At 34.1% G+C, this 72,089-nt stretch overlaps 3 protein-coding genes across 3 annotated transcripts; 1 reads left to right on the top strand and 2 right to left on the bottom strand.

Annotated features, from left to right (window-relative positions):
* The first annotated feature begins 10,943 nt into the window (after positions 1-10,943).
* LOC120183070 (dof zinc finger protein DOF2.5-like) lies at positions 10,944-11,811 on the top strand. Its single transcript, XM_039187858.1, has 2 exons — positions 10,944-11,489; positions 11,614-11,811. Exons 1-2 carry the CDS (start codon positions 10,944-10,946, stop codon positions 11,809-11,811), a joined length of 744 nt encoding a protein of 247 aa, XP_039043789.1.
* Positions 11,812-15,012: 3,201 nt separating this feature from the next.
* On the bottom strand, positions 15,013-19,510 carry LOC120183142 (transcription factor BHLH42-like). The gene is made up of 8 exons (XM_039187902.1): positions 19,376-19,510; positions 19,032-19,286; positions 17,400-17,496; positions 17,236-17,250; positions 17,087-17,143; positions 16,242-16,791; positions 15,197-16,041; positions 15,013-15,123 (listed from the first exon to the last, which is right to left on the bottom strand). Exons 1-8 carry the CDS (start codon positions 19,477-19,479, stop codon positions 15,043-15,045), a joined length of 2,004 nt encoding a protein of 667 aa, XP_039043833.1. The 5' UTR covers positions 19,480-19,510; the 3' UTR covers positions 15,013-15,042.
* Positions 19,511-52,896: 33,386 nt separating this feature from the next.
* Positions 52,897-55,351, bottom strand: LOC120182993 (T-complex protein 1 subunit theta-like). The gene is made up of 7 exons (XM_039187799.1): positions 55,244-55,351; positions 55,078-55,155; positions 54,873-54,995; positions 54,595-54,689; positions 54,184-54,342; positions 53,917-53,967; positions 52,897-53,257 (listed from the first exon to the last, which is right to left on the bottom strand). The coding sequence occupies exons 1-5, from the start codon at positions 55,331-55,333 to the stop codon at positions 54,258-54,260; spliced, it is 471 nt and encodes a 156-aa protein (XP_039043730.1). The 5' UTR covers positions 55,334-55,351; the 3' UTR covers positions 52,897-53,257; positions 53,917-53,967; positions 54,184-54,257.
* Between the last annotated feature and the right edge of the window lie 16,738 nt (positions 55,352-72,089).

Genomic DNA, 72,089 nt, shown 5'->3' on the forward strand with positions numbered 1-72,089 from the left:
AAACACCAGGTTCTCGCTATGGCAGGTGGAGATTCGAGATGTTCTTGCACAATTATATATTGACGATGCAATAAGAGAATTTGATAAGAAATCATCAACACAATGGATGAATGAGAAAAATTGTATGGATCATAAACTCTTTCATAAATTCTTTTATACCTATCAAATTAGATTTTGTAAGATGTATTGAATGAGCATGCAACTACTTCGTTGTGGATGAAGTTAAAGCAACTATGCATATAGAAATCATTGATCAGCAAGTTGCGTTTAAAATAACGTCTTTATTCATTCAAGTTGGCGGAAGGTTTGTCTCTTGAAGAGCACATGATCATGTTAAAGGAAATTGCCTCTAATCTATAGACTTTAAAAGTGAAGTATGATCAAGAAGACTTAGGATTAATCCTCTTAAGTTCACTGCCTTTTTCCTACTCGAGCATCCTTGAGTAGGTAAAAAGGTTGTCTATCCTCGAGAGTGGATACTTGTTCTTAACCATCATTTTGTTCAATTTTTTTATAGTCGATACATAACCTCAAGAAACCATCTTTCTTCCTAACAAATAACACAGGGGCTCCCCAAAGTGATACGCTCGGACAAAAAGGCCCTCAATCCAAAAGTTCTTGAAGTTGGGTCTTCAATTTCGAAAGTTCAATTAGTGTCATTCGATAGAGAGTTATGGACGTAAGGGAGGTTCCTCGGTATACCTCAATTCTGAACTTGACCTCTTGATCAGGTGGACGTCAATGTACTCTTTGATGATTTGCACTCTTTCTAAACTTGGGTTGGCAGTTATGAGTTTAGCACATATGCTTTAAATGCCTCCCCATCCTAAATCAAAATCTTATGGTCAGTTAAGGCTAAAATCACTCAAATATTGCTTTTTCCCCACCCGGGACACCACTACTTTGGATCCACACGGTCTCCGCAGTTTCAATTGTTTAATCTTGCATCTTAAGCTTGTATCATGCTTCGACAACCAATCCATCTCCAAAATCACATCAATCTCCTTAAAAAAGTTCCATCAAATAAGCGGATAATTTTTGTTTTTGGATCATTATCAGACAACGAGGATACATTGTATCCACTAACATATCCTCACAATCCTCTCGAGCCTTCATAACGTATTAATGAGCAATTATTCTAGTGTTTGTCTGATCCATCGACCCCACAAGACCTTTGTTAGATCGCCCAGAATTAACACTAGCTCCTCATTCATTTGATTTTCTACCTTTATGCACCGAGGCTATTGATGTAACAACCCAACCCGTACCAAACCCGTATATGAATCCAAGATGTCATATTGACTTTTTAAAACGTTTACTATTACAATATCATGGAAAATTTAAACATTCATTAAAATAAAAATTAACTAATTTACATAAGTATAATCAAAATATTACAAAATCGATCAGAGCATGTGTGATTTAAACTTGATTACATGCCAACATAATTAATATAACAAAATCACATACTGTTTGAATCACTTCTGATCTGATCTTTTGTAAAAGGTATGCTGCCTTGATAGATCCTAACTTTGATCTTCTTGCTTCTTGGTACCTACGTGTGAAACATTCACACACTAAGATACTTATTGAGGCACATAATACAATAATGCATTATCTAAGTCATGAACATGCAATTCAATCATTTTAGCATGCAATTATAATCATAACATATAAGATCATTCATTAACAAATACTTATATGTAATCTTACCAGAACATTTATTATTTGTATATCTTTTATGTACCCATGTACATTCCTGAGAACTTAAGGTATGTGAGTATATTGAGGTTATGCACATATGCTGTCACCACAGCTCGTATAAATTTGCACAGAGTGCCATATAAAATTGTCCCGAAGGACCTCGTAGAACCCTCGACTCTTGGCATGCCAATTATACCCACAACTCTCATATCATATACCATGAGCTTGAACATTTATATATTTCATATGTTCATATAGTCAACTAATTTATCACACATACATGTACTCATATAACTCATACCATTTCTTATGTAATCATATATGTTCTATTTCATAATTATATCATATATGCATATAATCACTTATCTCATATCATATAGCTTATGTTTTGTTCTCTTATGTTCACATGGATCATATAACATATATCATAACATATAAACATATGTCACTTATGCATGCACTCATAATGATCATAACATATACATATTCAAAACTATGGAACCATGAAATCAAACATAGGAAATAAAGTTATCACAAGTCTTGTTTCCATAAAACATATCTATACCATAGTATGCACTCACCATAGCCTCACTTAATCCAATCAACTCTTATAACTTTTATCTCTCTCTTGATCGTTCCTAACTCTTCGATCGTTTTGGAACTTGCTTATGTGCGATATCTACACAATTATACATTTGATACGAATATTATAATTCTAAACATTATGAATCGATCATCAATAACCTAAGCTAAAAGAAGTACTTATTTTGAATTTCCACTTTGAATAGTATTGGTACCCAAGGTATGGTACCGATACTTCCTTTACTGTGGTATCGATATTGTGCTATAGTATCGATACCATTTCTCGGTTCTGGAATTTCATTTTAAGAATATATCGATACTTCCTTAATGGTATCAATACCCTTGGTATCGATACTACCCTTTAGATATCGATACTCCTTGAATATCTTATCCACTTTAAGCTTATAGTATCGATATTGTTCAACCAGTATCACTCATTTTCTCTTTGAAGTATCGATACTGGATGAATAGTATCGATACTGTTGAGCTAATCGATTGACGAAATCGGCCAAGAGGGGGGTGAATTGGCAATTAAAATTTTGTGGAAGCTTTTGCAAAAAATTGAAAGTAATTGCACAACGATTTAGAGTGATTCGACTTTATCAACCAAAGTCTATGTCCACTACCTTAGCTATCCATACTAAGGATTTTCCACAAATTCACTAATTTGTCTTTCTTTTAAGGACAAAGAGTAACCTTACAAACCCTCAAGAATTAAACCCCAAATTCTTGAGAACACTCTCTCCCAAAGAGAACAATACAGATTTGCAAACTTACAAGGAAATCCTCACAAGGTAGATTGTTTGCACAATTTTAGAACAAGAAAAGAACACTCAAAAATAATTACAAATGAGCACAAATGATGTTCTTGAAAGCAAAATGAATATTGAAAGGAAAATTGACTTGATTTGCACAAACTTGGTGTTTGATGCTTTCTCTCTTGTTTCTCTTATGATTTCTTGTTGATCAAAGGCTTCAGAACTTGTTCAAACACACCTTGAATCACTTCTGAACGTTGGAGATGATTAATTGAGATAATAGAGCCGTTTAAGTGTGAAATCATTTAATAAAACAGCTTGGAGCGTGGGGGGAATCGGTACCCCTCATGGGGAATCGGTTCCCTAAGTGTAAAATTCAAATATTTCGACCGTTGAACAGTAGGGGGGAATAGATACCCCTGGGGGGAATCGGTTCCCTCCGAGCATACTGGAATTCTTGAAGTCAAACCATTCAGGGGGAATCGGTACCCCCTTGGGGGGGAATCGGTTCCATCTGGACAAACTGTAATTTTTGGCTTTGAAACGGTTCGAAATACTTTGTAAAATTGTTTTAAAATTATTTTAATATTAAAACTTAATTTTACACTTTAGTAAGAATTTAAAATAAACTTTGAAATACTTTGAGTAATATTTTGATATTCGATTAATATATCGAATGTGCTTAGAAAATCTTTTTCAAAATTAAAATTCTTTTAATTTAATTTGTTATATCGAAACATTAAAATGTTTTCAACAGATGTAAGTCCTCAACAAACCATTCACATGCATCTTTTTCGGTCGGAATAAGTTCAACAGCAAAACGACTTAACATATTAAACTTGCACTTGTATTCATACACAATGTGATTTAACTGCTTTAGACTCATAAACTCTTGTTTAATCTGCCTTATAAACTGATCTCCAATATACTTGTGCTTGAATTCCTCTAAGAACAAGGACCACGTCACTTGGTCACTGGTAATTCTCATGGTGACATTCGTCTACCATATTCTCGCTTGCCCACGAAGTGAGAAGACACTCCATCTAGTTTCTCCACCTTAGAATAGTAGAGTCCATCTAGCATTATCTTTACATCATTCAACCAGAGGTTCGTCGCAACAGGACCTTCATTTGCTTCACCTTTGAATTCAGGAGCTCCTAATTCTTTCAACTCATTCACAATATTCATTCTCTGAGTTGAGGGAGAAGGAGGTTGGAAAGGCATCAAAATAGTGTCCAACGTCCTGAAGAACATATCTTGATCTTGTACAGGCACTCCCGAAGGTGTCTGTTATTCACCTTGCCTTGCTAGGGCAAGTGAATTACTACTCCCTTCTGGTCTATCATCTCCCGCTTCACTTTGGGAGTTCTCGTATTCAGACATCTGATAAGACATAACCATATAACTCTATTACCAAGACAACATACCCGTTACTCTATCATATCAGTTCTCACTATTTTATTGGTATGTATACTTTTAAAGACACTCTTAACTTCAGTTTATACCTAGAATCGGCTAAACCTTAGCTCTGATACCATTAAATGTAACAACCCGACCCGTACCCGACCCGGATACGAATCTGAGGTGTCACATGGATTTTTTTAAACGTTTATTCTTACAATATCATGTAAAATTTAAACTTTCATTAAAATAAAAATTAACTAATTTACATACGTATAATCAAAATATTACAAAATCGATCAGAGCATGTGTGATTTAAACTTGATTATATGCCAACATAATTAATATAACAAAATGACATACTGTTTGAATCATTTCTGATCTGATCTTCTGTAAAAGTTATGATGCCTTGATAGATCCTAACTTTGATCTTCTTGCTTCTTGGTACATATGTGTGAAACACTCACACGTTAAGTCGTATACTTAGTGAGACATATAATACAATAATGCATTATCTAAGTTATGAACATGCAATCCAATCATTTTAGCATGCAATTATAATCATAACATATATGATCATTCATTAACAAATAATAATATATCATCTTACCAGAAAATTTATTATTTTTATATCTTTTATGTGGCCATGTACATTACTGAGAACTTAAGGTATGTGAGTACATTGAGGTTGTGCACATATGTTGTCATCATAGCTCGTATAAATTTATACTGAGTGCCATATAAAATTTTTCCGAATGACCTCATATATCTCCCGAAGGACCTCGTAGAACCCTCGACTCTTGGCATACCAATTATACCCACAACTCTCATATCATATACCATGGGCTTGAACATTTATATATTTTATATGTTCATATAGTCAACTAATTTATCACATATACATGTACTCATATAACTCATAACATTTCTTATGTAATCACATATATTCTATTTCATAATTATATCATATATGCATATAATCACTTATCTCATATCTCATATCATATAGCTTATGTTTTGTTCTCTTATGTTCACATGGATCATATAACATATATCATAACATATAAACATATGTCACTTATGCATGTACTCTTAATGATCATAACATATACATATTCATAACTATGGAACCATGAAATCAAATATAGGAAATAAAGTTATCACAAGTCTTGTTTCCATAAAACATATCTATACCATAGTATGCACTCACCATAGCCTCACTTAATCCAATCAACTCTTATAACTTTTATCTCTCTCTTGATCGTTCCTAACTCTTCGATCATTTTGGAACTTTCTTATGTGCGATATCTACACAATTGTACATTTGATACGAATATTAGAATTCTAAACACTATGAATCGATCATTAATAACCTAAGCTAAAAGAAGTACTTATTTTAAATTTCCACTTTGAATAGTATCGGTACCCAAGGTATGGTACCGATACTTCCTTTACTGTGGTATTGATATTGTGCTATAGTATCGATACCATTTCTCAGTTCTGGAATTTCATTTTAAGAATATATCGATACTTGCTTAATGGTATCGATACCCTTGGTATCGATACTACCCTTTAGATATCGATACTCCTTGAATATCTTATCCACTTTTAAGCTTATAGTATCGATACTGTTCAACCAGTATCGATATTGTTCAATCAGTATCGATACTCATACCCAAATATCACTCGTTTTCTCTTTGAAGTATCGATACTGGATAAATAGTACCGATACCCCTTGCCCAGAATTCATCATTTTAATTCGAAAATTCACCAATACCTACTTAAACTTGTCATTTTGAACTCATTTCATGCCATTTAACCCAACTACACTTACTTAAACCATCTTATATTCATATAGCACATCATCATCTTCAATATATCATTATAAATCTTGAAACCAAGAATCTTACTAAATTTCCAACATGTTCTAATTTCTTTTCTAACACTTAATACTTCTTATTCTAACTGATGACAAGTCAATTTTAATCTCAAACTTCACTTACTAACTCTTTCTCACCATTTCAATTAGAAAAGCTATTATATTAAATCCTTCCTAACTTCCTAATCTTTTAGATTTAAGACAACTTAAGCTTTTCTTAAGCTTAAGTATTACCTAAAGAACATAAACCAATCTTAATTTCAATAAATACTCAACTAATATGAAACTCACCTTTCACAAATTGTTCTCACGACAGAAGGAGGAAGAAAGATGAAGAATTCTCTAGAAATCTTTGTTTCTCCCTTCTTAAATCTCCACATGGTTATAATATAACCATAACCAAATTTTTAATTTTTTTCCTTGTCAAATGACTATTTTCCCTTCTATTCATTCTCTTTGCTATTCAGTCCTACATGAAAATATTCCACTTAAGTCTTTAAACTTTTTAATTTATTTAATTTAGTCACTGAATTCTAAAATTTTATAATTTGATCACTAATCCGATTTTTGGGATGTTACAATTGATCTGCTTGAACCCATAGGATGACCTTTCTAAGCCTATGATAATACTTAATGAAATAATTGAGAGCTCCACACTCATATCACCCTTGGTTCTTTTGCCAACACCCCTATGAATACCTTCTTTTATAGAAATTACATTCAGATATAGATGAAACTCCAATCGACCCTCCCGAACTGGCTATGAAGATAGTGTTAAGGTGTCGTCTTTTCTACCCCGATGTGATTATCCGTCGAGACCTACAATAGGAAACAAAATTTGAATTTCTTGATTCTCTAAAATTCTTCTCCCTCTTAGAGGTTGATTGTGAGACTTTTAATGGGTATGCCACCCTCTTTTTTTCGACACTAGACTCTTCTATCAATATTCTCTTCATGTTTAAGCCCTTTCAATGGTCTTTGCTTGCCTAGTCAGCTCTGAAAATATATTTGAAGTATCCACTGCTAACTAGGTATAAATATCAAGATGAAGTCTCTCCAAAACTCTAAAGGCATTAACTTTTGTAGAGACTAGCTTTGGAGCATATCAGCTTAGTTGGATGAAGTTTCTCTCATACTCAAAATAATCATGTTGCCTTGGACAAACTAGGAACATTGAATCCATAAATCATACACGTGAGCTTCCCCAATATATTTTTGTCCGAACTCGTTCAGAAAAAGTTCCTATGTCGATTATTCATGGTTGTAGAGTCATCTCAACTATTTCCCACTAATCAATGATATCCCCTTGAGAAGGGAGATTGTACATTTCAAATTTCCCTCTAGAGTAAGATTTAACTGCCTCAAAGTCCTTTATGTTTCACGCAACCACTGGTCTACCATCATAGGTTCATCCTTACTAGACCCACATAACTTTATGATTTTGTACCTCCTAAGATGTTCTATTGGTATTTAAGGTGTTAATCAAAGGAGAGTGAGCAAAAGGTACATGTTGTACCTGTGGAATAACACAGTTCTTCTCAGGAAAACATTTAAGTTTTGTAAGTACGATGTTTTAACTACACATGTGTCTTTCTTAAGTCCCGTTTCCCCAAAATATGGAACAAACTCATATTCTAAGTCATTTGCAAGTAATGCTTGATTTTCATCTCAAGCCTCTTGGCTCCTGTCAGAATCACTATCCATCTTTTTACCTCTACAATAATAAGAATAGAGTAAAAATACCATTACAGTCTCAAACATAAAAAAGTACATCCAAGTCTAGGGCTTGTATCCAAGTAGCCTCACTTACGATTTACATATGTCCTAAGACTGACTAAACCTGACACTCTGATATCAATAAATATAACACTCGACCCATATCAGGTTACGAGTGTGACTTTAAAAGAATCTCAATATTTTTATTATATCATCATGCATATACCATTGAGAAGAAATAAACATATTAATCCAAAAATGAGGAGCGGTGGTTGCACGCTTAACATAGATTTTCAATTTTACAAAATATGGAGCATCGTTTACAATAATTCTTTATAAGAGTTCAAAAAGATAACCCCAACACACATTATATGATAAAATAGAATACATTGACCCACACTTCAAGATATACATAGATATATTAAGCCCAACAAAAGAATCTAGTACTATACTCTGTAAGCTGGATTGGGATTCCACGGTGATAGCGCTCCTAGGGTGCGTGTCTACTCCTATTTACCTGAGGTGAAAACATTAAAAAAAAGAGCTACTAGAGCCAGTAATAAACAAATATACTATGAGAATTCACATAATCACTACAACAAAACATGTTTTTTGCGACATTTTTTCAGTCATATAGCGACATTTTTAACCACCGCTAAAAACCTTTGTTATGCATAAACAAATACTGTAAAAAGTGCTGCTGAAACAAACGTCGCAAAAGGTAGATGTGTTTTTCGTCCATAAATGCCGCTAAAGATTATGTTTTTAGTGACGTTTTTTACAAACGTCGCTAAAGGTAATGATATTTAGCGGCGTTTGTAAAAACGCCGCTATTGACTATGTATATAGTAGCGTTTGTTCCAAAAAATGCCGCTAAATGTTATGTCATATAGTGGCATTTTTTAATGTAAAACGCTGCTATTGATTATGTATATAGTGGCATTTTCTGTATAAATGTCATAAAAGATATAGAACTTTAGTGGCGTTTTTCAAAAATACTGATATTGACTATGTATTTAATGGTGTTTTTTATACAAACGCTCAAATTAAAACTAATTTTTCAAATGTTGTTTTCTACTCTTTTGTTACCCAAATTTAACTTGCAGCATTGTCCAATAAACTTGACATCTATAGCAACAAACTTGAAATCCATAACAAGAAACTTGAAATCCATAATAATAAATCAAAATTTACATTAACGTAAAATATAATGTACTTCAACATTGTTAACTAGAATAAAAAATAATAACACCTAAGATGGTGGACTCTGGGGTTGATTTTGTCATATCATATGCATCATAGCTTGAAGTTGATTTTAAAAGTCTTCATATTTTTTCTGATATGCTACTTCTCTCTCTGCTTCCCTTGCTTCAGTTTCGACTCTATTTTGGTATTCGGCGCTTACCCTTGAAAAATCCATCCAACTCTTATCCATTTCGTATTTCTGAATTATCAGTTTCAAATGTTAATTGCTAATATTATAGAGAATTAAGCAACTAAACATAAGAATTACATTTAATTTCACAATTGAGAACATATCACAACAAACCAAAACGCACAACCAATATATCAAATGATTATCAAATAAATTATGACAAAAACTAGTTATTTGTCGTGGCTCAAAATTAAATGTGTTGTGATAAATGAAAAACAAAATAAAATTATACTATTGGTCTGATGTGTGTAAACTAACTAGCATATCTCTCACATATTCTCTCCTCTTATCATTCCGAATAATTCATTTTTACATGAGGATGGAAAATGAAAATCCTCTCATTTTCTTTCCTACTAAGCACATTCAAAGTGCTGGATAAATATCACAAAGAATCTGTAAGTCCATATCTTGTTTGGAAAATGAAGAAACAAGAGAGAAAATATATTTATATAGCTAAAATTTTGTTTTTCTATAGCATCTATTAGATTTGTAACATTTATAACAGAATATTACTTCATACAAAATTTGTTTATTTTGTCAATATAGGTACCAAAGGGGTACCTTCATTGCTTTTCAAAAACCTCGTTGTTCTGTTTGTATTTTGTATCATAACCTAAGGTTAAACCTAGAATTGAAGTGCATTCTATGTCGTATGAATGAAACATTTAAAATTTTCAAGAAAAAAAAAACTCAACGAGAATTAAGAAGAAAATATGCATATATCTAGAACGTGCTAAAATGTGCCTAATTTCTCTTATAGTCATATGTATTACAGAATAACTCATGAATCAGTCTGATTCTAGATTTCTTAAAAATTAGTCCAAACTTTTTTACTGACGTCACTCTCATTTGCAATAAAGGTTGTTGACTCTATACTACTATAATCCTCTAATGTTCTCTCATACCCTGACTGAAGATGGCCATTTACACGAGCATTATGAAAGCAACATTAACATCCAGATTACCTTATAGAGTTTATCATGCTGGACTTTCTCCTCAGTTGACTAATGAAATGTTATAATGTGAAATTTAAACAACCGCCTGTTGAGAGTTACTGCACAGTAGATCCAAGAAGGTTGAGAAAGAAGGGAGAATATTGAGAGTTACTGCACAGAAGATCCATGCATGCTCCCATGCATGCTCGTGCATTAGATGGTTGAGATGATTCTAGAAATAGTCTAGAAGCTAGTTGGTTATAGGTTTGTTATTCTTAGCTGTATAACATAATGTTGTTAAGCAGTTTTTTAAGCATTGTAAAGGTTGCTATATAAAATGATGTACATGAAACGTGAGACTTGACTTCATCTTATTTGATTGAATAAAGAGTGTGCATGAATTCTTGAAGTTTTTCCTGTATTATTCAATATGGTATCATTCGCCAAACGGTCCTGACTTTGTTTTTTCTTCCGCTGCATAGAGTTCGTTGGCTCTATCGTGACTACTTCTGCCGACGTTTTTTGATCTGAATATGGATCTTCACCGTTCTTCCATAACAGTTGCACACAAACAAAGGGAGGGTTTTCAGGGTGTTGGCATGGTGAAGCCAAGGGAAGAGATGGTGGCCAACACATGTACAAAGGAAGGGCTAGTTCTAGAGAGAAAAACAAGGCCACCAGAGCAGTTGAATTGCCTGAGATGCAACTCAAAAAACACCAAATTTTGTTACTACAATAATTATAGCCTCACTCAGCCAAGATACTTCTGCAAGACTTGCCGGAGGTACTGGACCGGGGGTGGATCTTTAAGGAATGTGCCAGTCGGCGACGGTTCGAGAAAGAACAACAGATCCACGATGATATCGACACAGTCTTCAGCTTTAGCCAAAGTCTCTGATCTAAGCTCGACGAGCTTCCCTTACTTGTTGTTGTCTCAAAACCCTAAAGCACCACTCCACAAAAGCCAGGACCTTAACCTGGTTTTCTCGACTAACCAAGAGACTCATCATAGTTTGGGTTTGCCTCGTTATAATGACCAGCAAAACTATTACTCGCCTTCGGCTATGGAGCTCCTTAGGGTTAGGATGGTGTCATCAAAGGGGTTGAATTCTTTCGTTTCGGCACCGACCCACGACTCGACTGCGCTTTACTCGACTGGATTTTCCATGCAAGACTATAAACTGAAACTCAATTTTCTGATAGATGGAACTAAAAATAGGGCTGGTGTGGTCCATGGAGGTCAAGAGAATAATTGTGGAAGGGTTTTCTTCCCTTTTTAGAGAAATAAAACCGATTTCCAATCCTACTGGAGTTGATGATCGAAACAAGGAACAAAGTAATTCAGATGGATATTGGAATAATAATGGAGTGTTAGGTGGAGGATCACGTCTTGAAAGCTGATGGTATGGTCAATTGTTAAGAGTTTTTTTTAGTAGTTTGTTTACATTTAGAGTTTGAACGGAAAGAAGCATCGGTACTTTTGATTCAAGTGAACGGAATGAAGCATCGGTAATTTTGATTCAATTGAACAGAAAGAAGCATCGGCACTTTCGATTCAAGTCAAACGGAAGGAAGCATCGGCACTTTCGATTCAAGTGAACAGAAGGAAGCATATGCACTTTTGATTCAAGAAGAACGAAATGAAGCATCAACACTTTCGATTCAAGTGAACGGAAGGAAGCATCAGCACTTTCGATTCAAGTGTTCATCTTTTCATCAAGAAGGTTGAGAAAGCAGAGAGAATGTTGAGAGTTACTGCACAGCAGATCCAAAAAGGTTGAGAAAGCAGGGAGAATGTTGAGAGTTACTGTACAGTAGATCTATGCATGCTCCCATGCATGCTCGTGCATTGGATGGTTGAGATGATTCTAGAAATAGTCTAGAAGTTAGTTGGTTATAGGTTTGTTATTCTTAGTTGTATAACAGAATGTTGTTAAACATTTTTTTAAGCATTGTAAAGGTTTCTATATAAGATGATGTACAGGAAACATGAGACTTGACTTCATCTTCTTTGATTTAATAAAGAGTGTGCATGAATTCTTGAAGTTTTTCCTGCATTATTCAATACCGCCAAGCCTTCTATGACCGTATGAAGAATACGCAAATATCAATCCTTCAAATTGATTTCCACTTTTGCATGCATTAAAATTCATCTGTAACATATACAGTCATAATTTATATCCATAATATAACAAAATTATTCTTAACATTAATTCCGTAAAAGAATATAGTACTCTATTTCGGGGCTCCATTGTGAGTTGCCTGAAATAACATGATTAGGGACTCCCGTACGAGTCACTCTAATCCTTCTATGTTCCCGTACGAGTCATCCAAAATATCATGATTATGTTCTCTTGTGCGAGTCACTCTAATCCTTTGGGGTTTCTATGTGAGTCACTCAGAATAATATGATTAGGTGCTCCCGTGAAAGTTACTCTAATCTTTCAGGGCTCCCGTGCAAGTCACCCGAAATAGCATGATTAGATGCTCCAATGCGAGTCACTCTAATCTTCTGAGGCTTCCATGTGAGTCACTCAAAATAATATGATTAAGTACTCTATGCGAGTCATTATAATCCTTCAGGGTCCATGTGAGTAACTTGGAATAGCATAATTGGGTGCTCCAATTTTATTTTATTTATACTATTATCGTATCATTCTTACATCCTCTAGTATTCTACCGTCTTAGTTTAATCCAAGTATTAACTATTCAGCTCCTAAAGATTTGTAATTTCAAACCAATTGGTATTGGTACTGGGAAGAGAGTATCGATACTACACCACCCAAGTATCAACATTAGGGATAATACCAATATCAAAATAGCTTACTGGAATTTCAACATTTTTCACGATACTATAGAGTATCGATATTGTTAGTATTGGTATCGATACTCTCTCATTGGAATTGATTCTAAATATAATAATATTGATACCATCTGGATATTTTCTACTTTGATTTTTGGAATGCTCGATGGTACAAATATTGTTCTAACAATATCGGTACTGCAATCTAGATTTTTGTTTCCATGAAGTTTTTGAACATTCACCAACCACTTATAAATAAATCCTAAGATTCTAGTATCATAGAAAGTACTTAATCTAACTTACCACTACTCATTTACAACTATATGAAGTCACAAAGAATAAATGTCCATTACATTCTTAACAAAGTAGCTATGGTGAGATTACCCTTCTTCAACCTTCAAGCTTTCTTCTTGCCTTTTGATTGAGAATATCCTTCAACTTCGTTCTCTAAAGTAGAAATTATTAGTTCCAACCCTAAAGGAAAAAATATTAACAAGTATAAAACTATATTTTTAACTTGTTTCCCTTATACAAAAGAAAGCTCAATGATACTTAACCACCCTAATACTTTCTGGACTATTTTCAAAAGAAATCACTAATCTTTTTTACCTTGTCCAAGTTCTTGAAACTCCTAATAATTCCGAGGAAGAGTTAGAGAGGGAAAAAGTTAGCCTGAGAAAAATATAGAATTACTAGTCCTCTCCTTCTTTCTTTCTAACCCACGTATGCTCTCCCAATTAATGGGACAAGGCTAGATTTTTCTATTCAAATGGGGAAATAACAGTACTAGTCCTTTCCTTTTTATAAGATTACCAAAACTGACTTTTGGGCTTTCTGTCTAGGTTTCTCTAACTAATATAAATTCTTACTAGGTCCAACACTTTTAAATCTACTCCTTTATTCAGATAAAAGTCCAAATATGGATTCAGATCTTTTCTCGGTCTTACAAATCTAATGATTAAAAGATAATATTTGTTCACTCTTAATTATTGATATATAACACAGATTTTTTTTAACGATGGCAACTAAATTTCATTAATAATTGAAGGAATCAAAATTACAATATATCTAAATATAGAGAAAAAATTGGAGACGATAGTCATCAAAATACTCGTACAAAAGTAAAATAGTAAACCTAAAGATATGAAGAAATATAAAACCTTCTATTAAGAATTATGACCAAATCAAAACCCAATGACCTTCATAAAATCTCTACGAAGTGATAAAGGAGTGGAGAGCAAACTAAACAATTCAGCAGGTTGTTTCGCCACACAATTATGATTACATCGGCAAACAACATTTAACTAAAAGAGAGGATTTGACTATACGTGATCACCGACAAACCAATAAGAAAATAAATGTCGTAATGGTTTCTGTGAGAACCAAAATGACTGCAAAGGTATGCGAAAAATGTACCAAAACCCATAAGGATTGTCCAAAAGAGCAGAGAAAACGCGTGCGACAAGTGTATAGAAAAATGTGTTATATGGACATAGATTCTTATTCATAATTAAAAAGACTCAAGAAAAAGAAAGAAAATAAAGGACATAGTATAAAAACAAGATAACTAATAATCCCCTACGGTCGGCAACCAATTAAGATTGGTGTCGCCACCAGTTAAATAAAAATCATAAAAAAGAGAAGAAGACAATATAAAAATATTGAGAAAAAATTAAGATAAAAAATATTTTACAATATTTTAAAATCGTTGACTGATAACACATAAATCTTACGATAAAAAATTTACACAATCAAATATATGAAACTCCTTAATTAAGTAGACGTACATTATGTTTATATAATATATAATTGTATTGTCAAAACTTAAATTAGAATTGAGGTATGACTTGATTTATTGCCCTCTTCACCTCCATAATGCTTACTTTCTTGCCGTTCAAATTATCCTTCACCTGCCATTCATTACATTGAATTAAAAACCCACAATTATCTTTCTAATTAGTAATTCATTATTAATTAACGTACCTTGGCTCTTAACTCAGCTACAAACAAGCCATTGGTCAAAGAAGACTGAACCGCCGTTATCTCAATCCGCAGCTTTTCCCTCAACATGTGCATTATATCAAGCAACAACCCTTCCCTGTACCCGCACTGCAACTCCAGCAACGCATCGCTTTCTATTATCGACACTTCAACTGACGTTTCCACTGTCTTCGGCTTTGCTCCACTTTCCACAACCCTCATCTTCTTTTTATCCGGCCCCATTGATCGTGTAGTTACCCCACTCCTCTGATTTCCCAGCACCGAATCCGCCGATCTCGACCGTTCATTATCGGCTTCCATTTCCCTGTTACGTGTTTCCAGCTCTTGGATCTTTTTACGTAACTGTTTCACGTACTCAATGGTGTCCCCCAGTATGGAAGCTTTGTCCATTTTGGTAACAAAAGGAACCAACGACCTTAGTACGATGAACCGCTCGTTGAGCTTCTCGCGTCTCCGCCTCTCCGCTAACACGTGGTTGGCGCTTGGCTCCTCCTGAGGGGTCCCCTTTCGGAACCGGGCGGCGGAGGCTGCGTCGGAGTCGCGTAACTTGGGGGAGTTCTCGTCGCGGTATTTGGTATGGAGGAATGGTACGGTGAATAGAATGTACTTGAGGAGCCACTGGGAAGTGCCTTCGACGACGGCCGAATGGAGGTGGTGGTCTGAACGGGATGTCCAATTGGTAAATGCTGATTGGATGGTGGAGTAGGTGGCGGCGTAGCCGGTTGACGGTGACTCCGCCCAGCGGGTTGGTTGGGCTTGGAGGATGGTGTAGACTGTCTGAGAATAGTGCGTATCTTCTAATGACAGTTCATCCAATGGATGGGTCCCTACAAAATTCTCCAAAACCGATTTCTAAAATAAAGGGTAAATTAGATATTTAGAATCTCAACTATCATTTTTTGTTCTTTTTCATTATTCATCTATTTCTTTTTCTTTTAAATTATACTTAAATTTTGGTTTTAAATGAAACGCATACTTGCTGAATTCTTATTAACAATCTAATTGAATCAAGAATTTATGATATTACCTGTTGAAGGTGGTTGAAGGCTAGTGCAGGAGGGTTCTTGTAGCATTTGCCACCTCCGATTTGACTCACCTTGCAGCTGATGGTCGGTGGGGTTCCCGCTTTGACTCACTGCCAGCATATGGAAATCTGAGTCCAAGTTATTCGATGCGTCGTCTGGTGAACCTAGCTTGATATCTTCTGACATTTCCAACTGCATTAGCTCACTCGGTTCGTCCGCCACCGCTGCTGGTACTGCTTGAATGTTTTGCGTCGTGACTTGGAGGGTATTTCTACCGGTTTCGGCCGAGTAAGATTCAGGTTCTTCATCTTCGTCTTCTTCATCGTCGTCATCGGCATTCTCGTCATTTTCTTGGGTAGCGTTTAACAGCGGGTCTGCGGTGGAGCATAAGGGACGAACGGAAGGGGAATGGAAGCGAGTCTGGTCCGAGGAGGCGGCGGGGTTTGAGGTGGAGTGTTCGGAGAGAGCCGGTTTTGGTGGCTGAGGGGTTGTAGTTTGACCATCGTTGAGCAAAGTCTTGACATGTTGTACCAACCCTAAATCTTCTTGGATCTGAAATAGAATTAAATACTTGATAATCTGCATGCACTCACTCAACACATGAATGAAGAAATTAAATAATATTTTTAAATATATTTATTTGATGACTTAATAATGCACTTATTTTTAATTTCATATGCTTTTTTAAGGTTATTAAAAGATCGAAATTGTATTATTAAAATTATTATTTTATTTTAAAAAGTACAAAATTAAATTAATTTATATGATCAAATCAATCTACCCCTTTAATAATATTAAAATGCATTGTATAGAAATTAATGAATCTTTTATTTTCAACTTTAATTACCTTTTCGGTAGAGCCAAGTTCAAGGACACCATCAAGAAGAGGAATACAAAGCACAGTCTACAACATTAAAAACAGACACAAATGGTTTCATTTCAAGACATTTAATTTAACCGATCACGACGAGTTAAAAAGGACATATGTATGCATACCTGTATACAAGCGCTCTGTAGCAACCGTTGGGCATTATTTTATGTTGGCAAACAACAAGAATTAGTGCACTGAATGGCAATTTTTTCTAAATATATTTTTATAAGTTAATAAAACAAAATGAATGGACACAAATAAAAAAAAAATCATATTCTAACAGTCATACCTTAGCAAGAATGGCTCTTGAAAAGGTTTTGCTGTCGACCTCATTTGCACCAGTAAGCCATATATGCTGCCTCCTCACGTATGCCTTTCCCGGTAACCTACGCAATAATTTTGCTTCACAACTTAAACAGACAACATGATTGTTCCATTTATGTACAGAAGCAATGCCTAAAGCTACTATTTAAATACAAGTTCATCAGGCCATTATACAACGATAAAAGTGACGTCTAAAACTATTATTATTAATAACACGATAAAGTTCCGAGAGCCTACTCGTCTGCATGCGTTCCTAGCTCCTCCATGATTATCATATCTTCCTCGAAGAATAAGGTAATTGAGTTGGACGTAAATATAAGGTGACTGTCAAAAGAATTGGCCAAGGTCTACAAAGCCAAAGCCAGTAGATTTCATAGTAAATCTTATATTTGAAAGTTTTGAGAACAATGATTAAATATGGTCGGTGTGGGATTCATTTGGTTTCTTTTTGCTCAACTGGTGTTCCCATTGTGGAAAAATTCGCTGACACCCAACCACTATTTTATCACCATCCTATCATACTCTATAGCTTTTTCAAATCTTTATATCTGGCAAAAGACAAACTCAACCAATTTTCAACTTATCACACGGGAATCTCATAAACCACCCCGAAATATGAACCAGACAATCATATATCAAATGCCTCTCCCGCCTCTCACCTAACCTATTATAAAAGGCAACATATAAGGCTGAACCAAACTCGGCTCCAAAAATTAAATTTGACTCCCTTCTTAATTTTATAAGTTCGAATCAACTCGTAAAAGAATCAAATTCCAGTTGAGTTCTAAAATAGAACTCGAATAATTCAAATTATTTAATAATTAGTAGATTGATTTTCAAGTTTGAGTTGAATTCCTTAATTTGGCATTATATATTTATATCACATATGAAGAAATATATATGTCTATAGTATATAATTATAGAAAATTGTTTAAATTAAAATCAAATAGTATCATAACATTATAAATATTTATAACTAAATTCAAACAAAAACTCAAAAAATCGACTCAAAATTTTTTTAAATAAAATTTGAATTATAAAATATGAGTCGTTAACTCAAATAACTAAAAAAAATTACTCGACTCGTTCGAATGCTCTCCCCCCAACTACATCAACCAAATATCCACTTAATTTACTTCATAGAAACGAATTAAATCTGGGAGATGGTTATCAGTCTAGATTAAGCTGCTAGCTTTTAACGGATCTAACCGTTTCATTCACTGGTGTTATAATTGCTTACTTACCATTGCCAGTACTAGGTGCACTGTGCATTGAGAGATGAAGCAAAGGCTCTTAAAGGACTACTCCATTATTTTCTTTTCTAACTTGAAGTAGAAAAAGCAGAATTGAATAGTGTGCTGGAGATGATAAATGTCCTACTATCTTGGAATGGAAACATTGAATTTTGTTTATAAAAGAGTTGTTGAGACAAACAGAAGGGAACAGGCTGCATTATACAAATCTTTTTTACTATACTGACTGAGATATGAGTTTTTTTTTCTTTTTACTACTTTTATTTGCAGATTCGAGCAGTGGGGTTCACTGGAATAAGTAAATTCACATAAAAGTCAATTCATAGTTAATTGGTTCAACTTACCCTACACCAGGAGTAAAAGAGAAGGAGACACACATCAAGTAGAACCACTCGGACTCGGTTAAGTCCTCCGGCGACAACGCTGCGCATGGTCGTCGGACTGGCTGGTTCGTGTCGCCGGAAGACAATGAGTCGTAGAGCTCTCTAAGCTGCTGGCTCCTTTGCAAAGACGCCTCCTCCGTGCTAACCTCCATTGGTTGCACTGTCTTTCTAGTTTTGATTGCTCCATTGTAGTATCCGTCTGACCATATTAACATCCTATGTGAAAAACACAGTTAATTTGATTAGCGTAACACAAAGCTGTACGAAAACAGATTTATTCCAGAATTTTCATGGAAGAAGTTTACCCTTGTTGAGGACAAATTTGCCAGAAAAGACTGTACGTCCATTGAACTGATTGCACCGCTGCCTGCAGCATTTTCTGAAGCCTGCAACTAGGCGGCGCCGCCATTCTTCAAACCTCTCTCTCTCAAATTTTATGTATGTCAAAAAAGAAGAAAGAAAATCAAAATTTTCCCTTTGGAGATACCAAGACTGTTAGACAAACACGAAGCTTCATAGTCTCCAGCTGGAAACCAGAAACCCTTTAATCCCCACCATGAAAACCCCAAAAAAGGGTTAAACTGACAAGTCCAGGGAAGTAAAAGAATGAATATGAAAGAAGAAGAAGAAGACAGACAAGACAAATTCAAAAAGTATATGTGACTTTGAGGAGAGATTTGTTCGAGTTATCCGAGGAAATGACCCACCTTGTTAGAGAAAAAAAAACTCGAAACAAAGCGAAAGAACAAATGGAAGGGTTGCTAACTCAGTGATTGATGTTTAAGAAAAACAAAAATTGGAGAAAGAAAGTAGGGTTCGTAAGTTGTTATATTGTTGTTGTAATGAGAGATTGAAATTTGACTGGTCGGTCTACCTGACAGTTCGATGGCGGAAACATGACAAGGTGGGCGTAGATTTTGTAGTCGCATGAGAGGCAAGTGTGTGCGGTTTGATTAGGTGGCGTAGACTGGACGTTGGGGTGGTGTTGTCATTCATTACAATGACATATAAAGGGAATTCGTATCTACCACCACCACTTCTATTATTAACCAAGGATGGTAAAAAAACTGTTCAATTCTACGATTTTTATTCAAGTGTTAAAGGCACTTGTATTATTTCTAGAAATCTTCACTTTAAGTACCTGTGTTTGAGACTATATATACATTATCAATATTATTTTTTAAATATATATTATTCTATAATTACTTAAATTATTAAAGAATTACAATATATTTTTAAAAATCGAATTTAAACGAATTCAGAGTTGTGAATCTACTTATTATCTAGGATGAATACTAAATTCTAAATTTTATTTAGTTTATTACTTATTTTTTTGTTGTATTCATCTTTAAAATTTTATTTGTACCTCCACCTAAAAATTTTATGTTATTAATATATGAGTCCATCCTTCAAAATATTTTTGGATTCGTCATTGCAAGTCGAAATAGATTTTATGAAAGACTAAATTAGGTCGAATTTATAATGAATCTACATCAATATGTTTTGAGTTAATTATATGACTTAATTAAAAAATAAGTGTCCAAACTATAAATCTTATTTACTTTAGGTGTCTTAATTTTTTTTGTCAAAACAGATGTCTAACATTGTTGAAATTAGGTTTTTTTTTATATTTTTAAAAAATATTATTATTTTTTTAAACACCTCAAAAATTCTCTAAAATCTAAAAAAATTAATTTTTTAATCTCTAATTACGGACATGTGATTATTAGTGTCGACCATCGTCGATCACCATTATCATTATCGAATGGTCACTAACCCGTCACGGTCCACCAATGACCAGCGGACACAACATTTTAAAATTTACAAGGAGCATGCATCGTCTGCTAGAGTGCAAAAAATCAGTAAGGCTGCAGTAAAAATGGGTGGGTATTTTTTTTGCTCGGCAATAAAGAATTTATTTATCAAAATCTAGATAAAAACTTCCCTAAACCTAACTAGATAAAAATATTACTCTTACTAGGACAGGAAACAACACCGTATCCTGAATTTGTCTCGAAAACAACAGAGCGAAATTAAACCCCATACACCACCTCCTGCAAAATCTCAATAAAGCAATCCCTGAATCTAAAACACTTCACTATACACCAGAACACAACAACCAAACCTCTAACTCCATGCTTGTGGAACAACAGGACCCTGCAAATAACAAGAAAAGAGATAACCCTTAACACAAATACCTCAACCTAGGTAACCAGGCAAAATTACGACCAAAGGAACATGCCTAGAAATAACAAGAGCAAGTGAGCTGGAATACGCTTAGCCCCTGCAATCTTTTCTTGACAACACTACACTAGACCTTGAGCCAAATGGTTAATATCTGCTAATCTCGCCATGCTTTGAAACAGCTCGGGCCGACACAAACCTTATTTCGCCAATTGATCCGTCAAACCGTTTCCAACTCTTGGTATATAAACGAAACTTCATTCCTGCAAAATGACTTGATAACATATCAATCATCTCAAATACATCCCACCACCTCCATGGCCTTAAGGGTAAATTTTACGTTTTTTACATTTTAGGTTAAAATATTAATATTAATGCTTTATTTATTTTAATTTTTATATATTCAAATTTTATAGAAAAATAAAAAAGAAATTATAATCAGGGACACATGTCAAAAAATGAATAGATAACAATTTTTATTTAACGGTTGTTACATCTCGGGCACCTAAAGAGATAACGTTTGTAACGTTAGGCACCTGGATAGACCAAAAATACTGCGGCCACTTATTCAGCAAAACAAGTATAGTTTGGGCGCTTATTTGAGAATTAAGTCTATTTAAATTATATTTAACTTACTAATATTATGATATCTAAAATATATCAACTTAAATTGTAATAAAAATATAAAAAAATATTTTAAGATAATTTATTAATAGTATTTTTATATATGAAATATTTTATTGAGAAAAATTATATTATTAATACTTTTAAAATGTAAAATTTTTAAATTATTACGAAATAATTATTTTTATTTAACAACTACCACTCATTTAACATGTGAACTTTTTAATAAAATAACTCTAATGATATATTTATTCCGATTTAACCAAAATTATTCATTTAAAATTTAAAATAAAATAATTTTAATGATATATTTATCTTTTTAGCCATTCAAAACTAAAAAATTATATATTATAAATAAATTCAAAAGAAATTATTATATACGAAGATATATCAATTTAAACTATAATAAAAATATAAAACATTACCAAAAAAATATAATTATATATATTTTATAATAATTCACTATTAATATTTTAATATATAAATCATAAATTTTATTTAATTTTAAGTAATTAAAATAAATTATTAAATAATAAACTATTTTTAAGAATGTTAGTATTAAATTATTGAAATAAAATATAAAGATATATTACAACATTATATATATTCATAATTTTTATTGATGAAAAAAATTAATTGAATACATCATAAATATAAAATTTTTAAGGGGTACGAAATTAGATGATCAATAGAAAATATAAACGAAAAACCTAAAATATAAGGAATTTTAAAATTTTCAGGGTTATAACTATACCCAACACCCTCTCGGTCTATCACTGTGTGTCATTGATTGATTCATAATATTGGAATTGTAGTAATATGGGAAATATCCTAAATTAGTAATATATTGAAACACTTAGTTTTCTTCATCACTCACTAAACTGAATTGAAAAGAGAATGGAATGACATTTACTCAGCTTCTTCAAAAGTCTTTTAGTCTCCATAGAAAACACCTTAAAGACTATGAAAGAGAAAGCTTCCTGATTCCATTAATTAATCATGAATCCAAGGTTTAGCTTTGTAAACCCATAGCATAATATACAACTTAGTATCATCCATCCTTCGCTTCAAAGTTTGTAAAGACCACCCTATCCCTAAATTGAAGATTTAGGTTTCATGCATGTTGTTTAGTTTGGATTTTAGTTTTTATGTATTGATATGTTTTATGTTCTGGAAGATCAAGAAATTGATGAAACCTCCAAGGATATAGGAACAATCAAGAAATCTATCAACTTGAAGAATATCATAAGCTTAGATTAGGTGAGTGTAATCGAAATTGAATTTATATGTATGTTTTATACTTTATAATTTGGTTGTGTACATAATATAAAACGCCTAAATTGTAATTCTAGCTCTAAAATGAGCACTTGACTGGCATGTTAATAGAAAAAAAAGGAATGTATTTGTGTGTTCTGTTTCGATGCTATGATAAATCGGAGTATATTAACATATGAAATGGTTATGTAAAATGTAATATCATTGTGAAATTATATAAATTGTCAGGCTTGATAAGTAAAAATGAGTTAAATGATGTATGCTATAATATGATAATGAAAATGACAAATTTCCGAACTTGGATGCGCTAATAAAAAGAGCCTTTGATAGGTTATATCTCTAACATATCCATCTCCATTCGAACTGCAAACCTAAAGCTCCAGACATCTCACTGCCTATCGATACACCAGCACTGTGCCATGGTTCAGCCAAGGCAGAATTTTTGTTAGTATCTCTGGAATTTTGCAACATGTTTCTACGAAAGGAAGGAAACATAACTAGTTTAACACATATCATAACAAGTATCGATGAATGAATGCTACCGGGGCGAGCAAAACTCGACTCGAAAAATCGATTTTTTCTATTCAACTTGAGAATATTCGACTCTAATTAATTTCAAATTGTAATTTTATAAAATCGACATGAAAAAAATTTCAAGTTCAAATCAAGTTTTAAAATACAATTCGAATAGTAACTCGAATAACTCAACATTTTTTTGTAATTAGTAGATTAATTTTCAAATTTGATTCTAGTCTATTGACTCTGTATGATATATGTATATTATATATAAAAAATATATTTGTAATGTATATGATTATAAAAATCATTTTAATTAAAAGCAAATAATTTCATAATATTATAAATATTTACAATTAAATTTAAATATAAATTCAAAAATTTGACTCTACTTGATTCGACTCGAAACAAATTTCAAGTCAACTTCGAATTATAAAATAGGACTCATCATCTAGAATAATTAATTTTTTTTAACTCGACTCAATCGAGTGCTCACCCTAAATAATATTAGTCTTATGTATAGTGGTAACATATGTTTGCATGAAGCGTATAGTTATCGACTTATGGTTGACTTATGAAAAATGAAAGTCATCGTGCAGTAAAATATTCACGAATATGGAGGAAAATTAATTTAAGAAACTTAACCTGACCATAGAATGGACGATGACGTTTCTAATAAGAATGTTTTTTTAGGGTCTCTAAATATCTATAAATATTTTTAAATATGAACACATATATTAATAACATGAAATTTATATATACAAGGACATTATAAAATTTTAAGGGGTGATCAATAAAATAAATAAAAATAATAAAAATAAAAATTAAATTTTAATGTCAACACATGCCCATCAATCCTAAATAATGCATGGATATGCTATTGTCTATAAACTATATGGCATATTGATCGCAGCCAATAACATCATCTCCAATCAGGAATGAACTTAGGCGGGAACGAATGAGGGCGGTTGGCTCTCTAAAATTTTAAATTTCTATATATTTTAAATAAAATTCTGCGTTGATCCTCATCTCAACAATTATGCAGCAATCCTCTATTACCATATCCTCACATGAATCGATCTGTTTATGACTTGAAATTAGTTACATTTATAATGAATTAATTTTTCTCTGTTTTTAACCCACATCAAATCAATAAGCTGAAATATAGTGTACAAATCAATTGGAAGAAGCAAAAGATGCTAACATGTGTCACCATTTCATTAATATGAATAAAATTTAAAAAAATAAATATAGAGGGTTAATCAGAAGAGAGAAAATGATGTTAAAAGTTGAAGAAAAAAATAGCACTAGTTTCATCAGGGATGATTCTGTCAAAAAAATATTTGGTGACCAAAATAGAAAATATGTAATAGATTAGTGACTACTGAAATAGTTTATAAACAATAAACTCAGTTTATATTTTTGACTAATTTAAATAGAAATGATCTAGTTAATTAAATAGTACATATCAATTTCAGTAATTTAAACTTTCTTAACTTAATTCAATTTGATTGTATTAATACCCATCCTAGTTACAGGTTTTAGTTTAAACTAATTTGATTGTATTAATTCTCAAAATCGGCTTTGGCTCGGGTCGGATTGAGATTTTTAGAATATAAATTCATGTCGGGTTGGGAATAGAATAAACATATTCAGCCTGAAAAATAATGTAATTATATTAGAGATAATTACAATGATAATTTTTTATATTATTTTTTCCAGTTGGATCTTTACTGAAACAAAACCATTTTAGTAACTGAAAACTATGGGATAAAATGAATTTATTTAGTACTCTAACGAGACGGAAAAGGAACACTGAAATTAAAGGAAGCATAATTGCTGATTTGAGCAACAACTTTGCTTCCCTTTACAGGGACAAAAAAAGCAGTCAAAATCAAACAAAACAAGTAACCGTTGCTTTCAAAAACCCCAATGAAGAAGAATCTAATTGAGCGGCAAGTAATTAGTGATAGCCATTTGCGTATAAAAATCCCCACACTCTAACAGCGAACATTGAAACTAAGAATATTAGATGGCCTGGTCGCTAGAAACGTGCCTTCCCTAAACCTTTGGCCTTACCTTCCCAATTCCAATTACCCCTTCTTTCCATTATTAAAGAAAAGCATGGCAATAGTTAACAATTCTTACTCTATAGCTATAATTATTCAAAGTCAATTCTTTTAATATTTCTTTTTATCATTAAAGTTATTAAATAAATTCTCGAATTATAATTCTCATAAGATTATTTGTAGATGTAATGGTAACAAAAAAATCAATTAAAAATATATAATATTTGTGTTCTTTCACCCTAACAATCGGCATTGCTCTCGAATCTTTCTAATAGTTAAGACGTGTAATCTCCAAACCAGGAAACATGGAAGGATTTATTTTGGCATAAAGATAATTAGATAATAAACGTCAATAATCTATTTATTATAGAACATCTTTTGTTATACTCTTCAACTACAAAAAAATTGTTAAGTAGTCGAGTAAAAGATAACAAGTTATCACGTTACCTTTAGAAAATTAATGATAAATTTAAAATATTAATAACAAATAATATGATACTTAATACCATTATCGTAATAATAAATTAAATATTAACTTTATACTAAATTATGATTCTAAAATATTAATCATCAGTATTTTAATATTACACAAATTAAATCTTTAAAATTACTAACTCCATCTGTACATGATATATAGACTGCATTTGGCATGGCTTTCTAAAAACATTTTTAGGTAAAAAGTACGTTTCGATCGCAAAATCAATGTCAAACGGATAAAAAAATTACGACCGAAACGATGGTTTTAAACGAACCTCAAAAACTAGGATTTCTAGCTTTTTCAGTTTAAACTTTACGTTCGAAAACAAATTATAATTTTACCCTTAGTAATACATAGGCTCCACTCAATTATCTATTTACATATTATTTTAATAATTTAATACTAAAGTCCTTCAAAAATAATTTATTTTAATTATTAATATTATTATAATATTTGTAATACCCTAATTTTATCCGGACCATTTAAATTCATTTGAAGATACTTGAGAATGCTTGAGAATTAATTTGGAGGTTGTGATCGATGGTGAATTAATTCAAGTGATAAATCATGGGCATTTGCGTTTGAAAGCTTGAAGTGGTTAATTGGATTGATCATATATTTTTAATTTTGGAGATCGAGAGACAAATTAAAATTCAACCCTGAATTAATTATCTAGAGTCCATCTCACAAGCTCAAACCAAATTACAAAAGAATAGATCCAATTACAAAGCCCAGCAGTAATTACATTCAAACCCAGGCTTCAAGACCAGACCCGATTTTGCCAGCTAGCTTCAACTTGAAGGCTTTGTTCTGCTCCACGTCACTCGGTCACCAGTGGTGCAGATCAAACAAAAGTCTTGAGCACCACGCCCAACAGCAGCCCCTGTCGGCCACCCGTGAATCCACAACTGGAGACCCATGCGTTGCAGCAGCCTCATGCTACCCACGTGAAGACCCTGTGCCCATGCTCCAATATAGCACCCCAACCGAGCAAACACACTGCTCCATAACACCATGCCCCATGGAGATTCCAGCAGCTAATTGATTAAGCTGCGTTGGTCTTGCTGATTTCTGGATCCCGGGCAAAGACCCATGTTGGTGACATTTCCAAGCCTCGGCGTGGAGCACCACGCCCGACAGCACTAATCGTGCCCATACCCTACAATGTCACGGATGAAACCATAGAAAAAGCAATTAAATGGGAACACAGAGGAACGAGGGGGTTCTGGGTTAGCAATCAAGAACAAAGGGGCAGCAGTGAACAACGCGGAATTCATCTACAGCAGAAAAGATTTCCAACAACAAAAGGGGGGAAACGAAATTACAACAGAAGGGGGAAGCTAAGAAACTCTCCCTATTTTATTTTATTTTCACGAAAATAGCAGGAAACATAGAGAATATTATACTGTATTTTCCTCTTACTTGAAGATCAAAGAAACAGAGAAGTTTTCTAATTTTTAAGTGGAAACAAAGTAATACAAAGAGAAATCCAGTCCATGCGAGGCTCCCCTTTGTTTGTTATTTACAGTATTATTTGTTTCAATAATTTCCAAACTAAATGCAAATCCTAAGATATAAAAAAATGGTCTAGGTTTATCTTAGCTGTTTGAGTCCATCACCGGGAGAGGGATCGTCGTTCGCCAAAAGTGTAGGGGTCAAGGCTCTCGGTGATGAGGGTTCTTGAGGTTAGGGTTGGTTTGTGGTTTAGATCTTACATTTAGTTTGGTTCTTTTTCGGAAACTTGGGTGGGTGGAGGCCACGGTGGCCGGCGTAGAGCGAGCCCTTGTGGCTCTCGGTCGAACCAGAGAGAAGTGAGGGAGGAGAAGGCTTTAGAGAGCATTGCGGCTGGGAGGTGTTAACAAATGGAAATTAGGGTGGCTTTTACCCTAAAAATATATGTATATGTCTGTATCAAAACGTCGGCGTATGGGTGTTTGGGGTCCCCGTTTCACGTATGGTTTTTTCAGCTTAGGAGCCATTCGATTTTCCAGTTTCTTGTATTTCAGTCCTTAATTTGGCATTGCTGTGTTTTTAATTTTGTCTTCCTAGTTTACGTGCATTTAATTTCAGTCCTGTTGTAATGTATTTAATTTCTAATTTTTTAGACATTTTACTTTTAATTTTCGCATGTTTCGTTTTAGTCCTTAATTCGAATGTTTATGTTTTTTAATTTAGTTTCTTTATTTTAAGTGCATTTAATTTTAGTCCTAAGTAGTGTTGTAGCTATTAGTCCGGAGTGGTAATATACTTAGTTTCTGTTTTCTTAGACTTTCGACTTTGAATGTTTTACATGTTCTGTTTTAGTCCATTTAGTGTGTTTAATCGAATTTTGCATTGATTGTGTTTCTGGCCCATTACTTTTAAAATTTTATTTTGAGCCCCTTGTTTAGTATTTTATGCATGTTTGTAAGATTAATTTAGATTTACTTCGAATTTCTGCATGTATTATTTCGAGGATGTTGTTAATACGTACTTGTTTAGGTGTAACGTTTTACGCGTGTTAGCCTCATGTTGACTCAACTTGGTCATATAATCGGATTAAGGGTAATACCCTTTTAATTTAAAATTGTCGGAATGATTTCTCCTAACTTACTGGAGGGTCGTTTTGATAATTTTAAATTAAAAGTGTATCCCAACAGTGTCACCAAAAGAATTGATTAATCACTTTAAAATTTGGGAATGAAAGAAAAAGAAATATTCGGCAATTTAAATTATTTGAGAAAAGATCGTTAAAACTCACCTAAAGATCTGGTCTCGATATTTTTAAATAATCAAATATCCTTTACCTTTTTAATGACTTGATAATTTTAAATTAACATATTTTGTTGCTTTTCAATGTTACAAATTTGTATTTTTGTTGTTTTAAGGGATCATAAATAAAATTAAATTCGAACTTGTGAAATTCGTTGCAAAGACATTAATTAATCGGCTAGGTACCGATTTAGGGCGCTGTGGGGGTGCTAATCCTTCCCCACGCGTAACCGACTTCCGAACCTGGATTTTGGTAACGTAGACCATAAATTTTTCGTTTTAATTAAAATTAATTTTTATTTAAAATTACAACGTTTTTGGGTGCCCAATCACACCCTAATCAAAGATTGGTGGCGACTCTTCGAACCTTATATTTTTAATTTTTCGAAATGAGAGGTTTTCTAAAATTGCATTGTTTTTAATTAAAATTCAATTGAAAAGAGAATAATTAAAAATGACGCGATTTTCTAAATCTCGTCCCCCACCACGTTTAAAAATCGTTTCGACAGCTTGACGACTCTGCTGGGGACTTTTTTTTAGAGAGTCAGGCCGATAGTCGATTAATTAATTGTCTTTGCAAACGAAATTTAAAAGTTCGTTTTAATTTGGTTTTTGATCCCTTGTTTGTTTTAAATTTCTTGTTTGCATTTAATTGGTTATTTGGTTAACGAATAAATAGTTGTACTAACGTGTGATTTGCGTGTTTCAGTTTTCTGACTTTAGTTTGTTGATTTCCTTGGATCGAGGCAAAGGATTATGGGTTTCCCCTTACTGTCGCTACAACCTTTCGATATTTAGAGCCTTCATACTGTGCTCTGTCCCGTTAGGTAGGGGTGAACGCTACGCTTACGTGAGAAAAATTACTTTTCTCTGCATGGGCTTTAGCAATTAACCTCTGGGGTACATGCCTTATGTTTACGAGTGAAACATTGAGTTTTCTCGCATGGACATAGGGAAGTGTATCCTCTCAAATTGAACTTGATCCGTTTTAAGCCTATAATGGGTGAGGATCGAGGGTATGGCAAGCCCAAAGGGGATCCAGCAAAGAACAATTCGAGGGTAGGACAAAGCATGTGAATTAGATACCATGCAGTTAGGATTTTTTGTGAAGGACAAAGCATGTGGGTAGATATCATGTTGGGTAGGATCTGCTAAAACATGATTGGGTAGCCAGCATGTGAGGGTAGGTTGTTTATGGTATCCATTATCTTGTTGTTTATCTTATGTGCACTAACCCATTTTTGTTCTATGTCTGTTTTATTTTGATTTTATTGCATTTGCATTCTCATGTCATCGAGGGGTGTTAATTCGCAAGTGATTGACTAACAAGAAGGCTGACCATATTGAGGCAAGAAATTCTCCACCATGTAGTCAAAACTGGGAGATCCAGAGATGTTCAAACGATCCATGAAGAAGGACACCCGATGAATGAGGAGATCTGAAGCTGGTTGAAAAAAGTTGCAAAGGCCAAGATGTTGACTCAAGGGATAGATACAGTCATACCAAGGACGAGAAGACCCTTCATAAAGTTCTCTTGCATATTTGACACCTCAAGGTTGCTTCTGTCGAGCTCTGTTGTAGAAGTCTCTCTTCCTTTGGAAAAAGCATCTATCCTATCCATCATCTTGAACATCTGCTCTTTTATCTCTCTTATCTCCTTCTGCTCTTCCTCAGCCACGCGATCTCCGGGTGCAGATCTTTCTACTATTCTCGAAGTTTTCTTAAGATGCCATTTCTCATCTGTGTTATAGTCTGCTTGATCACGAAACCCCTTGTCCAACATGAAAACCTTCTACTATGTTGACCACTCACAAATGGACACCTTTTGATTATGTCATGATCATGCAATGCAGACAACGTAAAGAACAAGTCAGTATAAATAAGGTAACAAAATGACAAAAAACAACAATAACAAAATAAATTAATAAGAAAATGCAAAAATAAGAATGCAAATGTAGATGCAAATGCAAAAATAAGAATGCAAATGTAGATGCAAATGCAAATGCAAATGCACGAGGTGTTAATTCCAAAAGTGACCACTTATAGAACAACCGTTCATTTAGACAATAAGAATTCAACAAGTACAACATGTAGTCAAAATACAACTGTGATTCTTCATTTCTTCATTTCCTCGAGTCGTACTCTTCATGGGATCTTGTATTGCACCTCCAAAATTGTTGACGCATTTTATCACCTTCGATGACGTCAGATGTCTCTAAATTAAATCTTGAAATCCCCATTCTTACCTCAAATGTAACTACTTTAGAGCCTGCTGATTCTAGCCAATATGAGAGGCCGCGCACAATCATTGTTAGTATTAACAAGTTGTTTGGAAACACCAAAGAAATAGTGGCAACCGTAGAAGTTCAGAAGGATGAAAAGAAGCCATGCAGTCAGAACGCGGTGGTATTTGATAGTCTACTGCAGATATCGGGGGGAGTAAAGCTTGAAGCTTCAGTTCAACCCAAGTCAAAAAGTGGCTCTCATTTTGATTCTATCCCAATATCATATAAGGAGTTGTATGATGCACTGTTATAAGCCCGAGAAGTAGCTCCGCATTATGTGAAGCCTTTACAGCCTCCGTATCCAAAATGGTATGACGTAAATCTTTGTTGTGAATATCATGTTGGGGTTCAAGGACATTCCATTGAGAATTGCACTGCCTTAAAACGACAATTCCAACATCTTCTGGATCAGGGAGTGTTAGAATTTGAATTGAAATGACAATACACTTCGGTAGCAGCTTTATCCTGTTGAGTCGGAGCCAAAGGTGTTCAAAGGTAAGGGTATTAGTGAGGACATCCAAGAAGAAGATAGTTTGCCAAGATATGAAGCTCAGATTCGTCATTTAAGGAGTGAGAATGATAGATTGAGCAGAGAGATGAAAGTTATGCGGGATAGTTTTCAAATGATCAGCCAAGCCTTTAAATTTTCCGGCATAGGAAATGTCCCAGAGGAGTGGATAACAGGGGTCGCTAAATTGAAGAATGATGTTGAACAGTGGAGGAAGAATTGCAAGGTGCATGAAGGTTGTGTGGATAAGTTTTCTTATGATTTACATATTGCAGAGAAAATGCATGATATAACTATCAATGATTTGGGTAGATATCAAGCCAAAAATCAGACGTTGAATTTGACCATATCTAACTTGGAAATCTCACATCAACGCCACAAGCGGGAGAATGAAGCTGAGCTAGAAGCCACTAGATCCAAGAACAAGAAGTTGATGAAGATGGTGGACGACTGTAGTAATCTTATGCGAGAGTTTCATAACCAAAATGACTTTCTTACAAGGAAAAATCAACAGCGGTGTCTGCAGCTCCGAGAATCAACACTCAAGATAGAGAAAATGGACAACGTTATGAAAGAGGTTATGACCCAAGTAAGCGATGTGGCTCACAAATGGGTTGATTTAGCTGGCTTTGCAAGAGAATTGAAGCAGATTGACAACTCAACCCCCGAACATGAGTGAAAGTTACTTTGGCTTTTGAAGGAGATAGAAAAACTAGGAGTGAAAGCTGTCCCTTATCTGTAAAAGTTTGTTTGATGTACTGAAACCTTTGTGTTCAATGAAAGTTGTGTTAAGATGGTCACTCTAGAATGACACCTTTTGTATTTAGATTTACATTGCACGTATTTATTTAAGCATTTTATATGCACTAATTATGAAAACATGGAAATAACTTATGGGAGGTTATGTGACAGTAATAACAAGATCATTCATTCATATTGTTCCTCATCGTCATGAACAAGCAAATGGAAGTAAATGAGCAATCTAATGAGAAATCACCAGATCATTGCCAAGAGCAGTTGGGCGAGTTACAACAAGATCCGAGGAATCAAGCGTCGAGTTCTCTACATGGCGTATCGAATCAAATGGTCCAGGTACTGGTTCCACAGGCTGCTGGCAAAGAGAAAGTGGAGGGTAAAGGAAATCAATATCATCAGACTAATGCATCAAGAGTGATACTTTACCCCGGAGCATCTGACTCAAACCAAGGAAAGAGCCTCGTCAATTATGGGCAGTTTGAGAACGAGTTCAAGTGGTTGAATGAAGCCATTAAAGATATGAAGGTCGTTAATGCCTCTCACAAGGAGTTAGAAGCCAGAGAACTCAGTTTGGTCCCTGATTTGGTCATCCCACATAAATTTAGGGTGCCTAACTTTGAGAAATATGATGGCACCAGTTGCCCCCTAATTCATCTGAAAATGTTTTGTAGAAAGATGGAAGGGTACTTAGATAATGATAATCTGCTGATTCATTTCTTCCATGATAGTCTTGCTGGCCCAACTGTAGTTTGGTACAATCATTTGAACAGAGAGCATATCAAGACATGGGTCAATCTAGCTGATACTTTTCTGGGGCAATATCAATATGTTAAAGGCTTAGGCCCAAAATGTCATCATCTTCAAAGAATAAGGATGAGAGCTACTGAGAGCTTTAAGGAATATGCCCTAAGATGGAGATAAGTGGAAGCACAAGTTCAACCTCCTTTGCTAGAAGAAGAAATATCATGTATGTTTTATGATTCTCTCTCAGCTCCTTTCTTTGAGTTAATGCTGGGAAACTCGACGAATGACTTCAAGGATCTTATGATGGCTGGCGAGTTAATTGAAGATGCAATCAGCAAAGGAAAATTGAAAGTCACTTCCAAAAGCTCAAGAAATAAAGAGCGAAGAGATGATGAGGTGAATGAATGTCACGTCCAGAGCTCTCACAACCGCAAAATAAAAGGGGTAGTAAGTCACTCGAGTAGTCCAAAGAAGGTCCCAAGATCAAAAAATACTTTGAAAGTGTTCCAAATTTCTATCTCGGATTTGTATCCCCATTTGGTTAAAGGTCAATACCTCACACCGAGGCCAGTTAAAGTGCAACCAGACCCTTCTGCTCACAGCTATGATCAAGATAGTGTCTGTGATTTCCACTGTTAAAGGAGATAGAGACGCTGATAAAAAATGGGACGTTGACATAAGAATTGGTGAAACAATGGACGACGAGCTCGAGTGGGGCACCAGAGCATAATATGTAGCATCCGATCGAGTCAAACACCACTGCGTCAGAACAATAGTGGGGCACCTGACTGCACAAAAACCATTTCATTCATCATGAAACTTTATGTTGCGCGCAACATCTTGTTTGAACATGTTTTCTGAACTTTCTCATCAGCTTTTTTAAATAATATTTAAATGAATTCATGTTGCTTTAAGGATGGTGAGCATTGAATCGAATTCATGACTTGAAATTCTTTGAATATCAGTTGAATTAAAAGCTCTTTAATGATTAGAGTTATAAATCTTTGACAAAATGTCAAGGTTGAAACCTAATAAAACAAGGACCTTGACCTTATCCCCAGAAGTTACAATCGAACACCGTACTTTTTTATTACAGAGACAAATATAGCCCTCTTCTATCATAAAAGAATGAACCATAGGCTTGGTATTCAGGTATGCATAGGAGCGGACAACATGGGGCATCTTTTGTGTACGATGTTACAAAACTGTCTAGACCATACTTTTGTTGACGACGTTCGATGATGATTATGATCTTTACGGATGGAATATTCAAGTAGGTGAATCTAGTTTAGGTCAGTTGCTTGGAAATTGAGCTCTAACAATGAGATTTTCTGACTTTCAACAACACATAGACTATGACATGTTCTTCTTGACAAGCTTAAGAAATTGAATCCGCATACCCAATAATATATATATATATATATAATATGTGTATGCAATAAAGCTGAGCTATTCCACTAAGGCAATTGGTTATAGAGGAAGCTCGAAAGCCCTGGCTTTATGAATAGATTATATTTAAATCATGACCTTGATCGGGTACTTGACAATTCGGTGTATGCTCCACTGTGATTGTCAAATCAAAGACTTTGTGATGAGATGAATCCTTCAGCTAGCCCAATAAAGGCAAATTACAATAAAGCTGATTTCAGCTAGCCAGATAATTGCAAATTAAATCAATTTTATAAACAAGGAGTTTTGGTAAAGATGGACTAAGGGAGTTAAGGAACACCTATCATAGTCAATTTCACACGAGCACTCAGAAATTTCATTTTTAGATCGATATTTCTACACTACCTTAGTTAGAGGAGTCTACGAAGCTTGAACAAATGGAAGATTTCAGAGAACTGAAATGGAAGTGTTATGGAAAGTCTAGTAATGGATTATACTAGTTGCGTCATTTTGTCCGCATCCGATTAAAATACCAAGCCAAGAAAGAAAGGCATGTTACGATGGTCACAATAATCAAGAAAGAGATGGTATTTTGGTGGTCGAAACCTTAGAAAAAGGAAGCCAACCTGGAGCCAACCCCTTAATTTTGACACTTGTCAAAGAGCTATAACCCTGAAAACATTAAAGAGCTACTGATTCTTTTGATATTCTGTGAACTCATGTCTATGATTTGATTTGATTGTGAGCCTGAATTAAGGGGAAATATTTAATAAAATTCTTTCATTCTTTGATCTTTGAAATAAAAAAAGAAGAAAAACATTTTCAAACAGGACAGTTCAAATGTGAAAGGTCCTTGAAGCTGGTGAGGCTCATTGTGCCTCTATTTGAGAAGAAGAATAAGCAATGTCGGAACGTGAAGCACTCCACAATCTTGAAGTAGATGGTCTAAAGAGATCAGAATGGATGAAGAATAAGAGCTTTTAGCATTTCCAGATGACGTTGTTAATAACCCATCAAGAAGTAGATGCTCGCCATATTTGAAAGAGACACATATCTCAGCCTGAATGAAAATGCAAGACATTGTGTTAGAAGGGTTGATCACTTCTTAAGTAGCATGAAGAAAAACCCTCAAACTACTTGACAACACTACTGTGTAGTGACACCAGAATGAGAACATTCAAGTTATGATATGTTAGGGCACGGCTGAACCCACATCATGTTGAGATGACAAGATTCTGAAGAAGAAGAAGGCATGGAGAATGAGCCTTACAATTTGAGGTGATGGGGCATTTTGAAGGCCCGTACCAGTGTAAGATAATGTTGGGGCATGACCGAACCCACGTCATGATGAGAAAAAAAGATTCAAACCAAGAAGTTATTGAGAATGAGTCTTGCAACTTGAAGTGTCAGGGGCAGACCGTGAATTTGAGCAGAGCTTACCTTGTAAAGCAAATCAACTGAGTATCGATCAATGGCAGAGTCCTGGAAGAATAACTCGGAAAGCATAATTGAGCCAAGGACGGAAATGGGGCAACACAGTCGTATTTCTGACTATAGCAAGATGTTGAGAGAGAAAACACTTTCTCCGAAATGAAGAAAGAAAACAAAGACAACAAGAAGATAGAAGAATATCAAAGGGCTCGTCAAAAATACAAGTTAGAAACTATGAGTTGCTACACGAGTATATAAAGTAGACCCTAGAAAGAATGATCCAGAAGAAGAAGACTGAGTTCGCCACTTTGAAGGCAAATGAAGATTAAATCGACATTTTTGCATTCATAAAAACATCATTTGCATAAAAGAAAATGCATTACACTGATACATTTAATTACATTCATTTTTCTTGCATAAACACATGATTTGACAGATCTTCCAATGAAAGGAGAAGATACCGGATGTTAAAATCTCGATGATTGAAAGGAAGATTTCAAACCTCAAATACAAGGAATCATGTTTAGAAAGGCATACCCTGAAGAATTGAGAGGTCTATTACACAGAAGAAACATTACTCTGAAGTGAGGACCATCAGATATAGAAGAAAAAAAAGATTTTTATGTATGAAGAAGTGAATCGATCGATTGAAAGGACTTGCACACATGAGATTGGGGCAAGTCAATCTTAAGCCTTCACCAGAGAGTAGTGAAACAAACCATCTTAAGCCTTCACTGAAGAGTAGTGAAGCAATCAATCTTAAACATTCACCGAAGAGGAGTAAAGCAAATCATCTGTAAGCCTTTAGAGCAAGATGATAAGTCCTTCGGGCCATCTATAAGACCTTCGGGTAGGATGTTTTCAAATGAATTTGAGAATGAAAAAAATGATGTTTTAAGAAGATGGAATTTTTGAAAACGAAGAATGTGATTTTCAAAATTTCACAATTTATAAGTCCTTCGGGCCATCAGTAAGTCTTTCGAGCATGATGCTTAAAATCCTTCGGGTCATCTGTAAGCCTTTAGAGCAAGATGATAAGTCCTTCTGGCCATCCATAAAACCTTTGGGTAGGATGTTTTCACATGAATTTGAAAATGAAGAAATGATGTTTTAAGAAGATGGAATTTTTGAAAACGAAGAATATGATTTTCAAAATTTCACAATTTATAAGTCCTTCGGGTCATCAGTAAGTCTTTCGAGCATGATGCTTAAATCCTTTTGGTCATCTGTAAGCCTTTAGAGCAAGATGATAAGTCCTTCGGGCCATTCATAAAACCTACGGGTAGGATGTTTTCACATGAATTTGAAAATGAAAAAAATGATGTTTTAAGAAAATGGAATTTTTAAAAATGAAGAATGCGATTTTCAAAATTTCACAATTTATAAGTCCTTCGGGCCATCAGTAAGTCTTTCAAGCATGATGTTTAAATCCTTCGGGTCATCTGTAAGCCTTTAGAGCAAGATGATAAGTCATTCAGGCCATCCATAAAACCTTCGGGTAGGATGTTTTCACATGAATTTGAAAATGAAAAAATGATGTTTTAAGAAGATGAAATTTTTTGAAAACGAAGAATGCGATTTTCAAAATTTCACAATTTATAAGTCCTTCGGACCATCAGTAAGTCTTTCGAGCATGATGCTTAAATCCTTCGGGGCATCTATAAGACTTTCAGGTATGATGTTTTCACTGCAAGATGATAAATCATTCGGGTCATCCATAAGACCTTTGGGCAGGATGTTTTGCACCAAGATGATAAGTCATCCGGGCCATTTTAAGACTTCTCAGAAGAATAGGGAGCAAACCCATTTTCAGAAGATTTCTTGAGTTCTATAAACCCTGAAAAATAGGAAGCGAACCCATTGATCGAAGAGTGATCAAGTCATATACTCTCTGAAAGAATAGGGAGCATACATGTTTTCCGAAGATTTTTCAAGTCTCACTTATCTCGGAGGAGGAGTGGAGCGGATCTCTTATCAAATTTTAAAGCCCAAGTATAATATAAGTCATCCGAGCCATTTTAAGCTTTCTCAGAAGAGTGTTGAAGCAAACCATCAGATCATCAGATGTGGAGTGAAATCAAAGATTCTCGGGTACAAAGAAGTAGAGCAGTCAATATAAGGGCTTGTGCACGTGAGATGAAAGCGAAAGTCAAGAAGAATATCGAAGAAGGGAAGAAGACATTGCGGTCAGACAAAATTAGGTTATTTTTTTGACTTTGCTACATTTCTTGTGTTCATAAGAACGAGAAAAGAGGGGCAGCTGTAATACCCCAATTTTGTCCGGGCCATTTAAATTTATTTGAAGATGCTTGAGAATTAATTTGGAGGTTTTGTGTTCGATGGTGAATTAATTCAAGTGATAAATCATGGGCATTTGCGTTTGAAAGCTTGAAGTTGTTAATTGGATTGATCATATATGTTTCATTTTGGAGATTGAGAGACAAATTAAAATTCAACCCTGAATTAATTATCTAGAATCCATCTCACAAGCTCAAACCAAATTACAAAATAATAGATCCAATTACAAAGCCCAGCAGTAATTACATTCAAACCCAGGCTTCAAGACCAGGCCCAATTTTGGCATCTAGCTTCCACTTGAAGGCTTAGTTCTGCTCCACGTCACTCGGTCACCAGTGGTGCAGATCAAACAGCAGTCTTGAGCACCACGCCCAACAACAACCCCTGTCGGCCACCCGTGAATCCACAACATGAGACCCATGCGTTGCAGTAGCCCCATACTGCCCACGTGAAGACCCTGTGCCCATGCTCCAATGTAGCACCCCAACCGAGAAAATACACTGCTCCACAACACCATGCCCCGATGGAGATTCCAGCAGCTAATTGATTAAGTTGCGTTAGTATTACTGATTTCTGGATCCCGGGCAAAGACCCATGTTGGTGACATTTCCAAGCCTCGGCGTGGAGCACCACGCCCGACAGCACTAATCGTGCACATACCCTACAATGTCACAGATGAAACCAGAGAAAAAGCAATTAAAAGGGAACACAGAGGAACGAGGGGGTTCTGGGTTAGCAATCAAGAACAGAGGGGCAGCAGTGAACAACGCGAAATTCATCTACAGCAGAAAAGATTTCCAACAACAAAAGGGGGAAACGAAATTACAACAGAAGAAGGGGGAAGCTAAGAAACTCTCCCTATTTTGTTTTCTTTTCACGAAAATAGCAGGAAACATAGAGAAGATTGTACTGTATTTTCCTCTTACTTGAAGATCAAAGAAACAGAGAAGTTTTCTGATTTTTTAGTGGAAACAAAGTAATATAAAGAGAAATCCAGTCCATATGAGGTTCCCCTTTGTTTGTTATTTACAGTATTATTTGTTTTAATAATTTCCAAACTAAATGCAAATCCTAAGATATAAAAAAAGGGTCTAGGTTTATCTTAGTTGTTTGAGTCCATCATCAGGAGAGGGATCATCATTCGCCATAAGTGTAGGGGTCAAGGCTCTCGGTGATGAGGGTTCTTGAGGTTAGGGTTCGTTTATGGTTTAGATCTTACATTTAGTTTGGTTCCTTTTCGAAACCATGGGTGGGCGGAGGCCACGGTGGCCGGCGTAGAGCGAGCCCTTGTGGCTCTCGGTCGAACCAGAGAGAAGTGAGGGAGGAGAAGGCTTTAGAGAGCATTGCGGCTGGGAGGTGTTAACAAATGGAAATTAGGGTGGCTTTTACCCTAAAATTATATGTATATGTCTGTATCAAAATGTCGGCGTATGGGTGTTTGGGGTCCCCGTTTCACGTATGGTTTTTTCAGCTTAGGAGCCATTCGATTTTCCAATTTCTTGTATTTCAGTCCTTAATTTGGCATTGCTGTGTTTTTAATTTTGTCTTCCTAGTTTACGTGCATTTAATTTCAGTCCTGTTGTAATGTATTTAGTTTCTAATTTTTTAGACATTTTACTTTTAATTTTCGTATGTTTCGTTTTAATCCTTAATTCGAATGTTTATGTTTTTTAATTTAGTTTCTTTATTTTAAGTGCGTTTAATTTTAGTCCTAAGTAGTGTTGTAGTTGAATCTTTGTTGTTTTAAACATTTGACCCTTGTGTTATGCATGTTGCATTTTAGTCCGGAGTGGTAATATACATAGTTTCTGTTTTCTTAGACTTTCGACTTTGAATGTTTTGCATGTTCTGTTTTAGTCCATTTAGTGTGTTTAATCGAATTTTGCATTGATTGTGTTTCTGGCCCATTACTTTTAAAATTTTATTTTGAGCCCCTTGTTTAGTATTTTATGCATGTTTGTAAGATTAATTTAGATTTACTTCGAATGTATGCATGTATTATTTCGAGGATTTGTTAATACATACTTGTTTAGGTGTAACGTTTTACGCGTGTTGGCCTCATGTGCATGACTCAACTTGATCACATAATCGGATTAAGGGTAATACCCTTTTAATTTAAAATTGTCGGAATGATTTCTCCTAACTTACTGGAAGGTCGTTTTGACGATTTTAAATTAAAAGTGTATCCCAACAGTGTCACCAAAAGAATTGATTAATCACTTTAAAATTTGGGAATGAAAGAAAAAGAAATATTCGGCTATTTAAATTATTTGAGAAAAGATCGTTAGAACTCACCTAAAGATCTGGTCTCGATATTTTTAAATAATCGAATATCCTTTATCTTTCTAATGACTTGGTAATTTTAAATTAACATATTTTGTTGCTTTTCAATGTTACAAATTTACATTTTTGTTGTTTTAAGGGATCATAAATCAAATTAAATTCGAACTTGTGAAATTCATTGCAAAGACATTAATTAATCGACTAGGTACCGATTTAGGACGTTGTGGAGTTGCTAATCCTTCCCCACGCGTAACCGACTCCCGAACCCGGATTTTGGTAACGTAGACCGTAAATTTTTCGTTTTAATTAAAATTAATTTTTATTTAAAATGACAACATTTTTGGGTGCCCAATCACACCCTAATCAAAGATTGGTGGCGACTCCTCGAACTTTATATTTTTAATTTTTCGAACCGAGAGGTTTTCTAAAATTGCATTGTTTTTAATTAAATTTCAATTGAAAAGAGAATAATTAAAAATGACGCGATTTTCTAAATCTCGCCCCCCACCACGTTTAAAAATTGTTTCGACAATATTCTTTTTGTCAAAAATAAGTATATAAATTATTATTTTATATAATTTTATGTCCACATGTTAAAAAGTATTAATATTTTTTTTCTTAAAAAATATTTCATATATAAAAATATTATTAATAGATTTTCTTAAAATATTTTTATATTTTTATTATAGTTTAAGATGATGTATTTTATATATCATAGTATTAATAAGTGTAAATACAATTTAAATATTATATTTTTAATTTACAATATAATATATATAATAATTATTTTACTTTTCAAACTCACTCTTTAACAATAATCTTAAACAGCTAAATTTTAAATTGTATTTTTGTACAATGCTTTTAAAAATTTGTTTCTACAACACTTTTAAAAGTCACTTTTCTAAATCTGCGTCAAAATGACCAACAATAATTTTTTATTTTTAAAAAGGATAATTTTATTAATAAATAAAGAATAATCTTCGTGGCATGTTTTTTCATCTTCTTTTTCAGTCATTTGTTTGTTTTTTTATTTCATGTTTTTCATGGTTAAATTTGATGACGTCACGACTAGCTAAAATGACGCTTATTTATAATTCTATTGACCTTCTCTATCTTGGACCCTCAATGAATAAATTTGATTGTATATGCAAATAAACCACAAAAGGAGATTAAGCTATTGAAAGATTACTATGTACCACAAATCAAAACCGAGCGTCGTTAAAAACTATCGACTAATGCAATATCATGTGATCCAAATTCAACTGTATATAATTTTTGTTCGAGTTTTTTGGTTAGGTTTTAACCTTTTCTATGTACGGTCCTACTATAATATAAAGTGATTAGTTTATTATTTCAATGTTATAAGAAAATGTTCGAATTATACATTTAGTTTACGATATTAATTATAAATTCTTATTGTAATTTTAGATATTTTCACTTTTTAATAAGATTAGTTATTTTTTATTAAAAAAATACTAACTTCATCTTCTTCTATTCTAAAATTTTAATTATTTTCTTTTGATTTATACGTTAAAAGAATTTCAAGTTTTGTATAACAATTAATGGTTCTCTTCTCTTCTCTGTTTCTGGGTTTTCATTCTTCCTAATCTTGGTTAAAGCAGATAGCTGTTCATTATGACCCAATATTTTTGTGGTTCTTATTTCTCAAGATGCGATAAAAAAACATAAAGAAGAAATGGATTCGATAAAAAGGGCATTGACAGTGAAAAATAATAGGACAAACTACATCTGTAATCATTCATCTTTTTATTTATTTATTTCTGGATATCATTAATTAAATTTGATTTAATACAAAAATAAGTATCCAAAAATAAAAATTTAACCGTTATATGATATTTTAATTACCTAAATTTTTTTTTAAATTAATCATTGTTAAATTTAACCGTTATATGATACTTTTATATATATTTAAAAAATTATTTTTAAAGATAAAAAATATTACTAAAAAGGCATCTTAAAAGAAAAATTCCGCTCTCCCGTTGTCCTCTTCCCAAGTCCCATCCCCTGCATCGCCCCCTGCAAATCCCACTTGAGCAACAGCAGCTTGCCCAATAACAAGAAAGAGATGAGAAATCTACACCACTATCAACAGATAACCTCGCATTCGATTTATCCAAAGTTGGTTGTTTTAATTTTAGCATTTAAGAGTTTGAGATAACAATAAGGTTGATGGTCGATCATTGAGTGAACGGCACAGATAAGTGTCGTTCGCAGTAGAGGCAATGGTCAGAGATACTGGTTACAGTTAAACATATGAAATTTCATAGATTTTGTATTTCCTAGATTTTGGATTCAGCTTTGAAATTTCCTGGGAGTTGTACATCACGTACACAATACTTCCAAATACATAGAGGTTTAAATAATCAACTGGTTTACCAGTCCACATCTCTATTGGTATCTTCAGCTCTATTGCAATTGATAGAGCTCGATTCACCAAATAACAGGCCGTATTGACTGCTTCTGCCTAGAATGATTTTTCTAGGCCTGGATCCCTCAACATTTCTCTTGTTCTTTCTAACAAGGTTCTGTTTATTCACTCTGCCACTCCATTTTGTTGAGGAGTGTTCGCCACTGTGAACTATCTTTTGATTCATTATTTCCTAAAAAAGTCATCAAATTCTTCGCTTGTGTATTCTCCTTCATTATCTGTTCTGAAACACTTGATCTTATTTCCAGAATCAAGTTCCACCCGCACTTTGAAGTTTTTGAAAGTTCAAAACACATCTGACTTCTTCTTAATAGGGTACACCCAACATCTCTTGGAGTAGTCATCAATAAATGAGACAAATTATTTTGCACCGCCTAGGGATGTAACTGGTTCTTGCCATACGTCAGAGTGAACCAATTCTAGAACATTTTTTCCTCTAGAATTTGACGTGTTGAATTTCAACCGGTGCTACTTACTTGTTATACAATGCTCACACAAAGTAAGTGATACCTTTGTTAAGCCTGGAAGTAGCTTTTGCTCCACAAGGACTTTCATTCCTTGTTCTGACATGTGTCCAAGTTTCTGATGCCATAGCATTGCAGAATCTGAACTATATGAGGCAACAGAGGCTTCTGCTTCTAGCAAAGTCTCTCCCTTCAGCATGTACAATGCTGCTATCTTTTCGCTTTTCATCACCATAAGCGCTCCACGGAACACCTTCATGATTTCTTTCTGTGTTTCAATCTTGCTTGCATTATTATCCAACAATCCATAGGATAATAAATTTTTCTTCAGGCCTTTCACGTGCCACACATCTCGAACAACTTTAATTGTTCTATCATACATCTTCAATTTGATGGTTCCCATGCCAATGATCTCTAAGGCATGATAATTGCAACTATACACAGATTCTCCTGAGACAGGTTCATAATGATGAAACCATTCTCTTCTTGAGATCATGTGATATGTTGCTTCTGAATCAATGAGCCATATATCTGCATATCTCTTTCTACCTTCTACGGTGGTTGACGCTTCACAGCATAGAGCATCCCCATCATCTGAAGTGTTTGCGGTATTGCCTTGTGGATTGAAGTTTTTATTTAGACTCCAACAATCCTTCTTCAAGTGACCATTCTTTCCACAGTTGGAGCACTTTAAATTCTTCTTGCTTCTCGACCTTGATCTACCATGTTTGTGACTATTGCTTTGGCCACGTTCTGTTGATCTCCCTCCCATCATTGTCATCGTTGTTAACGCTTCTGCTTGTTGCAGATTTACTTGTCTGTCTTCCTTGTTCTTGCGTCGATTTTCTTCTTGTAGAACAGCATCTGCAACGTCATCGAAGACTAAACTGGTGACATTACTGTTTGTCAAGTTGATGATGAGTTGATCATACGAATCTGGTAGACTTTGAAGTAGAAGTTCAACACGTTCTTGTTCTCCTATTTTACAGCTTAAGGATGTAAGCTGAGAAAATAAAGTGTTCAGTGTATTTAAGTGCTCCGTCACTGAAGTAGATTCTGGCATACGGAGAGTGTATAATTTTCTCTTAAGGAAAATTTTATTCTGAAGTGATGTGGCATCGTACAATTTAGTGAGATGATCTCGTATATCCTTAGCTGTCTTCTTCTCCTCAATGCTTGACAATGCTTCACCTGCTAATGCTAGATGAAAGTTTTCCATAGTATTTCCGTCTATCTCGTTCCATTTGTTGTCATCTATGAAATCCATCGGCCTTTCACTGATAGTTGCTAGATAACCGTCTTTCCTCAGGATAGCCTTCATCTTTAATTTCCACAATGAGAAATTTCTCCCATTGAATTTTTCAATATCAAATTTCGTTGCCATTGCTTCTATTTCGGATAGCTCTCACTATTTCACTATCGTGAATAGTTCTCTGGAACCTTCAAAGAATGGGTAATACCTTTTTACTTTCTTATGTTGGAGGATCCACCTTTTGGTGGCAACCACAAAGACAATAAGTAGATATTACACACTCTAATCTAGCTCGGATACCAATTGTTGCGGAAGACGGCTATCGGATAAAGCAAAATCACAACTGACAATTTGAGAAAATAAAAATAAAGATAAAGAAGACACAAAAATTTATGTGAAAAACCCCTAAATAATATAGGGTAAAAACCACGGGCAACGGTAAAAGAATTTCACTATGAGAAAATAGGAATTACAACTTCTCTCGATCTACCAAGGAGAAAACACTGATAATTCTCTCTTGATAAAAAGGAGAAAACAGTTCTCAAGAAACTCTCTAAATTCTCTAGTATTTGGAGAAAGCTAGAATGATTTGGGATGGTTTTGAAGCTAAATGAGCTAGGGTATTTATAATTGAAGTTTAAGGACTAATCTTATAAATACTCTAAATTGTAATGACTAAATTTGCTATTTACCCATTACATAATTTCAACCAAATTAGTTGTATTCCCCCACACTTTCAATATTTTTCCATCGAAAATAGCCCACAATTGTTGAATGGCCAAGTTTGCCACACCTTTGATTTTTTCAACAAAAATAACTTTATCTAGAAACAAAAGATATGCTCTAGATATAAAGAGTTACCTTTTGGTAACTTGAGTTTCTGGCTACTCTTCCTTTCTTCGGACAGCGACTAACAAGATAAGTCTTCTCTCTTTTCTTTTTTTCTCTGTGTCTCTGTTTTTTTTTTTTGATATGTTTGCTATCTCATTTTTTAAGATCAAGAGATGACTTTTTGTGTTCTCGTTATGAAAGATGATGATGCTTTTTTTTTTTGCTACCGTTCTTGACGAAAAGGATGCCCCCTTTCGTGCATATTGGTTGCTGTTTCGGTTTACCAAGAGGAAAATATCTTTTTTTTGTTGTTGCTACATGTCTTTTTTTACCCGAAAAATGCCTCTTTTTTCCGATTCTTTATTATTGCTTCTGTTTTGCATGCGATGGAAGGGAAAGGTTGTGCCATTTCGGTTTATTTCGATGGTGTGGGTGAATCTGGAGGTCGGCCACGGGCACGTGGAAGCTGGTGAAGCCGCATGCATCCGACATTCGGATTTGAACGGTTGGCACTCTCGGGTTACAACCGGGTCGTTGTTTCTCGGGCTACAATTGCTGGGTCATTTAGCCTTATAATTTTTGGGCTTCTTTCAGCTTGTTTTTCGTAATCGTTGGGCCTGTACACACATTTAATAATAATAATAATAATTAGTATTTCGCTTAAGTTTCATCCTCATATATATTGACCACCGATACGTATCTAACCATATATATACCATTTATTTATATGTTTACACACGCACACAGCCATGAATGTAAGTCATAATATAACCCTAATATATATAAACACACGTATAGCCCATATAATTAATAATAATATAAAGCCATAACTAATAGTTAATATTTATTAATAACTAACCCAAATGTAAAAAAAACATATATATATATATATATATATATATATATATATATATATATATATATATATATATATATTCACATAAAACTAATAATATATATACCTATATAACATGCACACTATATATAATTAAACAACTAACCCAATAATCTTTTATTTTTTAAATTTAATTAATAATAAATTATATATATATATACACACACAAATGAAACTTGAATAAAGCCCCAAACAAGATGCTACATAGGTGAAGGTTACCAGAGAATTATCCGAATCTTTCAAAATATCGACATAGACGATAGTACTTTTTTAAATTGTTTTTATTCATCTCTCTAAATTATTATCTTTCACTTCATATTTTCCAGATTATACTTTTTATGTCTGATTATGTATTTTTAACATCCTTATTTTTTCATAAATAACTTCACTTCATACAATATTTTATTAACTAGTAAAGAGAAATTCATGCATATACTTAAACCATCAGTATCAACATTTTTCAACCATTATTTTTATTTTTTTCAGTCATCTCTATAATTCATTTACTACGTCGGATTAGTAAGTCTTCATAGTTATCTTTCATCATCATCATCTTCTTTTTCTTCACCTGAAATTTCATACTATTATTTATATTTTTATTCCTCTCTATAAGTCGTTTGCTACGTTGGATTTGTAAGTCTTCATACTTCTTCTTCTTCTAGATTTTCATCTTCTTCAACATTTCTTCAACTTCCTTCCTCTGCTTATATTTCTCAACTATTGATTTCACCCACTCCTCATATAAAGAGAAGCTTCAATCGAATTGTATGAGAGTCGTCATACCCATAAACATCGTTTTTCAAATCATACACAAATTAATTCCACTAATTCATGATTTGTACAAATTATTTTCTCACACGATGTTTTTCTTCTTAACAAATCACAATACAAACCCCTAAACTCCAAACATCTATTTATAATGATAGGAATTCATTACCTTGAGGTAATGAGTTCCCCTCAACTCCGTTTGTAGCCATTTGAATCTAGTCATTGTCAACATCCAATCAAATATATTTTCAAATTCAAATGGAGAGTTCCTCCTATTTTTTAAATTGAATTTAAAAAATATTTATATTATTTTAATTACAAAAAATTGTTTTTATTAGAACTCGTCACCTTGAGGTGATAAATTAGCTTGGATATATTAAAAAAATCCTCTATATGAGACCCACATGGATCTATTACAAAATAATTTCCAAGATAAATAACCACCTCGAAGTGACGAATTTACTTAACATTGTAGCATTTGTCATAGATGTCAAAATAAAAGTTTAGGCGCCCTATTGGGCAAAATAATTTTATCACCCACATTATTGTCCCGAATTTTACTTATACATGCTCCATCTAATGAGAAACGTATTCAATTATCAACACCAAGTGGTGGTGGTGACCGTGATATAACTCATACGAGGATAAGAAAACAGTTTTATGATTCATTTACAAGTTCATTTTCACATAGTTTAACTACAAATGATAATGAAATTAGTGAATCATTTCATGATTCTAATTCCAAACAACGAAATGCATATTATCCACCTTTCCTTAAACAAAATTCAAACTATGAATTTTTTGGTTACTTACAAATTTGTATCATCCAGATATTTTTTTATATGTTGGTCTTTATAAAAAATATTAGAATAAACGTGTCATATTTTATCTGACATGCACCTTCATTATTACCACAAGAATTGTTATAATCATGACTAGTACTTGACATTGATAATTGAACATTTTCTCATTGAATGGGTAGGTGAAATGTCATTTATATCTTCACCTTGAATTTATTCATTAGTTTCATTAAGTAACTCTATAGGCAACCATGAAAAATTATGTTTACAATCAAGCATAATATCATCTCTTTCTCAATTCATGCATTTAATAGATCCTCATCTTTAAAAATATTATCAAGATTGATCATATTAAAACTCATTTCTAACTCTTGTGCACTTTTTCTTCTCATGTCTTAGCTTCAACCTCAAATTATAATGGACATAAATTAGCTTTTAATATTTATGCTCGAATCTATTTCTCTTTTTTGTATGGATCAAACTAAATATACTCCAATTGTGCTCACAATTTGAAGATGAAGTTGTTTGACTCGAAACTTTGACAGTGATACGTTGAAGTTGGTACACAATTTTCATAATTAATTCGGTATTTAGCTACAAAAATACAAATATTAAGATATAATTTGCAAAATATCTATAAATAGAATTTCATTATCCATAAAATTATCGAGGTTAAATTATTTTTGTTTACCAAGATTAGACTTTAGAACTGAAGCTTAAGCTAATGATGTTTCAAAAGATTTTATTTTATATCGATATAAAAAGAACTAAAAATAAATGAATTAGTAGTTGCGATATGATATTTTATAAATTTTCATAATAATTTGAGTATATAAAATAGACACATGGTTAATTGCCAGATTTTACCATTCAAAGTAAGTTGTAGCCATTGTATAACATTTCTAACCTCATTCATAATTTTATAATGCACTTCACTCGTGAGATTGTCTCCATATAAAAATTATAGATTCAAAAAGGTCTTATATAAAAATAATATAGTAAATATCTAAAAAGTGTTATAATTTAAAAATTTAAAAGTTTTAAGACATATCAACAAAATGTAAATCATTATGAAGCTGTTTGCTCTATTTTCTATCAATTATTTTTTAATATTTTTAGTAATAGTGATAATGTCTTTAAATCGCCAATTTTGATCTATGCATAGCTTCATAAATAAAACAAATTATTGATTTTTCATCACCATCATATATTCTTATACTTTAACCAACGATTCTTGAATTTTTAAGACATCTGTAACCTTTTTCTTAAATTGACTAAAATCAATGGTTTCCATCATGTCTAAGCTAGTTGGTTTTGTTGCATACACGGACCTTCTCCGTTCTAAAGAAATCATCATTTCTTTTAATGTTTGTTCGCTTCTAACAACGTTTTCTAAAGTAATAAAATTGATAGAAAAACTAGTAATCTAAAATTGCAAGAGTTATGTATCATTTTTATTTGATTCATTTTTACTTAATATAAGATATTTTTACACTTTTTTTTTATCGATTTGTTCTAAAATAAGATCCAAACAATAAGTAAAACATGCTAGCAAATACAAGTGTTTTATTTTTTGTATTAGCATTTAACCACCTACTTTGATTGTTGTTTTATTATTTGCAACAACTTGAATAATAGAGTTTTTACCAATTTCATTAATTGTTTTTTTTTATTATGTCAAAATAATACCCAACGCTATAAGAGTTAACATTGTTCGGATCTATTGATTTTTAAAAATAATACCTCTAACATTATATATCAAAAAAATTAATTATATGATACTTTCTTGTTTCTTTTCACCATGTCACATATAATGATCACACCTCTTTCTTCTCCTATGGTTTAAAATTATTCACTCATTCTTGTATTTTTTTTATCTCATTATTTCAAATATAGTCATGTCATCTCATAAGCTGAAGGACTCCTAATAATTTGAGTTACATGTTGTAGAAATGATAACTCGGTAATTTTGCAGGTAAAGTTTCATGTAATATTAATCTTGATATTATTTTCTCCAACTTTGCTTTTGTGTTTTTAAAAATTCTATAGTGAATTTCGATTGCATCGAACCTTTTTATTTTTTGAAGAATGAAATCCATATGCTCTAATCTAGCTTTAAGAGAACCGAAATTAGTCCATTGATGTTCCCTTCCACTTTTTTATAACCATTAAATTCTTGAGTTTTATAAGTATTATCTTCCTCGAGTTCATTAACTGAATCTTCATCAGTTCTTACTCTTCGATATTATCTTTGTTCTCATTCGATTTTGGATCTTATACTCTTATATCTCACAATAGTTAATTTCTCATCAGCAAAATCACTATCAACATAATTTTCATGATCTCTTAATCTTATTATTTTTTCTAATTCTTTTTTCTCTCTCATATTTCAAAATTTGTTCATCATAGTATTCATTAAATTGTTGAATAGGATTTCTTTAAATTTCTGTCGAGACATTTAGACAATATGTTACAGTTCTTTGTTTTACAACCAAAAGCTCTTTTAATCATGTTATTCCCTCTTTTGATATTTTTATTCATATAATTAACATTTGACATTATTAAGATGATCTTCAACAAGCCCACTAACTGATTTTCAATCATGAATGACATTATCTTATGATGATACATCAACAACACCACTAATTGTTTTAAGGATGAGAGACCAAAACATAATTAAAATGTACCTTTAAGTGTGGTTTAAAATAAATAATAGTTGAGTGACCAAAATAGAAACTAAATAATAAATGAGTGACTTAATATGTAATTTATCCTTTGTTGGCATGGGGGCCATGACGTAGGTAGGCCTGATTAAATTTAACTAGTAAGATAAATATACATTTAAATTAAGTAATAAATAAAATAATAATTATATAACTTGTTGTAATTTTTACTTCAAGATTGAGGTTAGATCAACCAACAATTGTCGAAATGAAAAAAGAAGAATAGGTCTTGGAATTGTGAAGAAAACTGATATGAGAAATTTGGAACTCAGTTCCTATTGGCCTATTTCTCCGATGATTTGTTTGTGGTTTTTAACACTTAAAAATAAAATATATACTATTTACTGATATATTACTCTTATTTTCCCTTTATTGTTTGAATAGTTGTATTTGTCCAAGAATATTCGTTTTCATTCTTTGTTTAATGAATGTTGCAGTATCAAAGGGAAGACCTGTCCTTCCTTTTCCAAATATGATAAAAAGATATGGTACTTTCAAGTGGGTCTCTCTTTTATCCAAAATTTTTATATTAATAAATGAGCATTACGACTTCTCTGAGGTTCAAACATTGAAGTCATGTTAGGTGTTCCCATTTGTTTTAATGGTCACCTATCCTTTTTAAATTTGATTTTTTTAATATAATATAAGGATTTTAAAAAAAATACTATTTCCTAATTATATATACTTATAATCCATCTTCAAACATTAAATAAGGACGTTTCATCTATGTGGTATTATATTTCGTCAATTTAAAAGTCTATTACGATGTAACCATTGATGGACCTAGGTGAGGAGTAAAATTATCATATATTTTAAATTTTTTTATGTATTTTTTATTGAAAATATGTTTTCGTCCCCTAAAATTTTATAAATTCAAGTTTATCCTCCTAAAATTTTATAAATTCGAATCCGCCCCTACTAACATAAAATCCTACGACTGTCCCTAAACATAATATATAGCCTAATACAACGCTACGGAGTAATTTCAGACTACAAAAACCGTGGTGCGATTTCTCATTACGTTGCATTAATATTACATTGTGGTGATTGTCAAAATCGATATGATGTGTTTGTTACACTACGTTTAGTACTATAGTGATAACAGTGGCTCCCCAATTGGTCAGAATTTTGTCCTCGAGTAGGTTCAAAGTTGAGAAGAAGTGAAGTGGCCAAAATTGATTCCGATTGTACTACTAGGGTGGTGGTTGAATCAACAACAAGATGTAATGGAGCAACTTGTTGATCTGGAACCCCACAAAGCAGTGAAACATGAAAAGCAGGTTCAATGCATGGTCTCTAGCCAATTCAATTAGGTAGGTAACTTGACCGATGAAATAACGACGTTCAAGCTTATAGTGACGTTGAAGCCGTACTAAATTCTGACAGCTTTTCCTAGCTCATTCTTCTCATCTAAATGAACGCTCTCTAGCTGGATGCCTGTGCTTGAATTAAATACAATATAAGGTAATCAACATGTATAGTTATCATATAGTGTAAAGCAGGGATTAATGTAGTACTCGGCTCATTTACGGCTCTAGACATGTATATTAGATGAGAGAATAAAGGACCTCTTTTATGCCATTTATTGGGAAGAAATAGGGGTGTAAATGAGTTGAGTCGAGCTCGAATATTACCGAGCTCAACTCGAACTCAAAAATTTTAAATGTAGGCTCGACTAGACTCGAAAATTCGCGAGCTTAAAATTTTCAAGTTTGACTCAAACTCGAAATATAATATTGAAACTCGACTCGAACTCGAAAAGGCTCGAACTAAAAAAAAAATTCAGGAGCTCGATTAAAGCTCGAGACTCGAGCTCGATTGAAGCTCGATTTTGAGTTCGATTCAAGCTCGAACTCGATTCAAGCTCGAACTCAAACTCGAATTAGAGCTCGATTCAAGCTCGAACTCAAACTCGAATTTGAACCTACAAAAATATTATAATACATTTAAAATATATAAATAATTTTTCCTTTAATCAACCATCACCAATACATTTTTTTATGATAATATGAACTCATTTCAAAAGAAATATATTAAATGCATTCAAGGTGGATCCAAGTTCTTCCCTGAAAGCTCACTTGTTTTCGAAGTTTGATAACCATTTAAGGTAGGTTGCTCCGAAATATACATTTACAAAGGGCTATATAGAATATCCGGATCCTCTTCAACTTTGTACAATGAAATATGACATTCCCTACAGGAATTTTCAAACTAGAACTTCATAATCCAAAGCAGGGTTAGCTTAGTTCCAGTGCAGCTACACTAGAAAATATAAAATTGTACCTGACCAACCACTCTGCAGTTGTTGGGAAAATCTGCATGATTCCTACCGTAGTTACCTTGGCTTTCTTATCATATTGCATGGCAAGAGGCTGTCTATTACTTTCAAGTTCTGCAATAGCAGAAATCATCTCCTGCAGAACATTGAAAAAAAATCCCAAACTTTAATAATTAGATGTATAATAACTTCAAATCTTCTACAGATTATTCAAGATGTAGTATATGTTCTTAGTGGAGCATATACAGACCAACTATCTGGTAGCCGATTGAAGCAGCCTTTGTTAAATATAAGTAATTAGTTATGCTATGTGTAGAACTTGAATTAAGTATAGTACAATACACACATTATTAAAGTTCCACTCTTTATTTGCTTGAAACAAATGGTCAAAGCCTATAGCTTGGACAAAGCTACCATACAGGGCCAATCAAACAAATATAGAGGAAGGGGGAGAGAGAGAAATGGAAAAGTTTCTTATAAAAAGGATAGATTTGAAAACCTGGCAATTCATCTATATATAGTATCATTTTCTTGTATTTTTGTGGTATCATAATCGTGTTAAAATATTTTATATTTATATAAATTTTGATACGTTAATAACTTGTATTATATAGATTTCGAGAATTTCATACATTCGTGTCATCAGAAAAGTCATTCCCTGTAGATTGGTAAGATGAAACTAAAATCAATAAGTTTGGATAATTTTAATCTTAAAAACGACATAATAAATTAGAATGAGGCAAGAAATACTTCATCATAAGTACAGGCTAGATGTTTCGGTGATAGTTGACATACCGACTCGATATGTGTATCAAAATGTCTTCTAGTTACGATTTCCGCAACAGCCTGAAACAGCAGCATAAGATAAATTAGAAGTGAAATTTTGTATAGGAGTAAACAAATAAAATTACTGAATCATCCTAATGTCTTGTATGATCAAATCTGACCACCAAAACAAGATTACTTATGGAAGATAAAATGTTATAAAAGAAATTCTGACTTCTTATCCATTGGAACTTACATTGTCAAGAAATATAACCTAAACACTCTAATATGCCTTACCTTCCCTTCAAGTCGATGCCCACTTTGGTATTTCCAGATGCATGCTTTTCATACAGCTTAGATATGATATCCATTCAATTGAGTCCAGCATTCTCTGTGAGGGTTCTTGGTACCATTTCAAAACTTTCAGCAAACTTAGCAATGGCATATTGATCCAATCTGCAAAATAACCATTTACCCAATTAGCCAGTAGTCCAAAATCTACTGTATATTCCAAAATTTATATATATATATGTGTGCAGGTAAAATGTTATCATGACTCGATCATGCCATCATGACTCGATCATGCCATCATGACTCGATCATGCCATCATGACTCGATCATGCCATTCATGCAATTCAAGAGCAGCACATAATATGCAGGGTGATACTTTATAGTAAAGAAGTAAAAGCATAAAAATAATAGATCACCCTGTTTCCTTAAAGGAGAATTCTTTCAATCTTCTAACCAACTCAATTTCAGTAGTTGTAGCTCCAGGAACCATCCGACTGTCCCTGCACATTGCCTGACAAAAAATACGGCATTAAGAAAGTGATAATGATACTTCCCTTGAAATTTACATCCAAAAATAAACAAAAAAATGTCTCAAAAGGTAAGAAATACAGAACTCAATAAAGTTTACAGAGGAGAAACAGTACAATACTTGGAAGAATACTTAGAAACAAAGTAAATATTTGGCAACTATCACCTTATATGTATTCACCCCATCATCAACAGCTCTTTCAAGATCATCCAATATACTATCAGTACTTCCTCGTAGAAGCACAGTGGATATCTTGTTACCACCTTCTTCACTTCTCACCACAGTGACCTACACTTAATAGATAATACAAAACAAACTGAATAAAAGACAAGAAACCAAATACGAGTAAAAGCAAACTCATAAAACATACCCGAGAACCACCGATTTCCTCAACTGAAATTGAATCAATAAATCCCAAATCATCAGCCTTCAGTTGGCTGAGTTTCAACTGTCAAAAGAATTAAAAGCTCATCAGATTGCAAACGAAAAACATTATCTTTTTTTTCCTTTTACTATAATCTAGATAGAATGCTCACAAGAGCGGAAGTTCCTGTTGTGCGACAAAAACGCCTCAGTTCAAATTTCGAGCTGATTTGACACAAAATCATTCGACCAACAAAAACCATCAGTGGCCAGAGAACCAGTAAGTAAAATCTTACCTTCCGTCGATAGGAGCTTGCCTTTGTCGCCCGAAGTCTTGGGGAGCGTTTAGGCCATGGTGGCTATGGGTTTCTACTAGGACTGCGAGTGGACGAGGTTTGAGAAGAGAACGACGAGGGAGAAGTTTTAGCCAGAGAAAGTTTGAGGGGAAATGAATTAGGGTAAGAGTTTTTACCCTAGATATCCTACTTTAGTGTTCCTTTAATTTGTACTTGTTTTTAATTGTGTCTTGTAATTTTAATTATTTTGCATTGTAATTCCTTAGTTGGCTTGTTTAATTTAATGAGTAATTTTTACTTTTTATGCATATTTTCAGTTTTATTTTGTTTTGGTCCTTCATGGTATTTTTAAAATATGAGTTTAAGTTATTAATAGTAGGTTTAATCTTATATTGTTTCATCTTAATGTATGTGCATTTGCATTTCATTCGTATGCATGCATATATAGTGTAAGCACACTTTAGTTTAGGTAATAATTTAGTCTCTCTTAAGAATTGTCTTCTTTAAGTAGTTGTGTATATTTATTTTGCATGTTGATATGTTTATGTATAAATATGCGAATGATTTATTTAGGAATCACATAACATCATTTTGCATAATTTGTATGTTAGTTTCATGTGTATAACTTAAACCCTAAATCCTAACACCTAAACCATAAACTATAAACTCAAAACCCTAAACCCTATTTAAACCATAAACCATAAACCATAAACTCTATCACACAATTATAAGGAATGAGATGTCTTAGTTGTATTATAGAAATTTTAATATATTTTTAAAATTTTATAATTATCAATAATGTATTTTTAATAATGTAATTTTAAAAAATCTAAAATTATAATATAATATTTTTTTCGAGCTGCTCACGAGCTTTTTGAGTCGAATATCGAGTAGCTCGTTTCGACTCGTTAAGAAATCGAGTCGAGCTCGAGCTCGAGTCGAGTCCATTCGATCCGAGTATTTATCGAGCCTTGATCGAGTCGATCTCGAGTAGCTCGCGATCTGTCTCGAGTCGAGTCCATTCAATCCGAGTATTTATCGAGCCTTCTGCATCATATTTACTTATGCATCAACCTGTCGCTTTAATTCGACGACCGATTTAGCAGATGGGAGCATAACCTGCAATGCGGTGCAGTAAACAATATATTCACTCGAAGAAGAGTCCTAAAAGGAAGAAAAAGTGAAGTTGAGAGCCTAAACCAAAACATGTAGAATCCAATTATAGGAATATCCAGCTCCACTAAAAGAGAAAATAACCTCAGTGACCAAAAATGCCTTATAATATACGATTTTAACCAACCTTTTTTGGATTTGCCAAAATGACCAACTAAATCGCAATGCAATCGATAATTCGCAACGCGATCTCCGGTATCGCAAATCAGTTTCCAGATTCGCAACGCGATTCTGACTATCGCATTGCGATTTTCCTAATTCGCAATGCGAATACGTAAATCGCAATGCGAATACGTAAATCGCAATGCGAATACGTAAATCGCAATGTGAATACGTAAATCGCAATGCGAATACGTAAATCGCAACGCGAATCTGACTATCGCAACAAGATTCTGACTATCGCAATACTGAATTTCAAATTCGTAACTCGATTTCTGAATTCGCAACAGGTTTTAGTTTCGCAACACAAATGTTTTGGGTATATAACTACGCAGCAGCAGTAACTCATAACCTAAATCCCTAAATCGTAACTCATTCCATCTCCATCTATCACTCTCTCCGGCGACATCCGTTCCTATATCCAACGACATCCTTCCCCATCCGGCAACATGTTTTAGTTTCAGAGCTCGTTTGTTTAGTAAATTAATTTATAATAATGAAATCATCTAATGTTGATCATGTTTGGATAGATTTGTGTTTTGGAGGGTCATGGGAGAATGTGGTCGGTGCAAGGAAAGTGGTCATACAAGGTTGACATGTGGATCACCAGTGCCATCACAATCATCTTTTCCTCTACCAAAATATGGATCCTCATCAAAATCCCAATCATAATCGGCTTCACCTTTTGGGACTGTTAACTTAGGTGATTTTTAAATGCAAACGTTGTATTATGTGTATATTATGTGTGAACTGTTAACATTTTCAGTTAGGCATGTATTAGTAACTTGAGTTTGAACATTGCTATAATATGTTCAGTTGTTATCACTTATTAGACATTCATTTGACTATCGCAACGTGGAAATCGCAACGCGAATATGACTATCGCAACACGGAAATGACTATCGCAACGCAGAATTGACTATCGCAACGCGAAAATGACAATCACAATGAGAGAATCGCAATGCGAAATGAAAATCGCAACGAGAGAATCGCAATGCGAAAATGAAAATCGCAACGCGAATTTAGTTTTGCGTTGCGATTTTCATTTTCGCATTGCGATTCTCTCGTTGCGATTCTCTCGTTGCGATTTTCATTTCGCATTGCGATTCTCTCATTGCGATAGTCATTTCCGCATTGCGATAGTCTGTTTTGCATTCAACATAATGCAGATTGAAATCAACAAATCAACTATTACATTTCAATCAATTAAACAAGCACAAATAATAATTATGTACACATCAATTAAATAAATCAACATTTACAAATCATCTTTTACAAATCAATTAAACAATCAAAAAATAATAATAAGAATTATTTCCTCATCAATTATTGAATCAACTTTTGCACCCATACATCCATTTCACGTAGCTCACTTTAGGATTAACCTGCAGAAACTAAACATTGAATCAACAACACTTTCTACACATCTAAAACCTACAGACAGTAAATTATTGAATTCTAGCTACTTAACCAAACATTTTCAAACCAAAAAGAGTATATATGTTTAACAACACTTGCATTTGACTTACAAATTGTTTATGGACACTTTCATAACACGGATGCAAGTAGGCAGCGTCTCGCATATATCGTTCTAGCCATAAAATGCCGAAACCACAAGCCTACTGCACCTCTATCTCTATCGGTGGGAGGTAGAAACTGTGTACTTCCTGTCGTCAAACGCTCCAAGCACATGCATACGAGAGGACCACAATCCCCTCTGGCTTCCTTCGTTTGTTGTGGCGCGGTCTCGTCTATGATAACTGTAACATTGAACTTCTTTGGCTTCTTGTTTCCAGAATTAGTCCAATAATTAATTGCATCCAAGAATTTAGCCAAATGAGAGCTCCATCCCTTAATAATATCTCTCAAATCAGACAATGATATGTAATTTATCATGCTGTCATATACTATTTTCTTTAGGGATGGGAGCTGAAGCTCGACGAGAAGCCAATGAGTACATTCCAAAACAGGGATAAACACCTGCATCGAAATGTAATAATTCAAATTGCGCACTTATTTATGAACACCTTTAAAATATTTAAACAAATAAATACTAACCTTATCGACCTCCCACCATACAGGATAAAGTTTAGCTTGTCCATTAGCCAACACATATGATTCCTGTCATTGATTCTTCAAGTGAACTACGTGAAAAGACGTCGGCATAATTGTATATCGCATTTTTTTATATTTTTCTTCAATTTCCTTACAATTAGAAGACATGTCACCCATGCATCAATATGCTGTTTTACAAAAAAAGACATATATTAGTTAATTACATAAATTTTAAAAAAAATTAATCAAACTGAAATATAAGAAGAAATATAAGACTTACCCCCCATCGAAATAGTCGTTGTCTTCAACCCCTAATAATACACCCCACCAAGACCGTTCAATCAACAAATGCATATCATCGTTGAGTTTGTATATGTCAGCGTAACACCCTTGGCTCCGCTCATGTAGATAAAAATCAATTGCGGTCTTAGCCCAAAGGGTATTATCCAGAATTGTTTCAGGTAGTTATTTCCTCTCTACTTTATCTGCCGGAATGGTACTGGCCGGTAACTTATACAAAAGCCAACAGTCATCCATCATGTCTGGCACGTGAGGGGGCTTCTCAATAATTCGATATATTACGCTGTGTGAATCGGGCTCTAGAATGTTGGGAGGGACCTCTTCAACGATGACAGTGGCCTCTTGAACGGTGGGAGGGGACTCTTGAGGGATGATAGGGGCCTCTTGAACGATAGGGGAGGCCTCTTGAACGATGACAGGTGAGTCGGGCTTTTTCTTACGGATTCTTTGCACTATTGGGGTGAATGGAGACGTAATGGCACGTGCACGCCGTCTGATGCGTGAACTCCGTCTTGCAAGAAAAACCCGACGTAGAGCATCCACCTTAGCGGGCCGCTAAAAATAAATTAATACATAAATCAGTAAATAAACATACATGATATTAAACAGTGAAAACAAAGACAAATATATTTCAAACTTGCACGGTATTCACCCAAGTCATTATTATATCATTGTTCACAAAATGCATCAGATAACATTCTAGAAGTAAGCACTTATATAAACATTTAAAAGGACAACATATAGGTTTAGTGCAGGTTCAATGACAACATAAAGAGTAGTAGTTTATTCTTGAAACTTAAATTTTTAACACTGTGAAGTTAGTATTTGTCTTTTGGTTGAAGTAATGCAATTCATTCAAGTTTCAATTTGCAGAAGAAGAATAGAATCTGAAACTTAAAATCACAACGCGAAAATGACTATCGCAACGCGAAAATGACTATCGCAACGCGAAAATGACTATCGCAATGCGAATTTGACTATCGCAATGCGAATTTGACTATCGCAACGAGAGAATCGCAATGCGATTTTTATTTCACATTGCGATTCTTTCGTTGCGATAGTCAAATTCGCATTGCGATAGACATTTTCGCATTGTGATAGTCATTTTCTCATTGCGATAGTCATTTTCGCGTTGCGATTTTGTTGTTGCGATTTTCATTTCGCATTGCGATTCTCTCGTTGCGATAGTCATTTTCGCATTGCGATAGTCATTTTCGCATTGCGATAGTAAACTATTATTCTTCTGCAAATTGAAACTTGAATGGATTGCATTACTTCAACCAAAAGACAACAAAAAACAAATACTAACTTCACAGGGTTAAAGAATAAACAGTTAAATAGTATTGACAGCAACCGAATGAATTTACTAAGCAATCTAAGTGAAATTACGAGTAAATTTATCATCAAGTTAATTATGAAAAATATTAAACTTTCCTCGTTGTGTAGAGTATGAACCTCGTTCTGCAACGATACTACAATCTCACGTAGAGCTGCTACCTCACCACGTAAAGTAGACACCTCAACACGCCATGCACCATTGTCATCGCGTAAAGTACCGACCTCCTCACGCAAGGCATTGACCTCATTACGTAACTCCCCTAACTCATCCCGTGGAGGTTAAGGTGGAGAACATGGAGATAAACGTCGTGGCATCTTTGTCGGTCGCCTATCATGAGGTGATGGTGGAGAAGAGGCTCGATGATATAACAGAATAGGTGATGACTCTCGTTGTGGAGGTGTATATTCAGGTCGATCAGGTGATGGCTCTGGGTGAGGTGATGGCTCTCGAAGTGGTGGCTGCTCATCATCCGTGCCATCAAAAAAACGCTTACTAGCTTGCCACCAATCAGTGGCAAGCTCAGCTTCCCATTGTTGCAAGGACTGTTTTCTCTTCCAGGAAATAGCCCTAGGAATATCATTAGAAGTTTTTAATGCATATGTCTGCATGGCGGGAAAGGCCTCAAATATCCAAATCTACAAACAATATAATAACAAACATTAGTAATTGTTAAAGAATTAATTATAATTTTGGAAACATTATATAAAAATTATTACCATAAAGGCCCAAATAAAGCCTGACAAAGTGTATTTGGAACCATCGCCACGTAAACTTTTCCGATCATCAAAGGCATACGACAACTTATTCCATGTAGCTCTCCATAGATACGAACCCCACGGAAACAGGTTCCATGCATTTAGGTCCTCTACCAATTTAATTAGATCATTAGGAATAGGTTGTCGGGCCTCTCTGCCTAAAAAGCCGGCTTGCAAAAGTATTAGAAGGCATACTCGGACAATATTGACGTCATCCATCCGAGTAAAACCATCTTTCTTATTCAATAATCTCGTCAAGTCTTCCACATGTAAATTCGACTTCTCCGTTGACAGCTCAGGAAAAACTCGAGAAAACCATGATAGGCGGGTAATATGTCTAGTGTACCGATCTACATCATCGTGTCCGAAGCATAGACCGATGATTAAGCAAAACTCCTCCCGCCCAAAACACGTATACGCCGATGGAAAATCAAACCATATCTCTTCATCACGACGTTGTATAGTCTCTGGTAGATCGCTAGTCATGGTTTGAAGAAATAGATAGGTCAACATAGCATCTACACCCGGATGTTGTACTTTCAGCCATGGCCCGAAGCAAGTATCCTCAAATATTTTTCTTTGTGCAGGTGAAAGCTTCGACGCAATAGTTTTGGCCAGGCTTACTTTATTTCTTAAGGTCAATTGAGCCGAATAAAAGTTCTGCAAAAACAATAAACATACCAATTTAGATATACCAAAAACTACACTGTGAAGATATAACAAGAACAATAAACATAAAGAGTAGTAGTTTATTCTTCAAACTTAAATTTGCAACACTGTGAATTTAGTATTTGTTTTTGTTTTTTGATTGAAGTAATGCAATTCATTCAAGTTTCAATTTACAGAAGAAGAATAGTTTTTGAAACTTTAAATCGCAACACGAAAATGAAAATCGCAACACGAAAATGACTATCGCAACGCTAATTTGACTATCGCAACGCAAGAATTGCAACGCGAAATGAAAATCGCAACGACAGAATCGCGATAGTCATTCTCGGTTTCAAATACTAAAATTGAAAGAAACTTGAATGGATTGCATTACTTCAACCAAAAGATAAAACAAAGACAAATACTAACTTCACAGGGTTAAAGACTAAACAGTTTAGCAGTATTGGCAGTAATCGAATGAATATAATAAGCAATCTAAGTGAAATGGTTAATCTATTATTGAAAACACCAGTAAACTTATCATCAATTTCAATATGAAAAACCTAATAATAATGCAAAAATTTCAAAATAAAAATAATTAAAAAAACTAACCCTCGGTGGTTGATTTGGTTGATTTTCCATTTCTGACCGTGAATGATTTCGTCGGAGATGGAGACTGATATCGTCGGAGATGGGGATTGATTTCGTCGGAGATGGGGACGGATGTCGCCTTAGAGAGTGAGAGATAGAGATGAGACTGAGTTGTGATTTAGGGTTTTAGGTTATGAGTTGCGATTACGGGATATACTGTGGATGGTTCAGTGTTCCGATATATTAATATATTCGTGTTTGGAATTTGAAAAAAAAATAAGCGTTGGATACGAATGGCGCTATGTAAATTGCATTGCGATAGTCAGATTTGCGTTGCGATTTACATATTCGCATTGCGATTTACGTATTCGCATTGCGATTTACGTATTCGCATTGCGATTTACGTATTCACATTGCGATTTACGTATTCGCATTGCGAATTAGGAAAATCACATTGCGAATTAGGAAAATCGCAACGCGAATTTGGAAAATCGTAATGCGATAGTCAGAATCGAGTTGCAAATCTGGAAACTGATTTGCGATACCGGAGATCGCGTTGCAAATTATCGATCGCATTGCGATTTAGTTGGTCATTTTGGCAAATCCAAAAAAAGTTTATTAAAATCGTATATTATAAGGCATTTTTGGTCACTGAGGTTATTTTCTCCCACTAAAAAGCAACTTTTGTAGAGGAGACATCAGTTGGTGCCTTGAAATCGGGAGTCCTTTTGGCGGATAGTGTTTCCAATTCTATTATGCCTGAATTTACCAGTCCAGTTGTGAAGAGAGTATGCACAAAAGTGGGTGGGTGACTGGCTGACTTTAGAACTGGCGACCGGCAAGATTCCAGTATCATAGTTACAAGTGTCGTTTTACTGTCAAAATAATTTCGACTTCTAAAAAATAAATAAATAAAGAAAGAGAGAAAGTAGAATAGGGAAGCAGAATTAGTCCACAAGGACTTTGGTGTTTCTGACGAAGTTAACTTTCTGATTTAGAAGATGATCGAGATAAAGTAGAGTTTTTGATAAGATTAAATAGAGGTTTTAAAAGTTGTTTTTAAAATAAAAGAAAATAATTAAATAAAAGAAAATAATTAAATAAATAATTTAAAGATATTGAGATAAAGAGAAACTTATAGTGAAATTAGCCTCGGACTTCAGCTTTGCCTCAAATTCCTGTTGATCCTCGGAATAGATTTTTACTTCGGTTATTTGCCGGTTATAGTTTACAGGGCTCAACCCCTTTAACTTATTTTTCTCTCTTGTGAACTGATAAACCAAAAGCTATTTTTGGATATCAATTATTTACGGAGACTAACTACGACTATCATCGTTAGCACCAACCTGTTTAATAGATCTGTAAAATCCCGACCCAGACTTTGTCTCCTTAATGAGAATCTAGCCCGATCTCAATTTCCCTTAGCGGACCGCCGCTAAGTGTGTTCACAGGAAGTCGAACTTGCTACCAGCCGATTATTCCTCCCAACTGTAAATCAGAACAACTTTCGAACCAACGTCGACTTTTTGATTAAAAAGTGTTTTGATTTTAAAGAGATAGGTCGATTACCAATCTTATTTCTCCAGAAAATTGAGAAAATAACTTGAAGTTATTTTAGCTAGGGAGATTGAGTCATCGCTTCAGCCCTCGGCCATGGAGAAATTAGTTAAGTATGATAATCATACATAGCGTCTTTGAAAAAAAAATAAAGAATAACTTTGAAAAAGAAAAGAAAAACTTTTATTAAAAACAAGAGAAAGAAGAATAATAATTTCTGAATGTGTTTCTATGCTTACCCTGAGAGGGTATTTATAGCCTTTAAAATCCTAAAAATAAGGAAAATATAATTCTTAAAATAAAGAGATAAATCCTAATGAAAATACTTAAAACTATTTAAACTAAAATACTAAAAACAAGGATAAGATAAAATATAATATTTAAACTAATAGCCTAAAACATGAGTGTAATTCAAATTTGAATTGCAGAAACGTACGGCTAATCCATTCATCCTTCTAGAAGCGCTGACTGGACCTTCTAGAAGGTGTTGACTCATCGCCTCATCAGATACGTCATGCCCAGAGTCATGCCCAGTAATCCAGCCTTGATTCAAAATATAAAAAAAACTACATAATTCTGTCATTTTAGTGCAATTTCAGAATCTAGTGTCTTGAACAGAAAACGAATCAAAACGAACAAATAAGCCACAAAAAACAACGATTAAGGACCAATTTAAAAGCAAAACAATAACCAAATAAATCACTTATCAAATTCTCTTTCACTTATTCAATGTTTGTCCTCAAGCATTCCTCAATTAACACATCAAAATCACAAGTTGCCATCTTCAATTTCAATTTATTTCTCAAACTTCCAATCAAAATAAGTCCATGACAATTGCCAAATTCAATATACAATCAAGCAAAGATAGAACTACATAGAAGTTTAAGCAAGCAATATATCCCAATTATTTGCTAACATCAATAAATCATAATTCAATACCTCACAGAGATTCACACATATCCGCTCAAAATGTTTAGGGTAAATTAAAATCGCTCAAACCGAAACTAATCAAGATATTACCATAGTCTTGGAATCCAATCAAGTCTCCACTGCCAAAGGTGAACATAATGCAATAATAAAGGGGTCTTTAATCTGGGTTGTAACGTGGCTAATGTATGGGTAGGAAAAAGGTCGAAAAGAAAGTTTTCTTTTTAAATACCAAAACAAGAGAGCTAAATAACTAGGACCAATATACGAATTAACATGAAGCACAATGAAAAAAAAAAGAATAGATGAAAGACAATTGAAACAATAGATTTTTCCTTCTTCTTTTTCTTTTCATTTGAACAAATTGTCTCTTTTTTTCCTTTTCCTTTTCCTTTTCTTTTTTTCTTTTTCTTTTTTCGTTCGAAACAATGAACAATGTACATTTTTACGAAATTGTTTCTTTTTTCATTTCCTCATTTTTTTCCTGGGACAAGAATGATACAAGATCTCAAGTCTCGGCAAGGGTGTAAAAAGAGAGAGAAAAATAAAAAGAAAAGCTTCGGGTTTAATTTGGTGAGTTGAAAATCAAACAAAGGGAAATAGGCTCAAATGTGGTTCACTAGTAGATATATAAATGAGTAGGCTTTTTGGGAAAAAGTGGGTTTAATCCTAAGTGTCCCTATAACATTAAAACATTATGTCCAACTTGTAGTCTCGATATGCATTGTGATTACAAGTTATAAAATATCATAACTAGTTCGGTACACTCAAGTCAAACAATGAGCAAGAAAGAAAATGTGTGCCCGTTAGGATCGAATCTTATAAGAAAAGACTTATATGTACTGAGTCAAGTTCATCTACATCAACAAATGCATAAAATATCAATACTAAGCAGAAAATCACCAACTATACCAATCACCATCATGCAAATTAAATTCGATCAAAACATGTTACAATCCAAAAGGAAACAAGAGTATAAAGTAAAGTTCATGATAAACAACTAAAGATTCCAACACATCAATATCAGAACAACATAATTCCAAATAATCAAATAAACAAGCAAAGAATTTGATAGTAAATTCTACACCTCACTTAGATCATATTGTCCCAATATGAATATGAAAACACAAGAGAGGAAATAGAATTACTCTCCTAATTTAATGGCGACCAAGGTCGTAAATGGCGGTGTTGAATAAGCAGCGGAGGAGGTGCAGCAATGAAGGCTTGTTTGGTCTCATGAAAGTGGTGAAGGTGGCGCAAGGATAAAAGAAAAAGAAATAAAGAATAAGAAAGATTATGGGGGATTTAAGTGGAACGTGGGGTTTAAGATTAAATATGCAAAGGTTTTATTTGGTGGGGTCCATAGAAAGTTAAAATATATTAAAATAAAATAAAAAGAAGTTGGGTGGATGGAGAAGTTTGGCCTGTCAAAGTGTGGAAGAATTGAGGTTTTGAAATAATTGAAAAGTATTAGATAAGGATTGATAAAAGGGTGAGGTGAGACCCATGATAAGTTTAAGAGAAAATAACCTCAGTGACCGAAAATGCCTTATAATATACGATTTTAACCAACTTTTTTTTGGATTTACCAAAATGACCAACAAAATCGCAACGCGAACTCTAATTTTTCAAGTCAGTTTCCAAATTCGCAACGCGATTTTGCGATAGTCCAAGTTCGCGTTGAGATTTTCCAAATTCGTTGCGATTTTTCAAATTTACGTTAGTCCAAATTCGTTGCGATAGTCAAAGTTCACGTTGCGATAGTCGAAGTTCGCGTTGCGATTTTCCAAATTCATTGCTGTAGTCCAAGTTCACGTTGTGATAGTCGAAGTTCGCGTTGCGATTTTCCAAATTCGTTGCGATAGTCCAAGTTCACGTTGCGATAGTCGAAGTTCGCGTTGCGATTTTCCAAAATCACAACGACTGGTGGTATTGCATTTGTTTCTTAAGAATTTTCTCTAAAAAGATAGTATCCGCGCGGACGTGTCGAAGACACGTATGACCACGACCACGACCACGACCCGACCCGAGACGAGACGGCGGTGGCGGCGGTGCACGAGAGTCCCCCTTGTTCTCTTCCACTCAACAAGGAAGTGGGAAATCCAAGCCTTAAATACCCATTTCCAATAGTGTTTCCAATACTATGTGGGATTAAGCATTGCAAACACTTGAGAATCTTTTACACTATCGCAACACATTCTTTATTGTTTCAAACTAAGATCTTACAAATGGCTTGGGAATCTTTTACACTATCGCAACACATTCTTTATTGTTTCAAACTCCACGTGAATTTGGAATAGTTAAAAATGTAAACTTATTTTGGATTTTTCACTATCGCAACACTTTTTCACTATCGCAACAACACGTTTTTCAAACTCTCGCAACACATTTTAACTATCGCAACACATTTTTCAAAATCGCGTTGCGAATCTTACAATCGCGTTATGAATTTGGAAACTGAGTTGAAAAATTAGAGTTCACGTTGCGATTTTGTTGGTCATTTTGGCAAATCCAAAAAAAGTTAGTTAAAATCGTATATTCTAAGGCATTTTCGGTCACTGAGATTATTTTCTCTAAGTTTAAAAGGAATAAGATTGGTTCTAGGCTAAAAAGGTGGTAAGGTGGATCTGTTGAAGCTTTTGAAACAAAAATTTAACTCCCCAGAATTTAAGTTGGCGGCAGAAAAGAACAAAATTGGCTTTGGGAGTTGGTATCGTGCGCCATGTGGAGGGGTTTGCTAACATGTGTCGCTTATTGCTGAATTATGGCGTTGCCTCCACACGTAAAACATTGCTCTAAGACTGTATATTCGATTGAAATTTGAATATGTTTGGAGAAAAATAAAATAAAATTAAACATCAAATAAAATAAAATAAAGAGTTAAAAATAAAATAAAATAAAATGGGTTGTCTACCATAAAACGTTTTTGTTTAACGTCGTTAGCTCAAATATATGTTTCAAACTATAAGTTTCGAAAGAAATACTTTCTCCACTTCATACGCTTTTTCCAACTAAAATTGGAAAAGAAGTGAAGTGGCCAAAATTGATTCCGATTGTACTACTAGGGTGGTGGTTGAATCATCAAGATGTAATGGAGCAACTTGTTGATCTGGAACCCCACAAAGCAGTGAAACATGAAAAGCAGGTTCAATGCATGGTCTCTAGCCAATTCAATTCGGTAGGTAACTTGACCGATGAAATAACGACGTTCAAGCTTATATTGACGTTGGAGCCGTACTAAATTCTAATGGTAAGGTTGTACTAAATTCTGGCAGCTTTTCGTCGCTCATTCTTCTCATCTAAATGAACGCTCTCTAACCGGAATGTAGGCAAAGACCCTGCAAATACCAAGAAATACAAGTTTTGATGCACACGAATGAAGTTCAATAAATAGAATTGGAGTAAATAACCGTTGTTTATTGCAATTCTTGCAGTACCAGTATTATCATTTTATTGATCATGCCGGAATTTTAAATGCAAATTTCCAACTTCTGCTAAAAATTCTTGAACTTAAATGAAACGCTAGACTGTTCATACTACAATCTTGAGGAATATCAGAAGATAATTTACACCTTGGATAAGTAAAAATGAAGGCAATCATGAATAACAAAGTAGTAGTAATTAACTTACATCATTACAGGACCCCATGGCCCAAGATCCTCCTTTACCCTGATCAAGAAATCCTTAAACATCTGCAGAGCATCAATCATATTAATTCATGCAAAAACATCACCATCGATTAAAATATGAAACTAAATAATTATGGGAGAATGATTCACAAAAAAAAGAGTCCAGCACAATTGATCCTCAAATTACTAAAAGCTGAAACGAAGTGTCTATGAGAAAAGGAAAATGCCTGTTCGACGGGGAGGGAAATGAAGGTCGCCGCAATGGCGGCCAAGAGAAGAAAACATAATCCGATTCTAAAAGCAGAGACACAGCTATCGGAAACAACCGTCATGTCGGGAAACGGGAATAGCCAATACCTCCGGCGGCCGTCCTTGCCGCCACCAAGTCAATGGCAGCTTGATTCAACCACGATCGTGCCCTCGATCCCTCCTCTACCTTGCCAGATATAACTAACCCGTATTTATCTGACCCCATTCGTGCATTAGAGGTGACGCATATATTTAGGTACAAACTGATTTATATATTTTTAGAAAGTGTCTTTCTTCTTCATGTTCTTATTTCTGTTCCTCTCTTAGGGCCTGACAAAATAGAATCTCGGAAAATCCCAACATCCTTTTCAATTCTTCAGTGCTCCACATCGACTGTAACTGTAGAGAAACGGATAAAAAAGAAAGTGTCAGCTCCTACATATAAACTCCATTTTAAATCACCTGTCTTTTCGGTTGCCATTGTTTCAAATTCAGAGTTCATCTCTTCCATAATCCATTCCATTTCTAATTGTCCACCTCGAGAAAACTCAAAAGCTGACATTGCTAGACACAATTAATATTTGCATACTATTTATAGACAAATTGAATGTCTATAAATATTAGAAGTTTAGAAAAAGTCCTATAGTAGACTCAATGGTACAAGTTATTCTCTTTAGAAATTATAGATTCAAACAGTTAATTTTTATAGTATACGCATAACAATAAAAAATTATAAAAAGGTATCATTAATATTTTATAATGATAACATATAGATATTTTTATAATATATATTTAAATATTAGTGTTTGTCTTTTTTTTAATACACAGGCAGGCATTAATCCATTAACTTCTTGTTTGCTCACGATCATCATCCTCCACGAGCATCTTACTTCATCTGGAACATCTTGTAGAGGCTGAAATTCTCCACGTTCTTCCATGTCATCTTTTCTAAGCCATTTACAACCTTGTTGTTTTCCCGTGGTACACACTGAAACCTCAACTGCCAATCTCGTTGGAGCACAGCGTGAACATGTGGCACCATTGGGGAATAGCCCCCAGCATCGAACTTACCTTGAAGGACATCTATCGCCTCCTTACTATCAGTCTTGACTATGATCCGCCAAATATTTCTATCCTATGCAACACACAATCCATTCCCCAACGTTCTACATCGAGCACCGAACAATAGCCTATGTGTTTTGAAAACCAATAATCTACTCACCAAGGTGATTACGAGTAATGTCTCCACAAGTTGTTAATCCCGTCGAGGCCTTTCTCGAGCCATAAGTATTTAACTTCACCCACCCATGCATTAGAGCTTGCCAAGGAACATTTCGAGTCACTCTCGGAACCCGAGTAACCTGTCATCATTGTATTTTGGCAAGGGCCGCAATTGCCTCCTGTGTAAGTCGTAAACTCCTCTGCAACACCGTCTCACTTTCAACAAATTCCATGTCAAATACCTGTTTATTCCTACGGGTTCAAATACACCAGACTATCGACCCGAAGAAGAGATCTCAATCCTCACCATTAATTGGAAAGTATCGAGGTCTCAATTTTTTTATCAATCCAACTCACTACATCGTCTGCCATAAATTCATAAAAAAATTGTGGTTTAATGACCTCCTTCCATACTGCCCGTGCTGTCATACACTCACGGAAAATATGGGAATCATTTTCCATGACGACGCCAAATAAACTACCATAACCCCCTCAGACCGATGCGGTAACTCGATTCGATCTGGATGTCATATTAGGGCCACCGGAGTGACCCACTGTAAAAATAACAGAAAATTTAAAACTTTTTATCAAAAGATGTAAAATCATAAAATCATTAATCGGTATGCAGAATCAAAACAAATTTTCAGACTCAAATATAAAACAAAATACAATTACATGCCCCCTAATCACAAGTACTATACTCTTCAACAACACCAAATGAACTTCCTTATTGAAGTCGATAGTTGTACTGATACAATTCTTTTAATCTGCAAAGGTGAGTAACAGAGTGAGCTTCGAAAAGCTCAGTAATACATAACTACCAGATGATGCTGAAGAATGTGCAGATGCAGATAGACATATATTTCCTTATTGGTTCAGATATCTACATATTTTTTGGCTGAGCGGATATCCTACTGATATTTCAGGGTAACGAACAATGAGCTTTCAGTTCAGAGAAATATTTCGAATGACTGAGTTCATGAGATCATAATAGATTATCTAGTGTGTTCCCGTAAAACTAGTAAAAAGATACAGATCTTTTAAAACATATATATATATTTTTAAAACATGAACACTACCCTATCCGTTCACATCATAAATGTGTAGGTTCCCCATAACCATACACCCAACCGCACATGCTATTTAGACCCTGAGCACAAAGCCGAGAAGTCTACAGATAATCTTCCTCCAACAATAAACCCCCCAAATAAAACATTTCTTTGTCAGTAAACAGAGATATCAGAAATCAAAACATAATTCAAATCATATATCAGAACAGAATCCAGGTCATGTATCATAATAGAATTCAAGTCAGAAATCAGATAAAATCTTTATGTGATTAGTGAACACACTAGTCTTTAAAGATATTATTCAGAGATACTGGATAATCTTATCAGGTAGAGAAACACGAATCTTCTGTTTGCCGATAGAATCATCAGTTATTCAGAATATGATTTATTGGGATCATCTTATTCGGACACTTTTCGGAAGCTCTACGAAATCAAAAGAGTATTCAAAATCCTTTACATCTGAGTTACTTGTTTTTTTCATACATGACCAGAGTGATTTGAGCTGATAAGGAAAAACGAAGATTCAGAACCTTTAAAATCTATGTCGATTGATCGGATTATCGAACAACTCTTAGATGAATAGTTCCTAGTACCAATGCTTGTCAACTGGTCAATTCATTGTCCTTTCAGTGTCTTTACTTTTTAATTCCAAAAATTATTATCCATAGATCATCTTCGGAATCATCACTGAGTAGATCTTAAAGAAACTAACAGATATTCCAATGCTCTTAATTTCGTTTCCACGCTTCCACGATATCATGAATGTTGTCGTGCTTGATTTGTAGTTCATGACCGATAAGAACATTACATCATGTATGTTCATTAACGTTTTCAGACTCATCCAAATCACTTATTTAATCATTAGTCATTGAGGTTACTTATTTCACTTAGCAGTCAAGTCCAATCCAGTTACTTCGGGGTTTTCCAGGGTAATCCAGACGTTTCTGAGTTTCGGATACATATTGTATTTCCGTTCAATTCAATTTGGTCTCCGTGGTTGATTTGTCTAATGAATATTCATTTCTTAGTACCGAATGTGATCTAGAGTTG

This window comes from Hibiscus syriacus, unplaced genomic scaffold (assembly GCF_006381635.1).
Source record: "Hibiscus syriacus cultivar Baekdansim isolate YM2019G1 unplaced genomic scaffold, ASM638163v2 tig00112738_pilon, whole genome shotgun sequence".
Lineage (NCBI taxonomy): Eukaryota > Viridiplantae > Streptophyta > Magnoliopsida > Malvales > Malvaceae > Hibiscus > Hibiscus syriacus.

Bases quoted from the DNA above. Each gene is read 5' to 3' on its own strand.
- LOC120183070 (XM_039187858.1), top strand. From the start codon at position 10,944: ATGGATCTTCACCGTTCTTCCATAACAGTTGCACACAAACAAAGGGAG. The intron at 11,490-11,613 runs GTTAGGATGGTG...ATTTTCTGATAG, and splicing joins CGGCTATGGAGCTCCTTAGG to ATGGAACTAAAAATAGGGCT.
- LOC120183142 (XM_039187902.1), bottom strand. From the start codon at position 19,479: ATGGCGGCGCCGCCTAGTTGCAGGCTTCAGAAAATGCTGCAGGCAGCG. The intron at 17,497-19,031 runs GTAAGTTGAACC...ATTATTGCGTAG, and splicing joins TCTTTTACTCCTGGTGTAGG to GTTACCGGGAAAGGCATACG. The intron at 16,042-16,241 runs GTAATATCATAA...AGAATTTTGTAG, and splicing joins CCTTCAACCACCTTCAACAG to GGACCCATCCATTGGATGAA.
- LOC120182993 (XM_039187799.1), bottom strand. From the start codon at position 55,333: ATGGTTTTTGTTGGTCGAATGATTTTGTGTCAAATCAGCTCGAAATTT. The intron at 55,156-55,243 runs GTGAGCATTCTA...TTCTTTTGACAG, and splicing joins CAACAGGAACTTCCGCTCTT to TTGAAACTCAGCCAACTGAA. The intron at 54,690-54,872 runs GTGATAGTTGCC...ATTTTTTGTCAG, and splicing joins ATGGGGTGAATACATATAAG to GCAATGTGCAGGGACAGTCG.